The 61269-nt window shown below is 40.3% G+C and overlaps 4 protein-coding genes across 7 annotated transcripts in view; 3 read left to right on the forward strand and 1 right to left on the reverse strand.

Annotated features, from left to right (window-relative positions):
• Positions 1-2934, forward strand: part of sall2.L (spalt-like transcription factor 2 L homeolog) — a gene marked incomplete at its 3' end in the record, with an annotated part of 25130 nt that extends 22196 nt beyond the window's left edge. The window contains 2 exon segments of the mRNA NM_001136174.1: positions 99-121; positions 2902-2934.
• A 2209-nt stretch (positions 2935-5143) lies between these two features.
• Positions 5144-26991, forward strand: mettl3.L (methyltransferase like 3 L homeolog). The gene is made up of 11 exons (NM_001091232.1): positions 5144-5413; positions 7423-7631; positions 8433-8819; positions 8944-9119; positions 12079-12295; positions 14811-14998; positions 16119-16157; positions 16238-16346; positions 26184-26249; positions 26411-26523; positions 26782-26991. The coding sequence occupies exons 1-11, from the start codon at positions 5308-5310 to the stop codon at positions 26891-26893; spliced, it is 1722 nt and encodes a 573-aa protein (NP_001084701.1). The 5' UTR covers positions 5144-5307; the 3' UTR covers positions 26894-26991.
• A 47-nt stretch (positions 26992-27038) lies between these two features.
• On the reverse strand, positions 27039-41875 carry tox4.L (TOX high mobility group box family member 4 L homeolog). 4 transcript variants are annotated; one of them, XM_018244487.2, is made up of 10 exons: positions 41743-41875; positions 36374-36554; positions 35576-35644; positions 33962-34204; positions 32580-32840; positions 32271-32498; positions 31149-31229; positions 30154-30828; positions 29469-29629; positions 27039-29334 (listed from the first exon to the last, which is right to left on the reverse strand). In XM_018244487.2, exons 2-10 carry the CDS (start codon positions 36533-36535, stop codon positions 29274-29276), a joined length of 1941 nt encoding a protein of 646 aa, XP_018099976.1. In that variant the 5' UTR covers positions 36536-36554; positions 41743-41875; the 3' UTR covers positions 27039-29273.
• Positions 41876-41926: 51 nt separating this feature from the next.
• rab2b.L (rab2b, member RAS oncogene family L homeolog) lies at positions 41927-57089 on the forward strand. The gene is made up of 8 exons (XM_018259794.2): positions 41927-42194; positions 49466-49537; positions 49693-49760; positions 52737-52819; positions 53542-53634; positions 53726-53837; positions 56064-56132; positions 56249-57089. The coding sequence occupies exons 1-8, from the start codon at positions 42149-42151 to the stop codon at positions 56351-56353; spliced, it is 648 nt and encodes a 215-aa protein (XP_018115283.1). The 5' UTR covers positions 41927-42148; the 3' UTR covers positions 56354-57089.
• Positions 57090-61269: the final 4180 nt, after the last annotated feature.

Raw genomic sequence — 61269 nt, forward strand, 5'->3', positions numbered from 1 at the left:
AGAGGCGGGCGCGCACACCCTATGGATCCAACATGGCGGCTGAAGAGGAGCGGCGTGGCAAGCGTCCCCGCCGCACCACTGGACCTCCAGGGTGAGTGTTTTTTATTACAAAACTTCAGGGAAAGTAGACGTTCCTTTAGTACAATTAATAAACATCAGTAATAAATAAGATGGGTATTTTAATCATTAGTGCTGCATAAACATTTAACATTTTTTTTTTTTAATGTTTTATTTCACATTATACTAAACAAAAATGTTTCTGAGCCATTTTGTTTTACAAAAAACTGACAAGAATTTTTCTTGTGTTGCCCTCTTTTTCCAACACCAATCACAAGGGGGTAAATTCATCAAAGAGTGAAGTTCCGCCACTAGAGTGAAATTCCGCAGCTCTCAATTCATTTCTATGGGATTTTGAAAGGCGTATATATCAATGGGTGAAAGTGAAAGTTCACCCTTTGATAAATACGCCTATAAAAATCCCATAGAAATGAATGGAGAGTGGCGGAATTTCACTCTAGTGGCGGAACTTCACTATTAACTTCACTCTTTGATAAATATACCCCTTGGGGTGGTTCACATTCACGTTAATTTTTAGTATGTTATAGATTGGGCAATTCTAAGCAACTTTTCATTTGGTCTCCATTATTTTTATTTTTTTATAGTTTTTAATTATTTGCTTTCTTTCCAGCTTTCATATGGGAGTCCTAACATATTTTTTTAGTTTTTAATTATTTGCTTTCTTTCCAGCTTTCATATGGGAGTCTAAAAAACAAATGTTCTATAAGGCTACAAATGTATTGTTATTGCTAGTTTTTATTACTCCTCTTTCTATACAATTCTTCGTCTATTCATATTCCAGTTTCTTATTCAAATCAGCACCTGGTTGCTAGGGCAATTTGGACCCTAAAAACCTGATTGCTGGAATTTCAAATGGGAGAGCTGCTGATAGTGGCGTAACTAGATATTACTGGGCCCCACAGCAAATTATTTTTCAGGCCCCCAAAATGTTTAGAGGTTGACTTGTTTCTCCAATATTTATTGAAATTGTATATGAATTAGGGCCTCATGGGGCCCCTATACCTCCTGGGCCCCCCTGCAGTCGCAGGGTCTGCTTCCTCTATAGTTACGCCCCTGGCTGCTGAATAAAAAGCTAAATAACTCAAAAAACACAAATATTAAAAATGAAAACAAAATGCAAATTGTCTCAAATATATAACTTTACATAATACTAAAAGTTAACTGAAACAATTCCTTTAAGTTTGTATATGTACGAGGGGCACCTATACTTTGGTAGTGATTTTCTGAGCTCAAATCTTTCGGCAACAGCTTGCAGGCACACTGACACCACATGGCACAAACTATAAACTGAAAGCCCTGGCTGTGCTGGGTCCCCCTGCAGGCCTTGTTGAGTTAACACGTTCCTAGAAGATTAAGATGCTGTATGGATGGATCAAACTAAATGTGTTTTGAGGATTTGCTCTTTGCCTCCATGAATCTAAAAGCATTCTACTTGGGAGTCTCTGAATTACAGAAAAATTAAATACGATAATAACAATAAAAGAAAGTACTAAAAGTATTGTTTCTAAAAGTAACTTTGCATGTTTCATGTAGTCACTGTGTATTGTATCATCACTTCTATATTTCCTAACAGACATACAACTTTCTTCAGCATTAGAATTTAATGTACGTTTATTAAGTTGGGTTTGAGAAGCCACTAAGATATTTAACTGGCCTAGCTGGTAAATAACCAGCTAGAGCTGGCACTGGTATTAAAAACTCACTGGCAATGTACATGCCAGTAAATTAGAAATGCCCTATAAATCCCTCAGTTTTCTTTACCCTCTCCACTGCTAAAGTCCCCTTCTAACCACAGACCCATCAATTTCCCTGCCTAGTCTGTCCATTTAGAAAATGAAGTTGACGAGCACTCCGTGTCCACTCGTTAGTTAAAAGTAATGAACTTGATTTCAGCTTGTTAAAAACATCACATATCCTGATGCGTTTCGTATCAACGATACGTAGTCAGGATATGTGATGTTTTTAACAAGCTGAAAAAAAGGTCATTACTTTTAACTAACGAGTGGACATGGAGTGCTCGTCAGCTTCATTTTCCAATTGTGATTCACCTTAGCTACGGGTTCGGGGCGATGCACCCGAGCCAATCGTCTTATCTGGTGAGTGCCTTCTGTTATAGGCTGTTTGAAGCACCCGTGAACCGAAGAGCAGGACCCGGGGTTTGTACACTCAGGTCATCGTAAAATATGGGTGAGCGTTTGATGCTATTTGATTTAGAATTAACCACTTGTTTGTAATTAGTACTAAGTAGCAAGGTTCTATTCAAATAGAAAGTGCTTTTTCGGCGGTTCTTTACATATATAGAGAAAGGAACTAAATTGAGCATTTTTCACATGTTTTGCTGGTCTGCCCATTTACTCTCACACTTTCCTGTCCCATTCCCCTATCTTCTGCCTAACCCACCTGGTTTCTTGCCCCAACATGGCATAACCCCACCCCCAAGTGACATCATTGCCTGCCCCGGTTCCAAAGGCCAGTATTAGATAGGAAGAAATGGTGGCAACACTACACTTAGGGCATCTTTTTCCTGGCCTAGCATATATTATCTGAACGCCTCCCTGACAGATTTGTGATATTTTTGCAGTTACTGAAGCCAATGGGATTCATGGGGATTACATACATCCCAATAAATTAAAAGTGTATGTAAATCTGTATGTTCAATGTATGCACGTATGTATTGTGCAGCACTTTGGAATATGCTGGTGCTTTATAAAAATGTTAATGTTAAATGTTAAGTTTGAAGAACTGAATGGACATGATTAATCACCGTTATGTATTTGGTCACAGCCACTATGATAACTTTTGAAAAATAGTCCCAAAGCGTGCTTATAGATAAAAAATATATATGTTTATTCCATATTATAAAAATTCAAACATTCCCACCAATGGCGCCTAATGCGTTTCATGCTTATCTAGCACTTAGTCATAGTCAAAGTAGATTGCCTATGACTAAGTGCTAGGTAAACATAAAACGCGTTAGGCGCCATAGGGGGAATGTTTGACTTTTTATAATATGGAATAAACGTATATTTTTTATCTATAAGCACACTTTGGGACTATTTTTCAAAAGTTATGGTTGTACCTTTGCTTGGCCACTAGAGGTTCCCAGCGTGCTACAACAATCTTCACTATGCCTTTGATCCAAGGTAAATATATGTTTTGAACAGCCACTATGATGCCGTCCCCCCTCCCCAAAACACCACACCCATTTAACAAAAACGCAGATTCTTTTACATGGCTGTAACAACAGAAACACTATTGTCCCTATATTTAGCATTTCATGACAGATTAATTGGTGGCTCCTAAGCACTTTATGGCAGACACAGCATGACCCCCCAAGAATTTCATGACAAACCTGGCGGCAGCTGTGCTTTATACATACCTCCCAACATTTAGGAAGCAGAAAGAGGGCCAAAAAGATTTGGTGCGCTACGCGCTGGGAATTTCTTGGCCATGCCCATTTTTGTGGTCACACCCCCTAATTACCATGTTCATTTTACATAATTTGGCAGGTTATGAAAGTTTGAACACATTTCTGTGTTTTTTTTTATATGTTATTACAGTTTTGCAAATGAAGGTGAATTGCCCTTTAAGCTGTGAGTCTAAGTTCTTATCTTATCAAACTGTCACAAAAGTATGTCAAGTATCTATTCTGGGCTGTCTGCTAAGACGCAATTAAGTAAAAAACTTTGTATCTGTTTCTGGCTGTTCTGTGCAGCAGATCAAAGAGAAACCCGGGACTTATCAGTACAAATCCGACCGTGGCAGCGGACCCGGACAGCCCGGTATTTTGAGGGGCTGCCCGGGTCTATACTTCCTGCCCGGTTTTCCAATTGCTGGCCAATCGCTGATCGCCGCGTCATAGCCCCGCCCACTGATGTCACTGGTCCGCCCACTGATGTCACAGACACACCCACTGACGTCACGGACCCTCCCCCCCCCCCGCCTTCAGCCAGACATAAAGGTGGCAACCCTAGGTTGAGCTGTCAAAAGCGGGACTGTCCTGCTCAAAACGGGACAGTTGGTAGGTATGTTTTATATAATATAGGGAGTGATGGAAAACCTCCCAACTGTCACACTTTTTGCAAGACAGTTCTGCCCCCTGACAGGATTGACGCTTGGAAATCCCATTTCTCTCCTGAGATGAGATTGTGCTATTACTGACACTTAGGGTTGCCACCTGGGCGGTAAAAATGTTGCTTCATGCTGTTATTTATAGGGAATAACCATAAAAATATATGAAGGACGCAGTATTTTTTTTCCAGACAAGGTGGCAACCCTTCTTCTACTAAATAAGTGCAGTCACTTGGAGACAAGAGGACTGCAGTGCTGTTGGGGTTTGGGCTGCCCCCGTACTTGTCATTAAATGACTAGGGGCCCTCACAGTGTCTGTCGTGAAAGGCTTAGGGGCCACAGTCTGTGATGAAAACCTGGGGGCATAGCGTGTTTATTGTTCCAACCATACCAAAGGGACATGGCTTTTGTTAACTGAGCAGGCATTTGCGGTGTGTGATAGGGTAAAATAAATGCGTGAATCCACTTATGATCAAAAAAGTGTGTGTTTATTTGGAGTAGTTTTACAAGACACCAAAAAACACCTCATTTTTCTTTTTATTTGTGGCCAAAAATATTCCCCAAGGGATCAGCAAAAATGAAAGTAGTTTAAAGTAATTCAAATATAATAAACTTTTGCTCTGCACTGGTAAAAGTTGTGTGTTTGCTTCAGAAACTCTACTATAGTTTACAAAAATAAGCTGCTGTGAAACCACCAGGGCAGCCATTTAATCTTTAAAAAAAAAGGATACACGTTACTAGAATATAAACGATGTAGAATAAATTCCTGTGTCAGAACTAAGCCCTTTGTATTCTACAGACTTTATACGCATTTAACCTGAGCCCTAATTTAATTAAAATGGCTGCCCCCGTTGCTACACAGCAGCGCTTTCTTCTGAAGTAAATACAACTGATACGCAGCAAGACGTCGGTAGCTGACTGCGTTCTGTGTCACTGCGTAAATGCGCTGTAGTAGTGACGTTGCAGCCCCATCTCGCGAGACTTTGACGAAATTGTGGGAGAACGGGCCGGAGAAGCAAAGGAACTTTATTTGTACATGGAGATGCGGGACTTTTAAACGGTGCTGCCGGCCTGTGGGCTGTGTTATGAAAATTTATAATCTAAATAGGCTAACTGCAACTAGAATACTGCCAGGGTAATTGCACAGAAGCAGCAGATATGTCCGACACCTGGAGCTCCATCCAAGCGCACAAGAAGCAGCTGGATAACCTGCGTGAAAGACTTCAACGGAGGCGAAAAGATGCAACCTCTCAGCTGGCTCTGGGTAATGTTCCTGTAAAGCTTATTCAGGCACATTGACTATACTTGCACCTGTGGGCTGCTTCCTACCTACTTGGGCAGCAAAAATAACCTCTCATTTGACCAATGAATCTCCAGATATGAATTTATGTTGTATTTACTACAGTGCAAGTTCCTCGTGGAGATCTGGCATTTACTCAGGACTCCCTTAACCACCCAACAAGGTTATATAGTGAATAAAGTACCCCCTGTTGTAAATTATAAGGATATTATAAGTTAACGAGGAGTAACTAATAATATCCTCATATTTTGCAACTGTGGGTACTTTATTTTTTATAATAAAAGTTTCAGTGAGTCATGTGACAGAAATGACATCAGAACTCACCGTTTATAACTAATGACATCAGACCTCACTGTTTATAAGGATATCAATTACAAGATATTCATGGTTTTTGTGTATTATAAGGATATTATAAGTTACAGAGGAGTTTCATGGCCTTCGCCTCGTGTTTTTATACAGGTCATGGAACTCCGAGGTAAGTTATAATATCCTCATATTTTGCAGCTGGGTGTACTTTATTATAATAATACACAAATTTCAGTGAGTCATGTGACAGAAATGACATCAGAACTCACCGTTTATAAGGATATAATTTACAAGATATTCATGGCTTTTTTGTATTACCGTATATACTCGTGTATAAGCCGACCCGAGTATAAGCCGAGGTACCTAATTTTACCTACAAAAACTGGGAAAACTTATTGACTCGCGTATAAGCCTAGGGTGAGAAATGCAGCAGCTACTGGTAAGTTTCCCAAAATTTCTCTAAATAACAGATAGCTAGAATCTCAGCTGCCATAAAGCAGGACAGGACTGCTGCTTACAATGGGGATCAGATAGGACCTGTGCAGCCACTGGGACAGAATGCTCTCTTATACAAATAGCTAGAATCTCAGCTGTACCCCACTCGAGTTTACATACCTTCCAATAGCAGACACCTGTTGCTTGTTGACAATGCACTTTCCCAGAAGCATGGATCACCATGCGGCTTCCATTGCCACCTCCTACAGACACCCTACTCTCTGCTAGCAGCCCTATACATAGAGCTCACAGGCGGTCTATCCAAAGCACAATGCGTCATGTACAGTTGCAAGTGATGCACCACTTCGGTATATTAATCACCACAAACCTGCATTCACATCACCCCTGCAACAGCTGATTTTCCAAGAGAGCCGTGGGCATCACTATCTCATCAGCCGGAAATAGCAGTGGAAGAAATGCGCAACATTGAAATACCGGTAGTCGCAATGACTCACTTCACAAACTACGGTACCGTATTTCCTGAACGCGTGACTCATTTTCGCTAGCGCTTCCGTCTTCACTGCCTGTTCGGCCGGGACACAGGCACTACTGGTAGCTCAAATTGGATGCCCTGGAAACGGAGAGCAGGCTCAGAGATACAGGAGGCGGCGCTGAACTGATTCCCGCTCCCGGCAACTTTATATATATACCACTGTAGTTTCAGCCCTGAACAAGGACCCCCAATAGCAGCCCATTAATGTGCCTGTCTGTCAGGATGAATAGGTTTCGGTGTCTGACCCGCGTATAAGCCGAGGTAGAGTTTTTCAGCACATTTTGGGTGCTGAAAAACTCGGCTTATACGCGAGTATATACGGTATAGGGGAATATCAGTTATTCAGACATATAGAATGTTCCAGTGAACAACAAAAGCAGCCACAGTTGTAAAATATCTATGGCAGCAAATTTGTCTTGTCCTAATTGACTAAGATGCACTTTTTAGGTGAATCCATGAAAACTAAGTCTTTCTACCCAATTCTTAACCCCAAGCGATACTCTGCCTGAGCCACATACTCTCAAGGAGTTCTAGCCTGACAGATTGGAGAAACTGACATAAGATGTTAAGTAAGGCAGACAGGGAATACTGGGTATATATCTCCTCCCTAAAAGACATTTTTATTTGTTTACTCACTATGTTTTTGCACTTATTTCCTTTTGTACTTTATCTTTGACAGATCTTCAGAGCTCAGAGGGTGGCATAGCCCCAACCTTTCGCAGTGATAGCCCTGTTCCATCTGCTTCCTCCCAGCCCCTCAAAGGACCCAGTGGGTCTGCAGAAGTTACGCCAGATCCAGAGCTAGAGAAGAAACTCCTGCATCACCTTTCAGACCTATCACTTGTGCTGCCAGCAGATTCTGTATCCATTCAACTGGCAATTACTACGGTGAGGCAATTTGACAAAAGCTTCATTATATTTATCTAATATTTTTAAGCTCATGAATGATGAGCATAAACTCATATTCCTGCAATTTTAGTAGCACTCCTAATGTTTATTCTAGGAGAAATGATTGGTGAAAAATGTTGAATCATAATTGTAATTGTAATATCTTAATTCAAAGTATGACATTAAAGGAAAAATGACGCGTTCCATGAATATTTATAGGAATCTGTCAGTATGACTAGGCAGGAACAAACATAATTCTGCCCATCTACCCAAAAGCCCTCCATCCCAGCAATAGTAAACTCAGATAAAACTCCAATTTAAAGATTTAAAGGTCCGGTTTGATTATGTCAGTCTTGCTGGGCTGGAGGCAGGATAGCCCTTTAATAGGCTATAGTAGTGTTTTTGCTTCTAATCAGTCTATGGAAGGATCACAATGCCCGCATCATGGTCATCATAAATCGTGGCCTCTACAGCTGTAAACAACTGATACCGCTTGGTTGAAGGCAACGTGGTGGCATTTTTGTGTGAAAAATGCTGATACCTAAACTCCAGTAATTCTGACACTTCCCTATGGATTTTTATAGGAATGTTTCAGTATTGCTTTAAGTATCACAGAGAAATATTTTAAAAAGGAAGTGCCAAATAACACTATGCAAAGTTACTATCCAACTTGAATAGGCTAGTGTATTTACTGTTGCGTGTCTGGACATGTCTCCTTATCTCACATAAATTAGCAGTCCTTAAATGGTTTTTATGATGGAAATTTTTATCTAAATTAACTATTTTTTTCTCACAATGCAGCCTGATTTTCCTGTCACACGCCAAGGAGTAGAGAGCCTTTTACAGAAATTTGCTGCTCAGGAGCTTATTGAGGTTAAAGGTTGGGGGCAGGAGGATGATGACCGTCCTACAGTTGTTACATTCGCAGATTATTCTAAACTTTCTGCTATGATGGGGGCTGTTGCTGAAAGGAAGGGAACCACAATACCAACTGGAGCTAAAAAAAGAAGGCTACAGGAGGCAGATCCTTCAGCTTCATCATTATCTTCATCCTTGTCTGCTAGTGCCTCAAGGGAGAAGAAGACATCGGAGCCACAGAAAAAGGCAAGAAAACATGCTTCCCATCTTGATTTAGAAATTGAGAGTCTCCTAAGCCAGCAATCTACCAAGGAGCAGCAAAGTAAGAAGGTAAGGCAAACCACATTCTGAATTCAATCCCTGTGTATCAGACTGTATACACATAATGTACAGTGTATATTGCCCTTTTTTTAACAGTGTTTTTGTCAAACCCTAATTTTGTTTGGTTTGCCAGGTTAGCCAGGAAATCCTAGAACTACTCAGCACCAGCACTGCCAAAGAGCAGTCCATTGTGGAAAAGTTTCGCTCACGTGGCAGGGCCCAAGTACAAGAGTTCTGTGATTTTGGGACCAAGGAGGAGTGCATGAAAGCTGCAGGAGCTGACACACCCTGTAGAAAGTTGCACTTTAGGTAGGCTTTAGGCTAATCAAGACATTTAGTGAAGCATGTATAGCCAGGTAAAACTTCTTGTTCATTTATAAAAGTGACTCGTGCATATGAAGTTACCATATTAATTTTTAGTAAAACCGTATTGCAAAAAAAAAAGTCAATAAAAAAAAATGATGCAAATTGTCACATTTATAAATTAACAAGGGTTTTTTTCCTTAAGCTAATATGTTGCACTAATAACTTTGATGCATACACTTTAATGTGATGTCATTCCTTAATTGTTGGTGTTTTATTGGCTATATATATCCCAATGTGGGTAGGGTGTGGTTGACTTGAGAAAGGTTCCAATTTGGACTGAAACGTCACGTGGGCTATACATGATATACTAAATATATTTTTGGTTTATCTAAATATCCCATTGTTGCTGGTTCTTCTTGGAGATGTATGCGTGTAATTTTCTTTTTCATTCATTGAAAGTAAATCACATTTTTCTGCTCTACTTTTTATCATGGTATATTTTCCCTTTAAGATAATTACATTCTTATGCAGTGAATAAAGTTAAAGGGGTTTAACTTTTAGTAAGTATGAGGTAGAGATTGATAGTCTGAGACAATTTGCAATTTGTTTTCATTTATAATTGAATGTTTCTGAGTTATTTAGATGTTCAATTTTCATCTTAACCAATCTGGTAACTAGGGTCCAAATTACCCTAGCATCTATGTATTGATTTGAATAAGAGACTGAAATATAAATAGGAGAGGGCCTGAAAGGATCGGTAATAAAAAGTAACTACATTTGTAGCTTTACAGAGCATTCGTTTTTTGTTTTTTTTTAGAAGAGTCAGTGATGCCCATTTGAAAGCTGCAAAGAGTCAGAAGAAAAAGGCAAATAACTGTAAAACTATAAAAAAAAATAAATAATGAAAACCAATTGAAAAGTTGTATAACATAATAAAAGTTACCTTAAAGGTGAACCACCCTTTTCAAAGGGACAATTAATCTACAATAAACTGAATGGTGCCAGATTGCCGAAATTAGAAACCTACTGCAGAGCTAGTAAACTACCAAATTAAATTGAAAGTACCTTGCTTGTACATATGCTTGTGCATTTTCATGCATTTTATGTCTGGGAAGGCTCCCTCTACACTGAGCACCAGGTGCCAAAATGGTCTATTTTTGCATATCAGGAAAAATGGTGCCTGAGTGCCCAAATAATACTGCAGCGCTAGGAAACTTTGAGTGAGAGTAAGTAAGCGTGAAGCAGTTGAAAAATGAATGGAGGAGTATGATGTAGTTATTTCTACATCCGCTTGATCAGGTACTAAAAGGTTTTGCTCTTACTGTTACTTTTGGAAAATCTCGTTCTAAGGCTAAGGGCACACTCGCATTCAGTGCACTTCTCTTTCCCTGCGTTTTGCAGGTGGAGAGAAGCAGAACCGCTTCTGTGACAGGCACAGTGTAGGCCTGAATGCAGCTACTGGAAGCGGATATTGACCCAAAAATGCATGTTTACAATTTTTTTGTGTGTAGCTGCACTCAGGCCAACACTTTGCCTGTCAGTAGAGCTACATACAGGAGCGGATTTTACAAAATGCAGGCAAAGAGAAGCAGACTGTGTACCCTCAGCCTAAAGAAAACAGAATTATTTCAAGCTATTTGCCATTTCTCCCTCTATTCAATAACATGTTTGCTAGTGCTATCTGTGTTTATTGTGTTTATAACTAATGGTAATGTTGTGTTAGCTGATTTGTTAATTGCTTGATGGTTAGAGATTCTACATGTGCAAAACAATCCAATAGCAATTCAATGTGGTACTCTATCTGGAAACTGCTGCACCAAGAAGTTTCAACAATCCTTATAATGTAGAAAAAGTGAGATGGCACACACTCTTGCAATTGTGCTAAATCATTATCGTGATTTATTGAGATCTCCACACATTCCGATAACATCCCTTGATTTTGTCTTTTATTCTCTCTCGTGTTAGTGTCCCAGTACAATTACTTGTAGCTATGTTTGTAAATGCAAACACATACTACTTTCATTTTTGTTCCATCACAGACAAAATGCAGTTTAGAAAAAAAAAAATCGGCACATTTCAAGGAAAATATCTGTTGTTTTAAAGGGTGTTTCTTTTTCATGTATTTTTCTTTTATATAGACTATAATATACTAAGAAATAGCTAGTTGTGCCCTGCCCATTTATTCTCTGCATATTTTGTATATCTCTTGAAAAAAAGATATTCAAGTTACTATCATTCTGACCATAAAAAGTGCACCACTTGGTGGAGACGTTTACTATGGCAGCTTACATTCTTGTGTTAACTACAAACTGTGCAGAGGGAATATTCTGTATATAAAGTCTATGCCAGGGTGCTTTATTAGTTTTATGGTGGAAAAAACTAGAAAAGTATATTATACCTTAAAGTGGACCCGTCACCTACACATAAAAAGCTGCATAATGAAAGTCCTTTGCAAATTAAATATGAAACCCCAAAAAATGTTTTCATTAAAACATCCATACCTGTTATAAAGGTGTTTAAATATCTACACTGTCAATCAAATATTACCTGCCCCGCCTCTATGCCCGTGGCATAGAGGAGGGGCAGTCAATTACTTACACTTTCCATTCTGCACTTCCTAGATGTCACAGCTCTCCTCACATTCCCCCTTCCCTCCTCAGGCTCTATAATTGTGTAGGGCACTGCACATGGACATTAGGTCCCCCATTCTGGTGCATACACAAGATTTTGGGGTGATATGCAATTTCCCTTAATAACCGTGTTCCAAGACAGAAGGAAACAAAATTTAAATAATAAATACAGTGTAAATAAAGTTTACTTTGCTCAACTAACATGATAGAAAAGAATTTGAAATTATTTCTTAGGGTGACAGGTCCCCTTTAAACAGATTTTATTTTCTACTTATTTCCTTTTAAGTGTTTGCTTAATTAAGGCCTTGACTAACTTGCTATTTCCCACACAGGCGCATCATTAACATGCACACTGATGAGTCTCTGGGTGACTGTTCTTTCTTAAACACCTGTTTCCACATGGACACATGTAAATATGTTCATTATGAGATTGATGCTTGGGTGGAACCTGGAGGAACAGCAATGGGGACAGAGGCAATAGCAAGTCTAGATACCCCATTAGCAAAGGCAGTAGGAGACTCCAGCGTGGGACGCCTCTTTCCGGCACAGGTGAGGAATGTCATGACAATATATGTCCTTTAGAGCCCATATAGCTTGGATTTACTTTGGGCCAACTTGCAGCAACAACGGGTTGGCTTAATAAATGTATCAAAGTTCTTGTCTGAAAGTTCACTATTCTTGTATTAGATTGGAATTTCACAATCCACATTTCAGAGCACATTACTAAGTGAGACTGCAAAGCTTGAAAACAGGACAGTTCTCGGTCCCAAATGACTTGGTACCTATTAAATACACTTGATAATAGGGAATGCGTATACACTCTGCAATCTGTGATTAGAGACATTAATATCAATGCAGGGATTTTCAATCTGTAGGTTAAGATGCCAAAATGGGTCCATAACCTGGGTAAAGGGATACTGTCATCGGAAAACCTGTTTTGTTTTTTTTTTGTTTTTTTTTTTCAAAACACATTAGTTAATAGTGCTGCTCTGCACTGAAATCTGTTTTTCAAAAGTCCAAACTGATTTAATTTTGAAATCTGACCTGGGGCTGCGACTCTTTTTGAAAGCGCTGGCTCTTTCTGAAAGCACATGACAAGGCAAAATGACCTGAGATGGCTGCCTACACACCCATATTACAACTAATATAACATATAAAAATATATAATTGTTGGCATTCTTGATTGATCCACAGCTCATGTTTACTCTCTGCCATTCTGATTTTTTTTTTTTGGTGTTCTGTCTGAATGAACACAACAATACAAAATTGCGCATACACACCGTCATGGGCTGAGTACCACACGGGTCAGCCTCTGCAAGGCCACCTTTAACCAATTCCTGGGTCTCAGAGCTCCAGTCCTCCAGTAATATGTAAAGTGATTATGTCATGATCTTTAGGGCTCTTACACACGGCCGTTCCGACCTGCGCTCCCCTGCGTTCCGTTTGTTGGCGTTCAGCCGCAGGGGAGCGCAGGAATAGACGCAAGTAATGATTTGAAATGGGGCTGTACTCACTCAGGCGCGTGTAGGCGCCGAACGCAGGAAAAATGCAGCATGTTGCGTCTGAACCTGCGTTCGGCGCCTACACGCGCCTGAGTGAGTACAGCCCCATTTCAAATCATTACTTGCGTCTATTCCTGCGCTCCCCTGCGGCTGAACGCCAACAAACGGAACGCAGGGGAGCGCAGGTCGGAACGGCCGTGTGTAAGAGCCCTTATGGTGTAGTTTTTATTTTTAAACACTGTTTACACTGCAAATAATTCACTCTACAATAAAAAAATGAATTCCTGAACCAGCAAGTGTATTTTTTTTAGTTGTAATATTGGTGTGTAGGCAACCATCTCAGGTCATTTTTGTGCCTGGTCATGTTATTTTAGAAAGAGGCAGCACTTTAGGATGGAACTGCTTTCTGGCAGGATGTCCTCAATGTAAATGAATGTGTCGCAGACCTGGATTTTACTATTGAGTGCTATTCTTATATCTACCAGGCAGCTGTTGTCTTGTGTTAGGGAGCTTTTCTATGGTTACCTTCCCATTGTTCTGGGGGGGGGGGGGGTTGGGTGATATCACTCCAACTTGCAGTGCAGCACTAAAGATTGACTGAAGTTTATCAGAGCACAAGTCACATGACTGGGGGCAGCTGGGAAACTGACAATATGTCTAGCCCCATGTCAGATTTCAAAATTAAATATAAAATAATCTGTTTGCTCTTTTGAGAAACTGATTTCAGTGCAGAAGTCTCCTGGAGCAGTACTAGTATCTGATGCATTTTGAAAAAAACATTTTTTCCCATGACCGTTTCCCCTTAAAGGAGAAGTAAAGGTTAAAACTAAGTAAGACTTATCAGAAAGGTCCATCTAAATATACCAGTAAACCCTCAAAGTAGTGCTGCTCGGAGTCCTCTGTCAAAAGAAACACTGCATTTCTTTCCTTTTATTGTGTACACATGGGCTTCTGTATCAGACTTCCTGCCTTCAGCCTAAACCTCCTTGCCCCGGACATGAGCATGCTTAGTTTCCCCCCCCCCTCTTTGCTGTAATCTGAGCCCAGAGCTATAAGTGAGCAGGGAGAGACTCAGGCAGGAAGTGATGTCACACCAAGCGAATACTGCAGCTGCTATCATAAACAAACAGAGAGCTGCTAGCGCTTTTTACTCCGGTATGGTAAACATTCTACAGAATAAGGCCCGGATTTGTGGAACGGTCACCTAGGCCCGGGCAGCAGGATTTTAGGGGGGGCGGCATGCTGCCCAACCACACCCACATTGGTTTAAAAACACTGGGGATGTGCTTAAGATACAATCATTTTTTAAATTTCCCATGCGCCAATCCCCATTGATCCATTCCAGATGATGAAAATTTGCAAGAATAAAGGGGAAGGGACAGGGACGACGAACGGCAGTGGACCTAGGGGCATTAAAATGTCTCCTTAGCTTTCTTTCTCCTTTAAGAAACACTGTTTCATAGTTTAAAATACACTAGGAAGAATGTGCTTGATGAGTGAATGAATGAAATTTGAATTTTTTTATTTTTATTCATATGGCTTTCTGACATCTGGCATACCAGTGGATACGCTGTGACATCCGTTACCTGGACGTGAGCATCTTAGGAAAGTTCTCGGTAGTGATGGCTGATCCGCCATGGGACATTCACATGGAGCTGCCATATGGGACACTAACTGATGACGAGATGAGAAAACTGCAAATTCCAGTGCTACAGGATGACGGTTTCCTTTTCCTTTGGGTCACTGGAAGGTAATGAAACTGCCATGTTTAAATGTGATTCTTTTAAAAAAAACATTACATATAGTTTGTAGCACAACAAAACTGAAGAACCCTGTTTCATAGGATGAAATGTTGTGCCTCAAAAAAGAATTTGTCGCCCATAGACTTTAATGCATTTCTGCAAATTTTAGCCAGCAGCAAATTTTTGGCAAAGCAAAATGGGCTAAATTCCCCCATCCCTATTTGGGACTTCTCCCATTGACCTCATACAACTTCGGCAGGTCTGAGATGCTGAATTTTCGGATTCTGACTTGTTCCATCCTCGGGGTATAATAAATCCCAGAAAATTTAAGTTCCACTAAAAATAGTGAGAGGGATACTGTCATGGAAAAGCATTTTTTTTTTTTTGCCAAAATGCGCCAGTTAATAGTGCTGCTCCAGCAGACTTCTGCACTGAAATCCATTTTTCAAAAGAGCAAACAGATTTTTTTTTTTTTTGTTATATATTTCATTTTGAAATCTGACATAGGGCTAGACATTGTCAGTTTCCCAGCTGCCCCCAGCCATGTGACTTGTGCTCTGATAAACTTAAGTCACTCTTTACTGCTCTACTGCAAGTTGGAGTGATATCGTACCCCCCCCCCCCAACAGCCTAACAGAACAATGGGAAGGTAACCAGATAGCAGCTCCTTAACACAAGATAACAGCTGCCTGGTAGATCTAAGAATAGGACTCTATAGTAAAATCCAGGTCCCACTGAGAAGCATTCAGTTTCATTGAGTAGGAAAAACAACAGCCTATCAGAAAGCAGTTCATTAGTGCAACACTGGCTCTTTCTGAAAGCACGTGACCAGGCAAAATGACCTGAGATGGCTGCCTACACACCAATATTACAAATAATAAAAAAAAAAAATACACTTGCTGGTTCAAGAATTAAATTTTATATTGTAATTTAGAAATAAAAACTGCACCATAAAAATCACGAGTCCCTTAAAAAGAAAAAAATTTCTCGAGTTTTTGGCATTCAGACTTTAATAAACAACCCCCATAATATAACTTGAAGACCAACCAGGGAGTGAGAATGTGTATAACATTAGTCTGATAACTGTAGCTTCAATCCGCTGAAGTTTGACATCATTCTATATTTTAGGGCCATGGAGCTGGGCAGAGAGTGTTTGAAGCTCTGGGGGTAAGTACATACCTCTTTCTACTTAACTTGCTTCAGATCTCCGCAAAATGTCTTTAATGCTTGTGTTTTCATCTACACAGTTATGAACGGGTAGACGAGATCATATGGGTGAAAACCAACCAGCTGCAAAGAATTATAAGAACTGGACGGACAGGCCACTGGCTGAACCACGGCAAAGAACATTGTTTGGTAATTACAATCCTCATATGTAAAGCCTTGTATGTACATGCTGCTGAATCTTCAAAGTGTTTAACTCACGAACGCTTTAGCTCTTATGGTATCTAGGAATTGTTTCAATTGAATTTGTTTTATTTAATGTGCATTGCTGTAACATACTCTACATTTGGCTGCATTACAATGGGGGGTCATTTATCAACATTGGGCAAAATAGCACCTCGGCAGTAACCCGTATCAACCAGTCACATTTTTTTTTTTTATTATTGTTTAACGTGCAGTTGGCTGAATAAATCTAATCAATGGTTGGCAAATTTGCTTAATGTTGATAGAGGAGGCCTTTAAGTAGGTTAATGGGGCCTGTAAATGTCTGTGAATTGCAGTTACTCTGGGTGAATTATAACTAGAGCAAGACAGGCTTGTAACAAAAAATAAATTTAAGAGATTCTGTCATGATTTTTATGGTTTACTTTTTATTTCTAAATTACATTGCTTACATTGCAAATAATTCACTCTACTATTTAAAAATGTATTCTTGAACATCAAATGTATTTTTTATAGCTGTAATATTGGTGTGGAGGCAGCCATTTCAGTGGCTTATTCGGAAATTTGAGAAGGAGCCAGCACTTCAGGGTGGAACTTCTTTAAGACAGCTATTGTTTCTCCCCTTCCCATTGTATAATACAATGGGATTTTATTATTTTAGCTGTAATATTGGTATTTGTTAGTTTGCTTTGGTGCTGTTCTCATGTCTGCCCTAAAGCTGGCCATAGACGCAACGACCGTGTGCGGAGAGTCCCGACATTTTTCGTCCGGCGGAGATCGGTTGTTTGGTCGATAGGACAGGTTAGAAAATTTCTGTCGGCTGCCGATAATATCTCTGCATGTATTGCCGATCGTACGACTTCAGAGGGAGACTGTCACTAACTTTGTCAGACATAACTTTGGTATGATTGCTGTCAGGGGCAGAACATTGACTGATCTGTTCTTTTACTACTTTATTTGATCGGAATGGAAAGACTTTGATCTGAATGGTTAGTGGCAGGTCGGGAGATGGGAAAGTCCGATCGTACATTGATTTGTACGATCGGATCTTTGTGTCTATGGCCAACTTTAGGTGGGTCTTTAAGCAATGCAAAGAAATCCTTCAGCAGAGGTGTTGGGTAGTTGCTATGTGTTTAGCTGGCCATTGTTCTGTTGTTAGGCTGCTGATGGAGGGAAAGGAGGGGGGTGAAATCATTCCAACTTGCAGTGTAGCAGTAAACAGTAATGGAATTTTAGCACAAGTCACATGGCTTAAGGGCACCTGGGAAACTGACAATATGTCTAGCCCCATGGCAAATTTCAAAATTAAATATATAAAAATGTATTTGCTCTGTTAAAAAACTGATTCCAGTGCAGAATTCTACTGGAGCAGCAGTGTCAACTGATGTGTTCTGAAAAAAAAAACATTTCCAGCAATAGTATCCCTTTAAAAAGCTCCATGTGTCTAAGAAGTGTACTTTATTGCCTTGTGAGTCATACCACACTGCTGTGTATGCAGAAACATAAGCTTTACTGTATAAGCCAGACAAAAGTCATTGATCATTCTATTTATCCTCTATCGGTTTATGCAGAAGAGAACTAGTGCTGATATTTGAATTGCCCAATGGCTGTAGTATGTTGTCCCCATTCCTGGTCAAGGATTTATCTTTCTACAGATGTCCCAGTCTGTGTGATCATATAGTCTCAGGGGCAGATTTATCAAAATGTGAGACATTACAGCTCACCGCAAGAACTCTTTTCTAAAATTGTTCTATTCATTCCTTTGGGATTTTAAGAAGTGTATTATCAAATAATGTATTACCCATTGATAAATACGCTTTCAAAAATCCCATAGGCGTGAATGAGGTGGGCGAGTTTTTCTGTGGAGAGCTCTAATCTCATACTTTGATAAATCTGCCCCTAAGTGATTGCTTTGAGTGTGATGGTGTATCACTTGCTCCCTCAAACAAATAGCTTTCGTTGCACAAATGCTGGCTCTGGAGTTTTTGTTTTTTTATAAAGGGGTGGTTTACCTTTAAGTTAACTTTTAGTACATAGTTACTGTACATAGTTAAATTGGGTTGAAAAAAGACAAAGTCCATCAAGTTCAACCCCTCCAAATGAAAACCCAGCATCCACACACACCCCTCCCTACTTTTAATTAAATTCTATATACCCATACCTATACTAACTATAGAGTTTAGTATCACAATAGCCTTTGATATTATGTCTGTACAAAAAAATCATCCAAGCCATTCTTAAAGGCATTAACTGAATCAGCCATCACAACATCACCCGGCAGTGCCTTCCACAACCTCACTGTCCTGACTGTGAAGAACCCCCTACGTTGCTTCAAATGAAAACAGGATTTTTTGATACTTACCGTTAAATCTGTTTCTCTGTAGTCATAAGGGGGACACAGGGAACCATGGGGTTAAGCTCCATCCTCCAGGAGGCAGGACACTTGAATATTAATTAATTCAGGGGCGTGCCCTTCAGGCTTTACCCCCTACACTGTACCTTCCTATTCAGTTTGTCCCAAAGCTGCGAACGTAATCACTGAATAAATCACAGGCAGAAAGTAAACAGTGAAACTGAACAAAACTAGACCAAAGGTCAATAGCTCGACAAGGGCGGGAAGCCCTGTGTCCCCCTTATGACTACAGAGAAACAGATTTAACGGTAAGTATCAAAAAATCCTGTTTTCTCTGTCGTCTTAGGGGGACACAGGGAACCATGGGGACTTAACAAAGCAGTCCCAAAACAGCAGGGTGGGAACGAGCTATAATTATATACAATGAGTACTGCAGAATTATTTAAGTACTGAATGCAACACCTTACGCCCGAGAGAAGCCTCGGCTGAGGAAAAGGTGTCAACTTTGTAAAATTTGGAGAAAGTATGAACAGAAGACCAGGTAGCCGCCTTACAGATCTGCTCCAAGGAAGCAGAGTTTCGCCACGCCCAGGAGGCTCCCACCGCTCTGGTAGAGTGAGCCCTAAGTCCTTCAGGTGCTGATCTTCCCTTCGCAGAGTATGCTTGTTTGATTGATTCTCTGATCCATCTTGATATTGTCACTTTTGAGGCTGCCTGGCCCCGACGAGGGCCCGATGGTATAACAAACAGGGCCTGCGATTTTCGGAAAGATTTAGATCTGTCCACATACCATCGTAAGGCTCTGACCACATCCAGATTATGAAGTCTGCGTTCCTTATCATTCTTGGGTTCTGGACATAGAGAAGGAACAACAATTTCTTGGTTCACATGAAAGTCGGAAACTACCTTGGGTAGAAAGGTTGGAACCGTACGAAGAACGGCTTTATCCTTATGGAATATGAGGTAAGGAGGAGCACACGATAAGGCACTAAGTTCAGATACCCGTCTGGTCGATGATATTGCCACAAGGAACACTACCTTATAGGTGATCCATGTATCTGAAACAGAAGATAGTGGTTCGAATGGTGGATCCAGCAGGGCTTCCAACACTAAATTGAGATCCCAGCCAGCCACCGGTGTACGGAATGGTGGCACGATATGGGCCACTCCTTGCAGAAACGTGCGTATCAAGTCTTCATTCGCAAGGCGAGATTGAAACAGAATTGACAAGGCTGACACCTGGACCTTGAGCGAGCTGAGCTTAAGGCCTAATTGTAATCCTCTTTGTAGAAATGAAAGAATCCGTGGTAATTGCAATTCAAGGAAGGGAAAATGAGACTCCTTGCACCAATTGAAGTAAGACTGCCAAACTCTGTGGTATGATTTAGAAGATGAGGCCTTTCGAGCTCTTAACATAGTGAGTATGACTTCTTCATCTAGCCCTTGGCTTCGCCAGACAGACCTTTCAATAGCCATCCTGTCAAAGCGAAGAGTCCTGGGTTGTGGTGCAATATGGGTCCCTGCTGGAGGAGATCTGGTCTGCCGTCTAGCCGTATCGGCTGCTCTATTGACATCTCCTGCAGGTCGGTGAACCAGGTTCTCCGAGGCCAATACGGTGCCACTACAATTACTATCGACTGAGATTGCTTTATCTTTTGAGAACCCTTGGCAGCATTGGAAGCGGTGGGAAGACGTATGCTAGATCGAATTGCCAGCGCTGAGTCATGGCATCCACCCCCACTGCTAACGGATCTCTGTGGCGGGCAAAGAATCTTGTTACTTTTCGATTGTTTCTGGATGCCATTAAGTCTATGCTGGGAGTTCCCCACTGGTCCGTCAGCTGATTGAATGCCACTGGATGCAGTTCCCATTCTCCTGGATCCAGCTGATTCCGACTGAGAAAGTCCGCCTTTGTGTTGGACACTCCCGGAATGTGTATTGCAGATAATTTTACTGAGTTGTTTTCTGCCCAGAGAAGAATCTGTCTTGCTTCTGCCAGGGCCGCTCGACTTCGCGTCCCTCCTTGACGATTTATGTACGCTACTGTCGTAGCATTGTCGCTTTGGACGCGTATCGGCTTTGCTCGAAGTCGATCTGTCCACTGGACTAGAGCCAACTTTACCGCTCTCAGCTCCAGAATATTTATTGGTAGTTTGGCTTCCTCTGGAGACCATAGCCCTTGAGCAGACTGCTTGTCCCATGTTGCCCCCCAGCCCTGGAGGCTGGCGTCTGTTGATATCACAACCCAGTCCGGTGTTGCCCACGATTGACCTCCGGCTAGATTCTCCGATCTCATCCACCACTGTAGATCCGCCCTTGTCTGTTGAGACAATGACATGGAGCGGGATAGAGGTCCCCCTTTCCACGTCGCTAGAATGCTGGCTTGGAGAGGTCGAAGATGTATTTGCGCAAATGGAACTGCCTCGATGGCCGAAACCATTGTTCCCAGTACTTGCATCGCCTTGTGTACTGTTGTGCTTTGACTGGATAGAAGATATCGAACTTGATCTCTGATCCTGGACTGTTTGTCCCTGGGTAAGCTTACAGTTTGTGTGATCGTATCGAATTCCAGGCCTAGGAATATCATTTTGTGACTGGGATCTGGGCTGGACTTCGACCAGTTGATGGTCCATCCGAAGCTCTGGAGTAGCCGAACTGCTCGGCTGAGGTCCTCCTTGGCCCTTGTTTCTGAACTGGCCTTTAGCAGGAGGTCGTCCAGGTAGGGGGTCACAGATATCCCCTGCAGTCTCAACGTTGCAGCTGTTACCGCCATCAACTTGGTGAAAACCCTGGGAGCGGACGACAGTCCGAACGGGAGTGCAACGAATTGATAGTGTTTGTTCTTGAAAGCAAAGCGTAGGTAGCGGTGATGGGGGGGCCAAATTGGCACATGTAGGTATGCGTCCCTTATATCCAGGGACATCATAAGTTGCCCCTGTTCCATTCCTCGAATGACTGATCTCAACGTCTCCATCTTGAACCGCACTGACCGAATGAATTTGTTGAGACCCTTGAGGTCGAGCACTGGTCTGAGAGACCCATCCCTCTTTGGTACTGTAAATAGGTTCGAGTAAAAACCGGAGAATCTCTCTGTGGTTGGTACTGGACTGATTACCCCGGATCGCTCCAACTTGTCTATACAATCTAGAAAGGCTTGGGCCTTCTGAGAACAGTGAGGAACTCTGGACATGAGAAATCTTCCGGGTGGTATGCTTGTGAAATCTAAATGATATCCTTCTGTCACTATTTCTTTGACCCATGCATCCGTAGAATGCTTTATCCATTCCTCCCGGAATCGAAGTAGTTTGCCCCCTATCCATTCCAACGATTCCGGAGGTGGTGCCCCGTCAGGCTGAGGCGGGCTTCTCCCCTGAGGGTTTATTGTGAGGCCTGTTGGTTTTCCAGGAGGGCCGGCTTTTCTCACCGACTTTAGCCCGAAAGTGGGACCGTTGTGGAGAACTGTTTCGCCTTGAAAATCTGCCACTTTGGCCACGAAAAATTTCCCCCTCCTATTTGAGGTGGGTGCTCTGCCTCTGGTCTGTGGGAGAAAAGTACTCTTCCCCCCCGTCGCCTGGGAGATGATTTTCTCTAGCTCTTCTCCAAACAGACGATGTCCCTTGAAAGGTAGAGAAGTGAGCGACTTTTGGAACTAAGGTCCGCAGACCAATTTTTTAGCCATAACGTTCTGCGTGCTGCTACGGACAAGGCTGAAGTACGGGCAGTAATTTGTGAAGTATCAAGTGTGGTGTCACAAAGATAACTAGATGCCTCAGCAATAGTCTGTGCCGATGATAACAACTCCTGTCGAGGAACCCCGTCTAGAATGTCCTTGACAAGCGATTCAGACCATGCCTGTATGGCTCTGGACACCCACGCTGAAGCCAGGCAAGGGCGTAGCGCCGACCCTGCAGACGTGTAAATTGCACGTAGAAACCCTTCTAGTCTTCTGTCTGAGGGGTCCTTGAATGCTGCTGCGTCGGTAACTGGTAATGTGGTGGACTTTGACAGTCTAGACACTGGTGCATCAACTGATGGTGGGTTAGACCAAGTATCAACTAGTTCTTTCGGAAAAGGATATGATTTAGAGAATTTTTTAGTTGCCTGAAACTTGTGTTCAGGTGAATTCCACTCATTCTGAACCAAACCTTGAAGTTGTTCATGTTCTGGGAAACAGACTGACGACTTATGTTGTCTCTTGAATAGACTAGATGCATCTCCTGTATGTTTGGGCTTCTGAGATATATTAAGAACCTCAAGGACCCCCTTAATAATCCCGTCTACATCATGAAAACTGTCACGATCCTTTCCTTCATCCTGATGTTCTTCCTCATCTGCAGATGAATAGTCAGAAGATCCAACCTCACCTTCAGAGTGAGAAGAGTGTAGCTCAGGAGAAGATTCGTCAGACACAGCAGGGTTGACAGTGTCCCCTCTTGCGTCGTCCACACGTCTACGCTTGCCACCAGTCCTATGGCTAAGCTTAACCAGAGCCTTTCCTAGGTTATCTGCGATGGCAGGCAACCCTTGTAATGATGCCAGAGATTGAGACAATTGTACAGCCCATAGAGGGGGAGGTGGCTCTGCTGCAGCTCCAGAGTCTAAATCCTGAGGTACAATTTGTGGAGTAGTCACAGCTGAAGCAGCTGAGAGACCCCCAGGAGCAGTAGTTTCCCCCTGCCCCAAGGAGCAGGACCCACACAGCGGCTCACCCTGGCCCCCTGGAAACTTTTTCTGGCATTTTGAACAAGCAAGGTATCTCACCTGTGCTGTTGAGGGCCCCTTCCCCCCTGCCCTTGTGAACAGTCCCACTGACCTACCTTCTGCCATAGTATAGTAAGGTAGAGAGAAAGGGGTACTGCCTGAAGTAACCGCTAGTCTTTTAGCCAGTTCTGATAGCTGCCTGCTGCTCTCCCTTCGGATCTCCGTTCCAAAATGGCCGCTGGAACGCAAGTTGCGTTCCAAACCGTGCGCGCATGCGCACAAACGCTCGCTTCGCGCCAAAAGAAAATGGCGGCCGGCAGCAGAGAAAGTGGAACGCATTGCGTTCCACTTCATTGCGCTGAGAGACGGAACCCTCAGCCGCAAAGGAGCCTCCCTCCATCCACCTCCCTCCAGAGTCACCACCAGAATGCGCAATGGAAGCGCAAACACCGGCCAGACCCTGAAGGCAGGAAAGGTAGGGACAGGAGACACCAGAAGGAGCCGATAGAAGGTAGAGCTGGCGCTGGAGAGGGAGAGAGCAGGGAGGGGGGGGGGGTGGGGGTTAGCCCCCAGGAGAGGGGGGGTAGCCCCCAGGAGGGGGGGTAGCCCCAAAATCATTAGGCAACGTTACTGCATAACACAGACAATGTGCCACTTACCCCCACACCGGCCAAACCTTCTGCCCTGAATCAGTCAGCGCAGGCAACGTCTGGGTGGTCGATATAGCAACAGCTAGAGAGTGACCCCGGTGCGTTTCACCTCGTAGGGGGCTTCCTATGTAAAGACAGGTAACCCTGCTTTCAGGCCTCACCCCGGGTATCAGCCATGGGCTGAACGTGGAATCACTCGTCGGTCCAACCTCCCGGGAGCAGGACACTTAAAAAACTGAATAGGAAGGTACAGTGTAGGGGGTAAAGCCTGAAGGGCACGCCCCTGAATTAATTAATATTCAAGTGTCCTGCCTCCTGGAGGATGGAGCTTAACCCCATGGTTCCCTGTGTCCCCCTAAGACGACAGAGAAAGTTCTTTTCTTCTAGTCTGAAGAGGTGGCCTCTGGTACGGTGATCCACTTTATGGGTAAAAAGGTCCTTTGCTATTTGTCTATAATGTCCTCTAATGTACTTGTAAAGTGTAATCATGTCCTTCCAGAGAAAACAACCCCAACCTTGACAGTCTACCCTCATAATTTAAGTCTTCCGTCCCTCTAACCAGCTTAGTTGCACGTCTCTGCACTCTGTCCAGCTCATTTATATCCCTCTTAAAGGGGAAGGAAACCTAGTCGGCGCAAACCCCCCACCCCCCCTCCCCTCCCGTTTGTTGCCCACCCTCCCTCCTCCCCCCTGGCCTACCCGTCCTGCTGGGCAAATGCCCCTAACTTGTTACTTACCCTTCTGCGCAGGTCCAGTCCAGGGAGTTCTCAGTGGGACATGGGTCGTTCACAGACGACATCTTCTTCCACGCAATCTTCCTGCTTTGAACGGCGCATGCGCAGTAGGATCATTTCGCCGGTACGATCTACTGCGCATGCGCGTGACTTTTGGCGCATGCGCAGTAGATCCGTACCGGCGAAATTATCCTACTGCGCATGCGCCAAAACGCCGTTCACAGCAGGAAGAAGATCGCGTGGAAGAAGATGTCGTCTGTGAACTCCCTGGACTGGACCTGCGCAGAAGGGTAAGTAACAAGTTAGGGGCAGTTGCCCAGCGGGACGGGTAGGCCAGGGGGGAGGAGGGAGGGTGGGCAACAAACGGGAGGGGGGTGGGGGGTTTGCGCCGACTAGGTTTCCTTCCCCTTTAAGGACTGGAGTCCAAAACTGCACTGCATACTCCAGATGAGGCCTCACCAGGGACCTATAAAGAGGCATAATTATGTTTTCATCCCTTGAGTCAATGCCGTTTTTTATGCAAGACAGAACTTTATTTGCTTTAGTAGCCACAGAATGACACTGCCCAGAATTAGACAACGTGTTATCTACAAAGACCCCTAGATCCTTTTCATTTAAGGAAACTCCCAACACACTGCCATTTAGTGTATAACATGCATTTATATTATTTTTGCCAAAGTGTATAACCTTGCATTTATCAACATTGAACCTCATTTTCCAGTTTCCCAACCTGCTGACACAAACTCATAGTATTATGTTTTGCCATGAAGTCCAGTATCTTATCCTTTATTAACCCTTCAAAAAGCTTTCCTACCACTGTCAGACTAATTCAATTGGTCTTCATTAATTCTTTTTTAAATTATTTTCTTCTTTCAACTCTTTCCAGCTTTCAAATGGGGTCACTGACCCCATCTAAAAACAAATGCTCTTTTCCTTTTAGTTGCTACCTATGGCCATCCCTTTATTATACAGCTGATGGGCACAACAGTCGTGCAGTGTCATTGCAGCACTGGGGTTGATTGCAGCCACCTCACTATGGAATTTGTATGTTCTCCCTGTTTTTGTCTTCCTTTGCATACAACACAGGCAGATTCATTGTGCCTGCTCTGGGGCTTTTTCTTACTTCTGTGAAATCCTACATGCACATATATTGCCATTATTTACATTTTATTTCCTGTCTACCTTGAAGTATTTGTGTAATTCTCAAAATGTCATGTCAGATTTATTGCCCACTATTTAAGTTGCTCCAGTTCATATGGATTTCTTTTAAATAATTAAGTTTTTAATAGTAGGATAGAAGGGCTTATTCTATATGGTGGGACCATCAATACAGGCAGTGATCTTTAAACATTACTGTTGTCTTTTGCAGGTTGGTGTTAAAGGGAGCCCACAAGGATTCAATAGGGGTCTAGACTGTGATGTCATAGTTGCAGAGGTAAGGGCACAACATATAAGTAAAATGTTAGCAAATGCTTACCTTTGATAATAGATACATGCCATATACACCATGAGTTACATTTGCAGTAGTTACAAGCTGCAGTTTTATATTCTGCGTGTCTGTCTGTGCTGCACTTTAGCTTGTGTTTCATCTTTCAGGTTCGATCTACAAGTCACAAACCTGATGAGATTTATGGCATGATTGAGCGTCTTTCCCCTGGGACTCGCAAGATTGAGCTTTTTGGACGTCCTCATAACATACAGCCAAACTGGTAAGTGGTCTTTATAGTTGAGAGGGGTGCACCAAATCCTTTTCTACATTCAGCCGAATACTCGATTTATGAACTTTTTTAGAGAAGCCCAACTAAATGTGCACATTTGGAATGCAAAAAAAAAATGGAATGCATATTGCAGAGCATCTAAATACACTTGTTGACAAATATAATATTGTAGAGGCACATGCAGTTTTAATACTTAATCTATTCTTGTCAATGTTAATACAAAATTTTGGGGGGGGGGCTTTTTTGTAGGATCACGCTTGGAAACCAGTTGGACGGAATTCACTTGTTGGATCCAGATGTTGTTGCTCAATTTAAGCAAAAATATCCAGATGGAGTCATTGGAATGCCAAAAAACATGTGACCAGAGTTGAACTGCTGCATGTTTTCTATGTACATTTCATTTTTTATTTTATAATTTAAATTCTGGACAAATTCACATATTAAAGATAGATTTTCTTATCTCCCTGTGCTTTTTTTTTCTCCCCCCACCACAAACAGACTGTACATTTTTCAAACATAATTTATTCTGCCAACATACCGTAAGAACAATTCACATTAGTGATGTCATACATTTAACAAGAATTCGTTTTCAACATGGTTTAAAAAAAAATTCATGATGTTGCCTCCCAACAGCTACAGCTTGCAATAATGGGGGATAGTCTTTTGCTTTTTTGGGGGACCCTTAATCACACATATACTGCTGGAACAGTGTCAGCCAGCGAGAGTGGATACATTCAGCTGCAAAAATCTCAGCACTTTCATTAAACCAAATCGAAATCACTAAAATTTCTCTCTAACTTAAACACCATTGCTGTATTAAGACAACAAGAAAAATCCTCAAGATGGTATTTTCTTGCTAAATCAGCTTCCAACTAATGCTGAAATAGAAGTAAAGAAAATCAATCCTATGTTAGGTCAATGAGAGCTTATAGGTGAAAGGCATGTTACTGCATGAAGAAATTCAATGAGGTTGGATTACTGATTACACTAAGGGCTCTTACAGATGAATGTTTTACCTACACTGAACGCATGAAACCGGAAAACGCAGGTAAAAACACTCGTCTGTACTCACACAAACGCATGTAAGCGCCAAACGCAGGAAAAATGCTGCATCCCAACCTGCGTTTGGTGTTTACATACGTCTGTGTGAGTAAAGCCCCATTGAAAAGAATTCAGTGCGTCTACTCCTGTGTTCCCCTGCGGCTGAATGCATGAAACCCAGAGCGCAGGTTAAAACGCTAGTCTAAGAGCCCTAAAGCATTCACTTCAGAATAATTTCAAACCCAGGTGATACATTTTAGCAATGCTTTGTTTGCCTTCATTTTCTAGTGCGAAAATAAATGAAATACACTGGTGCAATTTAGCACCAATATCCCTAAATCTGCTGCTTTGTTTATATGCTTAAAACAGCAGGTCAAGGAAGACTGGTTCTGATGAAAGTTAACCTTGATAGTGACGCAACGCTGGCCTTGGTTTTCTGGCTCATCACCAACCATATAGTTTTCCCTGAGCTTTTCAAAAGCACCAATAAACATGCCGCCTTTCATTGTTACAAACAACAGTCTCTCAAATGTTTCGAATAAGAATTGCTTGGTGGACCTCGAGTAAGGGCAAGCACCTGCACACTTTATTTATACATCTGTGAACAAACACTACTTAACTAGTTTGTGTTCCTCTAGAAACTGCTGCATTTAACGGCAATTAATCTGATTGCAGATATTAATTATCAGTGCCCCAGAGAACAAAGTGTAATGCAGTTTATGGTTTCAAACAAACTTAGTTTATTTAAAACCCCCGCCCCTTTGACCAGTTGCTTGGCACAAAGCTAACCAGATTTGCCAGAATATACTTAAATTTTTAAAGCAGCCTTGATAAAACACTTTTCTGTATGGCAAGGCTTGAAAACTTTTAGATTTGTCAGTAATGGATAGGAAGGCACCAAATCCAGGATTCGGTTCGGGATTCAGCCTTTTGTAGCAGGATTCTGAATCACCCGAATCCTTCTGCCCGGATGAACAGAATCCTAATTTGCATATGCAAATTAGGGGCAGAGAGCGAAATCACGCGACTGTCACAAAAAGTAAATGTTTTCCCCTTCCCACCCATAATTTGCATATGCAAATTAGGATTTGGTCCGTTATTTGCCCGAATCTTTCGCAAATGATACGAGGGTTCGGCCAAATCCAAAATAGTGGATTTGGTGCAACCATAGTTATGGAACTGCATCCTTCAGAATGACATTGGTGGGAGAGATTTCTTGAACTGATTCTAATGGGGTATTATTTTGAACAAGAAATGCTTCAGATGGATATATACATGACTTCCTGTAGAATGGTCCTTGCACTTCTCTCAGTGAGGTCAAGCAAAACTGAATAACAGCTCAGACTACTTGAAAAGAGTGAGATTTTCTCCTAATCTTGATCATCCCAAAGAAAGCCGTTGCACGCTTAATGGTAAGCGGGGGGAAAAAGAAATAAAAATGGCAGTTCGTTTCGAGTGCAAAATGGAAATCTTGCACACCAAATGGAATCAATTGATAGCATTTCCTTGCCAAGGGCTTATAGAATCCATATGCTCTCCAAACTAACGGTCCTTTAGCCTTGTCTTTTTGGAGACATATAATTGTATGTACAAAGCTTTCTGTAAAAAACATGTCTCTTGGATATTTGTAGCATCCACAGGAGTTCTAGGGCTTGCTCCACAGGTTTCCATAACATGTCCCCCACACATGGGAATGAGTGTTATTTCACAGGTGCAAGTGTGCCCTGACTGCGTGTAGCAATCCACGACATAAAAGTGTCCCTAAAAAAAAATATAAAATTACAAAATATTTTAATTTAGAAGAAAAAGACACCATTAGCAATATTGATGACAGCAATAATGCTGCAGTCATGTTTTACAACAAGGAACAATTGATTATCAGTTGTAAAGCTTACCTGCAGTGTTTTACTACACACTCGTTACTGCAATACTCGTTGTCCCAATCTTTGCATTCTACTGGCGGGTTCTCACATCCGGAACGGACACATTGAGGAGAAAGGCTGGGAGGGGGAGAGCTGCTCACAAGCTCCACATCCATCTGAGGTGGCGGAGACTCCTGGAAAGAACATATAAAACTATTAACCGTCCACAGCTCAATTGTATACATTGGTCCCATACCAGATGAAAGTCTGAAATTTTGGCCTCGCTAAAACTGAACTGAGCTCTTAATATATAGTACTGTATATATGGAGTAAAATAAATGATGTTATTAGAGTGCCACATAGTACAGTCTAGGTCAATTTATATGAAGTCCATTGTCAATAATGACTAGGGATGCACCGAATCCAGGATTTGGTTTGGGATCCGGCCTTTTTCAGGAGGATTCGGCAGAATCCTTCTGCCCGGTTGAACCAAATCGGGATCCTAATTTGCATATGCAAATTAGGGGCGGGAGTGAAATCACATGACTTTTTCACAAAACAGGGAAGTCATTTTTTCCCCCTTCCCACCCTTAGGATTTGGTTCGGTATTTGGCCAAATCCAAATTGGGGATTTTGGTGCATCCTTAATAATGACAATATTTAGATTACATCTTCACAAAATGTAACTGTAAAACTGAAAGTAAACATGGACATTTACCTCTTGGACCACTTCAGGTAACACCTCCAGCTGCTCAGGGGGTGAGGCAGGGGCCTCAGGAGAGGCGGGAACATTAATGACTGACAGACTTTGATTTTGCACTTGAACAACTTGGGGCTGGGGTTGCAGTGGAGGAGGGATAATTTTAATCTGCAGGGGAGGAGGCTGCAGACTTAGGCGCACTTTCTGCATTGGTTGTAGGGGAGGTGGTGCCTGCAGGATTGTGATTGAAGGCTGCTGAGCAGGGGCCATCTGCAGAAGTCTTGGGGGTTGCTGCATTTGCTGCAAAGGTGGTGGCTGTAGGCGTGGCGGCATCTGCATGGCTGCCTGTAACACTGAACGGGTTATCCTTTGAGCCTGAGGACTAGGTTGAAGTTGAGCTAAAGGAAGTCCACGAGAGGTCACCACAGTGGCAGGAATAACAGTGACCATACCCTGAGACATGGCTATAGCGGTAGAGCCCTGTCCAGCTGGCAGGATCTGTTTTGAAATGATTATTTTAGCAATGCTTTGTTGAGGTGCAGCCACTGTCTGAGATGGGGAACTGGATACAGAGGGAGAAGACACACATTCAGGAATGCTGGTGGCTGTTACTACAGTAGGGGATGGAACGGGAGATTCTGACAGTAGAGCAGGGACAGCTGGAGGGTCCAGATCTACTGTGTCAACAGCAACCTGCAGGGAAAGAATATATTGTCATCATAACACAAAATAGAGGGAAACATACAGAACATTTATTTTTCTATGATACGTGAAGGCCATGCAGCTCCCTAATTGAAAGACTCCAGTGCACTGGCTAACATATAAAACACAAGTAACTAATCACCATGTAACCCCCCCCCCCATAAATATTTAGGGATTATCTATAATACATGTAAAGATACCTTGCCTTGTGCCTTCATATGGGAAGAGAAAGTATGATCAACATTTCACCAGAAAAAAAAATAGCAATGCCTCGACGCTTAACAGCCCAATTTCAAACCCATTTCATATACCTGAGATAGCTGATTGGCTTTATACAGCGCCAGCGCCTTTAGATATTCCTTTTTAGCCGCCTCTGTTTTCCTCTTGTAAACCTGTAAGCAGTTACAAATATACAGTTCATGGATTATCAGGAATATTCGGTATGACATGGACAGCACAAAATCAGCATGTTTCTCTTTCACAGTTTTAGCTGAATTTATATGATCATGCCAAGTACACCAAGGGTTCTAGTCTAAGAAGTCTAGTCCAGAAGGCAATCACAAACTTAGTGGTTGTGGCAGATTTGAGCAACAGCATTTATCACCATGCATGTCCCGAGTACACTAGGGGGGAGTATTTATTAACATTGGAGACAAACATCGCTGCTAATGTTGCCCATAGCAATCAGATGTTTGCTTTTTAACTTGTAGGTGGCTGTTCAAATCTAATTGCTGGTTGGTTGCTATGGGCAATATCACTGGTGATGTTTGTCTCCAATATTATTAAAGGGTCACTCCACAAAAACATAAAGCTCTTTGAAAAGTAAACATAATTTCAAGCAACTTTGCAATATACATCAATTAAAAAATATGCAGACTTTTCATGATTTTTAATGGTGTCTGACAGTTCCCTAAGCCTAGCCCCCTGCTGATCTGTTTGACTACTCTGCTGAGCTGGCTGACTACTGTTACTTTGTATCAACAGCCAACTGTCCTCATCCTGCGTCCTCCAAACCCCACAATTCCCTGCATGCCATCAGTGTTTAGTTCCTCCTTCCCTGCCAGGATTTCAAATGATGCAGAAAGAGAAGAACTGTTAAACAGCTGGATTTCAGCATAGAAATGGCATTTATTCATACTTTTTGTATGAATAAGTAACTGTGATAGGTATATTAGGGGTTTCTGTGTTATGTGGGCCTCTTTATCACATTTTGGCTTGGAAGCGGGAGTTCCCTTTTAAAGATACCCCTAGGTCTGTCTGTATTTTAAACAGACAAGCAATGTTAGCATTAGCCATCTGCATGATGATATGTACATTATAAAGCATTCTAAGCACAGCTTGAAAGTTAGTTTTGAACCAAGAGATTGGTTATGTGTATGAAAGGACAAAGACACAGCAATGTACTGTAAAAATCATTCAAGCGCCCAAGTTACCTGTTTCTGCTCTTCCCCAAGACTGTCCCACATTGATGCCACAATTTTTGACACCTCCCCAAAGGTAGCATTGGGGTTCTGTCCCTTGATGGCAGCTTGTGTGTCACGGAAAAAGAGAGCATATGCAGACAGGGGTTTCTGTGGCTCATTTGGGTCTTTCTTCTTTTTCTTTTTGGGAGTTTTTGGCTTCTTGGTTTGCTCCACAATGATGCTCTTAGGAGCAGTTATCTGTGGAACAAAAGTTCATTAAAACCGCTCATGCTAAACCAGGAATATAACAGTAAACATGATTTGTGTATTTTGGCTAACCCTTCTAAAGTCTTCCATGTCTTCATCATGCAGAGAGCTGGTTGGTGATGGGGTGGGAGAAAGATGGTCATCAGGAGACTGGACAGGATGCAGGATAGTCCCTCCACCAAGGCTCAAACCAAGTTGGGAGCTCAGCTCCGACTGATCAATAGTGGTTAGCTGGCCGTGTCCCAGAATCCCAGATGACATGTCTGTCATTGAAACATCTATGGTGACAGGTGGATTTGCACTGTATGGAGTGACTATGGGATGATCCAAGTCCTGTATGGCAAAACAGAATAACAAGTAATTAGTCATAATTTTAGTTTTAAAAACGTAGGATTCCTTGAAGGGACTGAACAAGTGAGTACACCTGGTTTATATCTGACATTAGCCCATATACACTAATTAGTAACAAATGGATTTGTTTATAAATCTATTTAGCTTCTGATACTAAATAAAAACAACTTGATTTTGCTGGAATAACATGATAGCATATGATTTTTCTTAGGGTGGCAAGTCCCATTTAAGAAATAAAAACATCAAGAGAACAACTATCCCAAAACTGCCCTCTCCAGTAAGATGTGTAGCATGCATAAGCTTATAAACGGTAACACCAAAAAATTAACTTGTTTTAAAGTAATGGAAATATCATGTAGTGTTGCCCTGCACTGGTAAAATTGATCTGTTTGTTTAAGAAACACTACTATAGTTTATATAATCAAGCTGCTGTGTAGCAATGGCAGAAATTGATAAAGGCTATATAGTGGCTAACAGATAACACCATTGTGTTCAACAGAGCTTATCTACGATCTGCCGTGTCACTTCAGCCTTTTCTCGTTTGAATGGCTGACCCCATTGCTGGACAGCAGCTTATTTATATAAACACAATTAGTGTTTCTGAAGCAAACACAGCAATTTTACCATATTTTTATTACTTTAAAGGGATACTGTCAAGGGAAAACATGTTTTTGTTTTTTTCAAAACACATCAGTTAATAGTGCTGCTCCAGCACTGAAATCCATTTTTCAAAAAAGCAAACAGATTTTTGCATATTCAATTTTGAAATCTTACATGGGGCTGGACATATTGTCTGTTTCCCAGCTGCCCCCAGTCATGTGGAGCAGCACTATTAACTAATGTGTTTTTGGGAGAAAAAAAACATGTTTTCCCATGACATTATCCCTTTAAATCACTTTCATTTTTTGATGTTACTGTTCCTTTAAGACAGGGCACCACCATATGTCCAAGTATGTATGTACTGTTTTGGGAAAGATATGGAACAATGTGGTCAAACCTTTAGGCTGTGAAGATGTCATTTTGTCAAACAGGTGCAAAACTTCACTTAGAAGATGAGCCCCTCTATAGTTACATTATACAATACAGTGATAGAAAATCCTTACCATAGCCAATCCAGCTCCAAGGAGCCCTCCAGTCTGATCCATCACTTCATGGGCCATCTCAACTGGCATGTCCAAAGTCTGTACACCATACTGTGCAGCAAAACCCTCATCTTGTACTCCAGAAGAGTCTGCAAGGTCATCAAAGTGACCAACTACATCAGATACAGCCAACGAGGGATCGGAATCAAGGGAGATGGGTGGAATCTCAAACTCCTCATCACCAAGGCTGGGTGTGTGAAAAGTCTGTAAAGATTGTTGAATCCTAATTAGCTTGAGGTCTCGGAGGCCTATATAACCTCTGGTTCATTTCTATGCCATTTTCTATTTCGAAAGCATATATTATGTGCTTATATATGCAGAAAGAAAATGATTGCACAGGCACACGACGAGTCTCAAGGCTAGCTGTTAGATAAGGTGGAAGATGGTTCTATAAACAATATGTTATGTTATGGTACAGCTTGGGCTTCAAGGTTACCTAGAATAAGAACTAAAATTATTTTGAAAAAAGGTAATCACGCCTTTATGCTGAATGTAACCAATCGTGTATGGCTAATATTTTCTATGATTATGTGATATTATAAATGTGTAAGTCAGTTTGAGTAGAGAATTCTCCCGAGCTACTGAATGCTTTTGTGCTCTGTGCTTGAATAAACTTACTCCTCTGATTGAAACTTTGAAAGGACATTGGGCTGACAAAAAGGTGCATATTCCCTGTGTGGGGGATTGAGAATGGGAGAGTAGAATGTAATATTTTACCATCAAAAGGATAACGTTCAATCTTGCTCTGACTAGCTTGTTGGATCCACGCACATTCTTATATGCTCAAGTAAGGAATTACATAACAGAACATTTCTTATCTACTTAAAGGAAAACTATACCCCCCAAGCAATGTAGGTCTCTATAAAAAGATATTGCATGAAAACAGCTCATATGTAAAATCCTGCTTCATGTAAATAAACCATTTTCATAATAATACACTTTTCTAGTAGTTTATGCCATTGGGTAATCATAAATAGAATATTGCCATTTTAAAAAATAAGGGCCGCCCCCTGGGATCGTAGGATTCACTGTACTCGCAAACATACCAACAAACCATACATGTTAGGTCACATGAGCCAATTAACAGACTGAGTTGTGTCTTTTGCTTCCACACTTCTTCCTGTTACAGTTAGAGATGTAGTATTTCTGGTCAGGTGATCTCTGAGGCAGCACACAGACCATCACGAAATGGTGGCTCAAGGCAAGAGATGTAAAAGGGCAATATTTACTTAAATATATATATACCAGTTTGGTGAGATTCTTTAATATGCCACTTAATATGATATGAACTGTTGCTTAAGTGTTCATTTTGGGGGTATAGTTTTCCTTTAAAACGTGTTTGAAGCATGTTGCATAAATGGCTATTTTTCTTGCTGTATTAACCAGGGCACTGGGATGATATTGGAAATCAATGTTTTGGAATTATTTTGGAAACACTTACACCTACCCTTCATAATGTATCCATGTAACACACTCTGAACAGACACATCATGAAGCTTAGAACATTCTCCCTGTTACAGTTTTCGACAAAATCACTGCCGTACAATAGAATTCCGCGTGCGTAATTTCACATACCTCTGTCCCTGTAAGGAAAGGATGCCCTGGTCCTGTGATCGTAAGGTAATTGTCGCTGCTCCCCGGAAACTGCAAGTGAAAAAGTGAAAATTTAAAATGGCAAAATAAAGCAAGTGCCTCCTGTTCAATGTAACCTTTTTTAGTAGTTCTATGAAAACAAAAGCTGTAAAATACAACGTGCAATTGTTAACAGCAGGCCATGTCCTAATTATTTTGGTACCTGAAATAAGATTACAGTTTCCACTATAAAAGAATACAAGGTATTACAATAAAGCATACACAAAGTGATCAACAGCGTTGCCGGAGCATTCTCTCTTCTGCTCAGTTCATGATCAAGATGTGGCTTTGTATATGCTTTCTTATCTTTTCTGGATGGATACCAGCTAAATTGTTACATTCCATGGCACATCCTCCACATTCCTACAGGAGTGAACTGGGTTCCATATTTTGCCAGGTTTGCATCCAGTTTCTCTGGCTTTTGTGAAGATAAATATATAACTTAGATTCAATATGTAACCAAAGCGGTTATTAGTAGCATAAAAGACTAAAGTCCGGTATATCCCGAATTGGTTAAAATTATTTATGCAGGGGAGGGCATGATTACAATTCATTATTATTAGTAGTATTATTATTATTAACATGTATTTTTAGAGTGCAGAAGAGGTAACAAAGAGGTTACACTTGAAGTTTGAACTCATAAATATGCATATGAAAATACCTTTACATACAAAGTAAAAATCTATTTGAAAACATTGTTATCAATGCTGCAGCACCTGCATTTTTGTCAGTGACTCTCACCTTGCTGTACCCATACACTCCATAAAGAGGTTGGGAGTGGAGCAAACCTGGCATATCAATAGAGCAGGGAGCCCCCTCATCTCCTGTAAATAGCATGTGGTGGCCTGGGAGACCCCCATCACTGACATCTGTGTCCAAACCAGAAAATAGATGCAGGTCCATGAGGTGAAGAACTAGCCCCCTACAGAGCACACAACACTTTAATTATACATGCAATAACGACCTCTGGCATAGGGTGAACTATAACATCCGTTATCCTCCTAAAGCTAATGGCTGAAGAAAGGCTGGGAGTTGCAGAGCAAGAGATCTGCCTGAGGGCTACAGGTTAGACTAGATGTCTATGGGAAACAAAAGCTTTACTTACTAACACAAACCAGAAACACATACATGGTATTCTGCAAACCACATGAACCCTACATTATTGTTGACTCTGGGGTAAATAGCCTATGCTTTGAGTAGCACACCTATAATGCAAGCTGGGTAGTGCAACAACCTGGTAAATAAACCTGTGATAAAGTACTTTGACAGGGGCTGCCGATCTATCTGAGGTGCCAAACACACAATGTATGGTTCCACTTTCCTCATCATGACTTACAAAGACAGCATGTGGCACATTCCAATACAAAGAAAGGCACTCGTGCAAAACACAACAAGGTTTGTGCCTCCAAGGGAAACAGCCATCACCTATACAAAGCCTAATGATCCTCATGAAAATTCTCTGAAACTTTAGTTTTTAGTATGTGGACCAGGCCCCCTTCAGCTCATAACAAGATGACAGATATATGTGGAAACAGTTCCATGAATATCCAGAACAGCCAATCAGTGCTCATCAAGTCATACTCTAATTTACCACATACGGGTTTTCAAAAAATATTTAGGAGGGCAAATATGCATTCCCCCCAATATGTATCTAAAAGGGGACTTGTCGTCCAGACATTAAAAGCTGTATAATAAAAGTCCTTTTCAAATTAAGCAACAATTTCATTCAATTTAATGGAATTGTAGCGCTACTAGCGCAGCATTCATTCCTTTTATTCTCTTTTATCTCTAAGGGTAAGGCCACACAGGGCATTTTGGGGAGATTTGGTCGCCTGGCGACTAATCGCCTCGTCTTCTGAGCGACAATCTTGCCAAACTGCCTCAGCGTGTTTTCCCATAGGCTATAATGAAGTTGCCTGCGCTAAACCACACGCGGCGATGTGTTTTCTATAGTCACGGAGGAAACTTCGGGCGACTTCGGAAAACGCATCGCCGTGTGTGCTTAGCGCAGGCGACATTTCATTATAGCCTATGGGAAAACACGCTGAGGCAGTTAGGGGAGATTTTTTGCTCAGAAGACGAGGCGATTAGTCGCCAGGCGACCAAATCTCCCCGAATCTCCTTGTGTGAACTAACCATAAGGCACTGTGGATTTGTTGGTTTTATAGCAAAGTTAGCTCTCCTTACAAGACAGTAGTACAAGTAACAAGACCACATTCCTTGGTGTTCTGCCATTCTCCCACATGTGGTGTCCCAGGGCTTAGAACAACGCAGCCAGTTTCTTCTGGATAACTCCACCTCTATACTATTTTCTAATTTCTAACTTTTATTCATGCATTGCTGATGCTTTATTTTTAATTGTTTGATACCAGGAACTCACTTTAAAATTATAACTACAGCACTAGCACCTTATTTAATTCATATAAGAACCATGAACTTTTAGACTTGATGTCACTGCTCTCATTACATTCCCTCTCACTCCTCACCATAATTATGGAGCCAATGTGTGGGTAGGAGCATCAGGTCCCCCATTCTTGTGCATTTTGGTATGATGCCAAATCTGAAGATACTTTTAAAATGAGCAAATAAATCAGACAGGATGCTTATCCAATCCTCAGTGCCTTGTTCTACAAGTGTAACATACTCAAAATACCTCCCAACTGTCCCATTTTGAGCAGGACAGTCCCGCTTTTGACAGCTCAACCCACAGTCCATGATTTGTACTGACATTTCCCCAGTATCTCTCCCAGTGCTTTACTAGTAAATACACACAACCCAATGTGGCTTAAAGGAATTGTTCAGTATAAAAATAAAAACTAGGTAAATAGATAGGCTGTGCAAAATAAGAAATGTTTCTTATATAGTTAGTTAGCCAAAATGTAATGTATAAAGGCTGGAGTGACTGGATGTCTAACATAATAGCCAGAACACTACTTCCTGCTTTGCAGCTCTCTTAGTTTCCACTGATTGGTTACCCTGCAGTGACTTGAAGGGGGGCACATGGGTCATAACGGTTTGCTTTTGAATCTGAGCTGAATGAGAAGGATCAATTGCCAACTCACTGAACATTTATGTCCCATGTGCTCCATCAAGTCGCTGACTAACTCAGAGTTACAGAGCTGAAAAGCAGGAAGTTGTGTTCTGTTCTATTATATAAGACACCCAGTCACTCCAGCCTGTATAGATTACATTTTGGCTAAACTATATTAGAAACATTTTTTATTTTGCACAGCCTATTTACCCAGTTTTTATTTTGACACTGAACTGTTCCTTTAACAGAAAATGCCGTGGTCTGAATAAATTAGAGGCATAATCAAAAATGTAAAAGTTTTCCAGCAGGGAACTACTGAGAATTCACTGGTTTGGAACATTGGCCTGGAAAAAATATAGAAGATAATCATAATTCTCTATATATTTATATACTCTTTTAATAAAAGAAAACTATGTGGTGGTATGTGCTTATTACACTTTGTGCATGATAATATATAGGCAATTCCACGAACATAGGAATGGCAATAGTAACATTACATCTAACTTTTCTTCAAAACAAATGGAGATCACTAAAGTCATTGGAGCTCATTTATCAACACTGGGCAAAGTTGCCCATGGGCACCTATAGCAACCAATCAGTGACTAGCTTTTTTCAGCCATATGCAGGTAAAGCAATGAATGCAACAATTTTATTGGTTGCCATGGTTTACTGCCCATGGGCAAATTTACCGGTGTTGATAAATGACCCCAAGTGTGTACATTTGCATTGTATCAACCCATCTTTCCTGACATGTTACAGAAAAAAATTCAATAAAATTTTTTTAAAAAAAAAACACATCAAAATGTTATAGATTGCAGCAGTGCAGTTAACTACAGAAAATAATGACATCTTGGTTTTCTATCTTGTAACAGACTGATAACATATGACTGATGGGTTGCTATGGGTAACTGCAGCTGTACATGCTTTCTCTGGCTATTTGCATTTTTACACTAATGAGAGCTGCCATGTTACTTATTGTGCCAGAGCTTCAGTTAATAGTGATGGCAGTATGTGCAGATATAATAAACATTCTTCAGCAAAGAGCATGTAACACACATTTTAGGACTAAAATAATTTCTTAATTTCTTCTTTTCCCACGACTTAAAATAAATGTTTTGGGACTTTCAGTCCCTGGCTCCAATTGGCTTTTAAATGAGGTTTCACTTTTGAAAAGTGCTAGACTAACCATTTCCTACTCATTTAAATGAATAGTTCGTATTTGCTAGAATCCCTCTTACAAAAAACAACCAAACAGCAAATGACATGGCAGATTGGAATAAAACAAAGATAGAGTCTGAACAGAGAGCGTTTACACCTGGGGCACCATACTTATAGTGAAGTTAAAGGGTAAGTCAACCCCTAAAATATTTTTTGCCTAATAAAAGAAAACACAATTCTAAGCAACTTTCAATACAATGTTGCAATGGTCAGAGTCCCCCAAAGACAGGTCTGTTATTCAGCTGCCTTGTCTTTATTGTATCAACAGGCTGAGCCATCAGGGCAGATGATAGAAAAGGACAGATATAAAAACACTGATTTCAACAGCAATACATATACAAATAACATAGAAAACTTGTAATGAATGTATATGGGATAGTTGCTTAGAATTTGTTTAATTTTATTAGGCAAAAAATATTTTTGGGGTTGACTTATTCTTTAAAAGTATCAGATCATATGCCATGGAATATATAATTTCACTACATTACACAGAGAAAAAACGTATAATATTTTAAGGAAAGTCACCATTTTTTTTGCACAATGAAAGCAACTTTCTAATAGACATGATTAAAAATCTCAGTTATAGAGTTATTAGTAAAGTAACAACTATTGAAATGAGAATCTGCCTGTTTTCTATTTTCTGCACTGCTAGTTTTAACACATGAAGCACTACTGGCTGTAGGAAAGCAGGGTTCTGCTTCATTGTCAGAATCAGCAGTGCAGTCAGGATAAAAAAACAAAACACTGCTTTCAATTGTAATTACATTTAGAAATAGCTTTGAATGAAATGAAAATGAGCAGTTCATGTACATAGAAATGTTTAACATGACACGGTCTTTCAATATGGAAAACAAATTGGGAGAAATTTCCCTTTAAAGCGATCACACCCATTGTTTTACTTTACTACCAACAAGTAAAAGCATCCGACATAGGTTGATCCTACGAACAAAGATCAAGGGTTTTTTTTCTGTGCAATAAAGTTTTGCACTGCTTCCTATAAAAACTCAATCAGCTTAGAACAATTTACAAGTTACAATTAGATACATGTTACAGCATTCATTGATGTGATATACGCAACATTGCATTAATCGACACAAATGAATCCCCTGATCATTATGAATATGCTTTATCTGCTTTCAGATATCTGTAACCTTGTTATTAAGTTTTGCTAGGCCAAGTGTTGGATCTAAAAGGGGTGCATGAACTGAAAAACTCAACAACAACGAAAAACACGGTCCTGTGAGCGGAGTAAGAATATTTAACCTGATCTCAATGTAATACCTTGTTATAGTAAAGTGGATGAACCTTGTCTGACTTCTGGCTAACAACATCCATTACTATAACATATTAGTGTCCCCACAGACCTGTGACAGATAATAACCCCTAGAAGCTTCCATTCTAATGCTGGGAGAAATCAAGCTGTTAGTTACACCACAAATTATAATGGCAATTTCAGTTCACAGTACGAGAAATGCAAGTCCTCAATTAACAACTCTGTTTTCCATAAGCAAGACAACCATTCAAGCCAATATAAATATTCCATTGACAACAGGGACCTGTTAACACTGAAACTAAACCCCCAACACAAAACGTCCTGAAGAAGTTCTAAGTATTGGGCAACAGAGGATCAGAGATACGCTGTACGTCTATATTGTACAAAATATTGTTTAATGCTTTGCGTTTTCTGCGTTTGACCTGCAAGAACTACCGTTCCCTTTTCGCCACTTCATAAAGCAACTCTAATAGCCCACATGATCTGTGTTTTGAAAGCCACCAGCAATACGCGTACGGAATCAAATCAGCTGAATGTCGCGTTAAAATCGAAACTAACACAATAAAACACGTAATTTACCCAACTCACCTCCATTTTCACGGCCTGAGACTCCCCTTCTTTTCAATCACACTTCCCCGCCTCTACAAAGATGGCGAGACATCCGCTTCCGGCAAAAGAGGCGAAGCCATATTGGTAGAGGAGAGCCACTATTCATTCCGCCTATAGTTTAACAATAGGATGTGAGGCAGCCGTAGAGACTATTCATTAGAATGGAACACGTATCTAATACAACAGAGTTAACATCCGGCTTAATCAAGAGCGTCGCTACCAGCACTAAAGCTGATCCCTAGCCGATAGAGAGTCTTTTCCGGAAACAATAGAGATGACAAGTCCTGGCAAGAACGCCTCTCTGGGAGCTCTAGTTAGAATAGGCAGTTGCAAGAAAGCCACCTCCCCGTAATCACCTGCCTTGGTGGCTGTGACGATTGCCATCATGTCGTATGCCTACCTCTTCAAGTATATTATTATTGGTGACACAGGTGCGTGCTTATTTAAAATGATTCTGTCTATTCGCTTAGGAGTATGTATGTATAAAGCTTTGTTTGTGCAAACATAAAATCAGAATATTCTGTGTTTATGTACAATTATATACATTTTTTTAAATGTCAGCATCTGATGTGTTTTGCAGATGTTTACAAAATAAATACAATTCAATTACAAATGGTATGTATGTGCATGTGTGTATATATATATATATATATATATATATATATATATATATATATATATATACAGACATGCATATACATACAATATGTAATTGCATTTATGTCTGTATATAAATATATATATATATAATGTGTGTGTGTATATATATATATATACATACATATATACATACACATGCACATACACACCATTTGTAATTGTATTTATTTTGTATACATACCCCATCAAAAACTGCCATTTACTGCACATGAAAAGCTGCTATACAGTGAATGTTAGGGGTCACATCCTGAAAATGTGATAGTTGGTGCATTACTTATAACAGTGATGGTTCGTTCCCAAGCTGAGATGCCCCACATTTATCCTCTGAATAATCAAAAGAAGCACACGTTTTATTTTACAATGCATTTTATTTTATTAAGAGCCATATTTTCTACAGTTCAACTTTTTAGAAACTGTATAAAACATAATAGCTTGGCTGATTAACACTCCTGGAGAACTCCCCTCTGCTGCATGGTTTCAAGAATCCAAAATGGAGAACAGAAAAGGATAAACATATGTTGATTTCATTAACAATTACATCTACAAATGACGTTGGAGTTCCCCCTTTTTTTCACCTTGTTTTGAGTTTTTAGCAAATGTGGCTGTGACCTTTCGGAGTATTCCCTAAGCCAGGGATCCCCAACTTTATGAACCTGTGAGCAACATTCAGAAGTAAAAGGAGTTGGGGAGCAACACATGCATGAAAAATGTTTATAGGCTGCCAAATAAGTGCTGTGATTGGCTATTTGGTAGCCCTATGTGGATTGTCAACCTATATTGAGGCTCTGTTTGGCAGTGCACCTGGTTTTTATGCAACTAAAACTTGCCTCCAAGCCTGAAATTCAAAAATAAACACCTGCTTTGAGGACACTGAGAGCAACATCCAAGGGGGTGAAGAGCAACATGTTGCTCACTAGCTACTGGTTGGGGATCACTGCCCTAAGCTGTTCGTGTAGCAGACTTTCTCACTGTCTTTTAACCTAGTGCAAAGTACTGCAAAAACAAGTATAGGTTCTGCTTTTAGTACACAGCATATGAGATTTTTATTTCTCTTTACTGTCCCCCGAAATCCACCCTCATATTTCCATACAGCCAAGTAAATACATAAATGGAAGAGATACCTGCATTGACCTTCATAGGCATCATGGGTTTAAGTTTCCACCACTCAAGAAAATAAAACTGAAATATACCAAGGCCAAGGCAAATCTCAAACAAAGGGAGTGGTGTTGCCTTTAAATACCTGAATTGTGTGAACCATGGTTCTGAGTGGCAAGGAGAGTACTCAATCCCAGATTTTGTACCAGTGACTACAATCCTCCATTATGGTACTGTTTTTCAAAGTATAAAGTTGTAATTATAGGCTGTGAACAAGATGAATGTAAGAAGAAATACAATATTTTAGTGTTACTAAGGTGAACCTTATAAAGCAAGATAATTATTTGTGGTTGGTGGGATAATGAATGTGGTTGTTGGAATTACTTTCCTAGGAGGCATGTGAAATTGAAAAATATTGTTACTGGGATGAACGTTAGAAGAAAAACAGGTATGGGATCTCTTATGTGGAAACCTGCTATCCAGAAAGTTCCCGAATTAAGGGAAGGCCATAGGCTCCATTAAGATTAAATAATTCAAATTTTTAAGAACTTTTTTCATTTTTCATTTTCTCTGTAATAATAAGAGAGCACCTTGTATTTGAATCCAGCTAAGCTATAATTAGTCCACATTGGAGACAAAACAATCCTACTGGGTTTATTTAATGTTTAAATTATTATTTTTTTTAGTACACTTAAAGGACCAGTAACATCAATTTAAAAAAAACTACCAAGACAAATTTAACTTAAAAATCGCAACGTCTTTATTAAGAAATAACTTAAAAGGCGACAGGGCGTCGATCCATCGTGCGGCACTTAATTTCTCCTCCCTGGCTATCTCCTATAAGGAAGGCAGGGAGGAGAAATCGAGCGCCACACGATGGATCGTAGCCTTTTCTGAAGAGGAGTATCGGTAAGTTATTTCTTAATAAAGACTTTTCGATTTTAAAGTTAAATATGTGTTTGTTTTTTGTTATATGCAAACTAATTTTTTTCTTAAATTGATGTTACTGGTCCTTAAAAGGTCATCCAAATTACAGAAAGAATTATCTGGAAAACCCAAGGACCCAAGCGTTCTGAAAAATAGGTCCCATACCTAAACTGGAAAGCTTGATTTGTTGTGCTTATTTACCAGCCGGACTGCATTGGCATGTTGGACCAGAAGGGCAAACATGAAATCAATATTTGTGAGCTGCCTTCTCAGCTGGAGTAGAATGGGAGGACTTTATTAACGTAGCCATATGAGAAGTATCTGAAAAAGCAGCATCATGCAGCTATCAGTTGTGAAAACAGTCACAACTTCATGCCAATCAGTTGATACACTGTAGTTGAAGACTAAGGAGTTTAGTGTAATAGCAGGTGCAGTATTTCCTCCAGGTGTAGATGTTTGCTTTACAACAGCAGATGAGTGAATGCTACTCACTTGCCGGTTGCTTTATGTAATAGAAGTGGAGAAAACATTGGTTCTTATTCCATTACCACCCAATGCTTTTTTTTAAAATAAAGTACAATAAGTTTACAGGTGCTTAATTTGTATTTGGTTTTGAAGCAAGTACCTCAAGTGTTAAAGCCAACCAGGAAATAGCTTAAGGTTATTATACGGGCAATCCAGTGGAACAGTTGTACTTTATTAAAGGGATTCTGTTACAGGAAACATATGTATGTTCTGCACTTGCAACAGTTACACCAAACAAATGATTTAAAGTATTTTAAAGTAATGAAAATATAATGTACTTGTGTGTACCGTTGAAAAACTGACATGTTTGCTTCAAAAACTCTACTATAGTTTATATAAACAAGCTACTGTGGAGCCATGGGGGCAGCCATTCGAAGCTGAAAAAGGAGAAGGCACAGGAAACACAGCAGTTAATAACCAGTGTAGTATACAATGAGATTCTTCAGAGGTTATTTGTTATCTTTTGTGTACCCTATGTTTGAATGGCTGCCCCCCATATGTACACAGCAGCTTGTTTATATAAATTACAGTAGAGTTTCTGAAGCAAACACACCAGCTTTACCAGTGCAGGACAACAGTACATTATATTGCCATTGAAAACACTTTCTTTTTTTGCTGTTACTGTTCCTTTAATTTTAAAATTTGACATGGGGCTAGACATTTTCTTAGTTTCCTAGGCACACTCTGCTATGTTACTCATGCTCTTAAAAACATCTGTCATTTTTACTGCTGCACTGCAAGTTAAATTGAGGTCAAGTCAATGACACCTCTGTTGAAGGATTTAGCTGCTTGAACTGCTAGAAGCTCCATTGGCTAATAGCACTGCTGGTACTGTCGTGAAAGTTAGCAGATGTTCTTTGTGCAAATTGCGCTGAATTGTAGAACAATGTACAAATACACCATCTGCAGCAAGATGTTCTTGCAGGTCTTTGGAGGTGATCTTTGGGTTGTCTGTAACCATTCTCACAACCCTCCGCATATGCCACTACTGTATTTTTCTTGGCCTGCCAGACCAGGGTTTTACAGCAACTGTGCCTGTGGCCTTCCATTTCCTGATTACATTCCTTACAGTGGAAACTGACAGTTAAACCTCTGAGATAGCTTTTTGTAGCCTTCCCCTAAACCATGATACTGAACAATCTTTGTTTTCAGATCTTTTGAGAGTTGCTTTTAAGGATCCCATACTGCCACTCTTCAGAGGAGAGTCAAACAGAAGCACAACTTGCAATTAGCCACCTGAAATACCTTGTCTCATGATTGGACACACCTGCCTATGAAGTTCAAGGCTTAACAAGCGAATCCAACCAATTACGTGCTGCCAGTAATCAGTACTGAGCAGTTACATGGATTCAAATTAGCAAAATTACAAGGGTACCCACATTTTTGCACAGCTAGTTTTTCACATTTGATTTACTTTCTTACTGGATACTGCTTCACTTATTCTTTGTTCAGGAAAACACCCCAGTACTCAGATGTTCCAGAGAAATGAAAAACATACCACTTCTTTTTTGTTGAAAGTGGAGTAAATTATTATGTAAGCTGAGAGGGGTTCCCAAATTTTTTCATATTGTATGTTTCCTTAATGCTGGAGAAGATTTTAGCATTGTAGAGAGCAGCTGACATACCCCCACCTAGTGGTAAACATAGGACTAGTACCCAAGCCAGAGAAACCCTGCTTTGCCATTATATGCCTTGGCTTGCATTGAGTAGGAGGAGAAACAATAGTTGCCTGACAGTAGCTTTATTGTTTAGTACCCACTCTTTCTGAAAGCTCGGAAGCAAGCACAATGTACTGGTATTACAGCTAAAAAAATACATTTGTTGGTTCAAGAATACAATTTTAAATGGTAGCGTGAATTATTTGCAATGTGAACAATTTAGAAATACAAAGTACGCAATAACAATATATAACAATTTTCTGCAGATTGGTCAGTGGCTTCTGCAATATTAATGGATTGCCTTGCAAGTAAGGGTTTGCCTCAAAAACCTTAGCTCCAGTCTGTGTAATGCCAGGATATTAAGATTTTTTTCAAGCTTTTTGTCTCTAGTACACACAACCAGTATCAACATCAACAATTTTCAAGTTAATAATGGAGATGCAAAACAGTTTGTATTTATTGTAAAGATCATTATTTTTAAAGGAATAGTTCACCTTGAAATTAAATTTTAACATAAGATATACAGCAGTATTATAATACAGTCTGAAGTAGGACTTCAATTCTTGTTTTTCTTTTCTTTAATATTTACATTTTTTATTATATAACTTCAGGGTCAGAGTATCAACTGCTATGTGGTTGACTTAGTCAGTACAGAACATAGAAAGTAATCAACTGATACTAAGGTTAGCAGAAAATGTAAATCTTGGTAGTTGATCTGTTTTTGGTTGAAGGTAGCATTTTCAGTTCAAAGCTGGAAATATGCAGAATAGGAAGACTAAGCATTCAAAGACCATAAAAAATAACTAATAAAGGCCAATTTTAAAAGGTTCTTATTAAAGTTTATATAAAGGTTAATTTCTTTTTTTAAATTGACCTCCTGCCTTTATAGGATAGTTGTTGTCATCTTCAGGGCAGGTTGGCACTGGCTCTTGAATAACAGAGAGTCAGCTGCCATTTTAGGCAGAAGACCTAATGCCACCTCTGATATTTACCTTGAGTGGTTGAGCCAGGGCACCAGGTGATGCAAACACTAGTATAGATAGTTCAGGTTGGTAGATTTGTGTTTATCTCAGGCTAAAGCTGACCATACATGTGCTGATAAAAGCTGCTGACTTGGTCTCTCCAGACAAAACAAAATCAGCAGATAATTGCCCTGTACTGCTCCTTCCAACAGTATGCCTAACAGATATCTATTGGGTAGGTTTGAAAATTCCTGTTGGGCAAGGACCATATATGTAGGTGCATTGAATTTCTCCCAACAGGTCTGCATAGACCTACCTGAGGATATGATTGTTGGCCATTGTGCCAAATAAGGCTTGTTTGCTGGACTCGCGGAAAAAGCAGATCTATTTGTGTATGGTCAGCTTTAATTTCCTATCTGATGTAAATAGCTCCCGTGACAATAGCTCAAGTGCTGCTTTCACAGAAAACAAAGAGATTCAGAATGGTATCTAACAATACAAGGCCCACTCTGGACATGAGGACATGCCTCCCAACTGTTCATTTTTTCACGGGACAGTCCCGGTTTTTGACAGTTCTCGCAGTCCCGTCTTATTACTGAAATGTCCGGACTTTCTCTTTGATCTCCTGCACTGAACAGACAGAAAAAGATACAAAGTTTCTAAAACATAATTGGCTTTTGGCAGAGAGCCCAGAATAAGTGGCAGGAGCACATCAATACTTTTGTAACAATTCTAGATAAGCAAAGAAGCGACTGTATTTAAGATGAGCAGTAGTGATGTGCGGGTTGGGATTTCCCCGACCCTAACCCGCCCTCCCTTAGCCCCCGCCCGCAGCCGAACTTCTGTGTAGCTTTTACAGACCCGCGCCGGCCCACCCATGACATCACAAAAGGGGTGGGGCGAGCAGGCTCAGCGCCTATAAAAGATGAACCCGGAAGCCGGCATTTGACAGTGGCGGGCGGGGAGAGCAGGAGAAGAGCTCAACCTGCCCGCGAGCTCAACCTGCAAGGTCGGCCCGAACCCGCCCGAAACCCATGGGTATCGGGCTGGCCCACACATCACTAATAAGCAGGTCTCTTGGGGAAACTGAGACTTGCAGCTTAAAGGGGTTGTTCACCTTCCAACACTTTTTTTCAGTACAGTTAAGGTGGCCATAGACGTAACAATTACGATCTTTCTTGGAAAAGATCTTTCCAAGAAAGATCGTTCGTTTCAATACACACGTGTAGAGCTGAATCATCAGATATACAGGTAGATATACGGGAAGAAACAATAGAACTCTACCTGTATCTGACGATTCAGCACTTAACAATGGGCGATGTTTGGGTCAATTCAAAGGCACCCGATCAAAATTTTCCATCCAGCCCGATCGACGAGCCGACCGATATCCAAGTCTTCTGCCGATATCGGTCGGCTCTTTTTCCACCATACACGCAAAGAATATCGGACGAAAATTTGTTTCGTACGATATTATCTGTGCGTCTATGGCCACCTTTAGTTCACCAGAAATTAAGACTTTTTCCAATGACTCCATATTTTCTATGTGTGCCCGTTTTTCTAATATTGAAGTGTAAAGTGTAATTTTTCCACCTTCTAAAGCAGCTCTGAGAGTGGGGTCACCAACCTTGTAAAATATTCTAAATTGATACATTTAGTTGATACATTTCTTATCTTTGAGCAGAATCTCTGGGTTTCATTACAGGCAGCTGTTAGAATTGATACAAATGTTGCTAATACTCCAGAGATGCTGCTGAGAAATGTATCAACTAAATGTTGCAAAATTGTAAAAGGTGGTTATTGTGTGTATGAAATATATACACGTATATATCGTGTGTGTGTATACGCTTACATTGCTGCATTTATTTTGTTTCATAGGTGTGGGAAAGTCATGTCTGCTTCTTCAGTTTACTGATAAGAGGTTCCAGCCAGTTCATGACTTAACAATTGGTAAGCCACATTCTAAACAGGAAGCTTTGTGACACCTTGCGAAATACCCTGAGAAGTGTCCTTAAAGGTTTATTTGACAGAAAAACACTTAAATATATGCATTTAACCAATGACAATTTGTAACTGTTTCTCTTTCTTGCTTTCTTTCCCCACAGGAGTTGAGTTTGGTGCACGCATGATAAACATTGATGGGAAACCTATCAAACTACAGATATGGGACACGGTAAGAAGGCATAATAACCATCAGTTACATGATGACCTATGTAACTGTGACGTGCTTATTTAACTGGCCCTGCTGATTCAGCTTTACAAAATGTGATTAGTGCAGTTTCAAGATCCCATCCATGCATATTAGAAGTCCGATAGGGATGTCTAGCACATACTGTTAATTTCACTGTCGGTTCCAAGAGTATCTTTCCAGAATTCATGATTATTTGCCCTGTGTGGGTGCTTTAGTAACTGAGGGAATTTGACATTGTTTTACATATTGAGCTTAAAATTAGATGGCTAGTTTTACTTTTAGATGTTGCTGATCTATTGTATATAATGTAATATGCAAATACAGAAGCCTGTAATGCCACCACAATTCTGAATCTAAACCTGTCAAAACTGTTGCCTTGGGCTGTATGACACTTGAGTTTTCCAGATTTCAGTACTAAGAGGCGGATTTATTAAGGTTTGAGTTGTGTTTTCCACGAAAAATTTGAGTTTGAGGTTATTATAAAAAAAAACTAGAATTTTTTCAAGATTTTTTTATACCCTGACCCTGGAAATAGCTTGTATGCGAAAATACACCATCTAAAACCTGTTGAGGTCATGTAGGAGTCAATGGCATAGGTCCCTTGTAACCATTTGAGGATGTTAAAGGGATACTGTCATGGGAAAACAAAAGAGCAAACTTTTTTAGATTTAATTTTGAAATCTGACATAATGCTAGACATATCGTCCATTTCATGTGTCATGTGACTTGTGGTCTGATAGACTTCAGTCACTGCTGCACTGCAAATTTGAGTGATATCACCTGCGATACCTTCAGTTTCATTGAGTAGGAGAAACAATGGACTGTCAGAAAGCAGTTCCATAGTGCAGCCCTGGCTCTTTCTCAAAGCACATGACCAGGCAAAATGACCTGATAAGGCTGCCTACACACCAATATTACAATACACTTTTTGGTTGGTTTCACAGCAAGTTGGAGTGAAATCATCCCACTCCCTTACCCTCCCCCCCAGCAGCCCATCAGCAGAACAATGGGAAGGTAACCAGATAACAGCTCCATGTTAGATATAAGAACAGCACTCAGTAGTAAAAATCCATGTCCCACTGCGAACTCCATCAGTTACGATAGGAGAAACAGCAGCCTGTCAGAAAGCAGTTCCATAGAGCAGCACTGTTAGAGTGAAATATATGGTAGAGTGAATTATTTGCAGTGTAAACAGTGTAATTTAAAAATCAAATAAAAGCCCCCCCCCCCCTAAAAGTCATGACAGAATACCTTTAATAGCCTTCATGATGTTCAAGTTTTTTTCGTTGGGTTTTGGGTGAAAACTAGATCAGTTTAAGCTTTTGGCTTTTGCAAACTCAAACTCGCTGATTCAAGTTTTTCCATTCGAGATTTTTCTCGAATGTCTAGCATAACTATTCGAGTAGTGAGTTCATTCAAGGTTTATAAAAGCTTACAAAGCTCTGAAATTAGACCTTTGATAAGTAACTCCCTTAAAGGGGAAGGAAACCTAGTTGGCGCAAAAACCCTCCCCCCTGGCCTACCCGTCCCGCTGGGCAAATGCCCCTAACTTGTTACTTACCCTTCTGCGCAGGTCCAGTCCAGGGAGTTCACAGACGACATCTTCTTCCACGCGATCTTCTTCCTGCTTTGACATGCGCATTCGGAGTAGTTCGCCGGTACGATCTACTGCGCATGCGCCAAAAGTACATTGTGACTTTTGGCGCCCGACCGTAGATCCCGACCGGCGAACTGCTCCGAATGCGCATGCGCCAAAATGCTGTTCAAAGCAGGAAGAAGATCGCGTGGAAGAAGATGTCGTCTGTGAACTCCCTGGACTGGACCTGCGCAGAAGGGTAAGTAACAAGTTAGGGGCATTTGCCCAGCGGGACGGGTAGGCCAGGGGGGAGGAGGGAGGGTGGGCAACACACGGGAGGGGGGTGGGTTTTTGCGCCAACTAGGTTTCCTTCCCCTTTAAAGGAGAACTAAACCCCCTGCTATTAAAAATCACTGCCCCCAGTGAGTTCCGCTGCACTGACTCTGCAAGGAGAGTTAAGTAAAGAATAGGGGGCAATTACAGGAGTTCACACCTAGGCTGGGGGGGGGCTATGTAGGGTAGGGGGTAGCAATTTTTATTAGAAGGGGGGTTTGTTTCCCCTTTAATGATCACATGCTACAATGAAGCCAAAAAATAGTTGTGCCATTTAAGCCTGAAGGAATAATACAACAAACATGTTATTTCCTGTTGTTGACATGTGCATTACCATGTGAATATTGATTGGATGGCTGGGCTATGGACTTTGGAGAATATTTAATTATTTTTCGTAGTTTGGATTGATGGGAGGTAAGAAGAAAGCAGCACTGGGGTGGGTTTGGTAGAGGCAGAATAAGACTTTATAAGCGAAGAACAGTGTGGCAAGTGTCTAGCAATGCTGTCTTTCTAGCACAAGGTTTTGTGGTTCAGTTCTGACCACTGCACAATTAGATTTATGTAAATAAGGAATAATATGCTTTCCTTCACCACAGGGGGGGTGCATTACAAGCTTTTGATGATTTATGAAGTGGTTGTTTTAATTTTGTTCTCCATATGTATTAATTTATAGCATGATAGCTCACATTCCAAATATTTTTTTTTTACTTCCATAGTTTTCTAATAAGTTCACTGTGATTAACACTTTTAGTTGCTTTTTACTTTACTTTAGGTAGGCGGGGGTCACAGGTCTTCTAAAACACAATAATTTGCACTTTTTGTATAAATCCAGTGCTGCCAGTATGTACAGGGCTGCCTTGCACCCACCAGCGCTACACTCTGTGCTTCTCACAAGAATGCCCCAGATGTAGGTGCTGGGTAAATTAGTGCTAAGTGTCACCCCTTTGTGCTGTAGAAAGTACATTTTGGGCATTAATAATTAATCCCTAAAATATCAGCATTGCTGTTTTAATTTAAATTCTCTTCAACTTCTGTTTTCTACTACACAGGCTGGACAAGAGTCATTTCGTTCAATTACAAGATCTTATTACCGAGGTGCTGCTGGGGCCCTGCTAGTGTATGATATAACAAGGTAAGAGCAGGTTTCAGGGTGGGCAAATCCTTTGGTGATTTCTAAATCATCTATCACTAGCTCATGTACACATTTCAGAAAAAGAGCTGTAATGCCCAAATCTCTTGTCTGGGTACCTTTCTCAATATATGTGAATAATTTAATTTAAATAGACTTGATCCACAGAGTGCTCGTGACATAACAAATGTTGAAAACCCTTGTGGGGTTTAATGCAGTGTCTTATTTCACTTAAAATACTTATACTTATATGGCACTAACGTGATGAGCAGTGGAAATACAAATTGTTAACAGCATTCAGTATTTATGATTTATATAAATGAGACATGTTTTGCGAACCAGTCAGTTTTTAATAACTGTGCACATTGTGCAGGAGGAAGTTCAGATTAAAATAACTTGTTTGTATGTTACAGATGGACCTCATCTAAGCAGCTTTCAAACTGGTCGCCATTATTTTATTTTGTACAGATTTTGGATTATTAGTATTTCTATCCTGCCTAGTTCTAGCCTGCAAATGAGGGTTCATTATTATAATAAATTTTATTGGTTATCTTATTGTTGCCTTGTGTGGCCACTATAATAATAGTTTCCATAATCGCTGGTAGTGTTCAGTGCCAGCCCAGTATTGCATAATGCAACAGCTATGGTGATAAAGGCTACCTGTCCCTTCAAATGTATTATTTATGGTAAAAACACTGTACATTTATTGTGTGCTCCTCTTTTAGACGGGAAACCTTTAGCCACCTCACATCCTGGCTAGAAGATGCTCGGCAACATTCCAGTTCAAATATGGTCATAATACTGATTGGAAATAAAAGGTCAGAAGGACTTTATATTTTATGTCACTAAAGTTTTTATGTATATAATCTGCCTTTTAATGTGGTCATTGTTTGCCTTTTTCTGTTTCAGTGATCTTGAGTCTCGTAGAGATGTTTCTAGGGAGGAGGGGGAAGCTTTTGCTCGGGAACATGGTCTCATTTTTATGGAGACCTCTGCCAAAACTGCAGCTAATGTGGAAGAGGTGAGAACAATCTTTTCTGGCCTATTTGCTCTGCTTTACTCTTCTCTGAAATTGGCCAACTATCTTTAAAACTACATTTAATTTTAGCTACTGTCTAGCCAAAGATGTTGACTGGTGATTCAACAGATGCAGTTGGGGGGCCTACACTTATAGGGGTTGTTCACCTTCCAACACTTTTTTCGGTTTTTCAGTTGGTTTCAGTTAGTTCACCAGAAATAAAGACTTTTTCCAATGACTTTAAATTTTCTGTGTGACCGTTTTTCTAATCGTGAAATGTTTCACCTTCTAAAGCAGCTCTAGGAGGGGGGGGGGGTCGCCAACCCTGTAAACTGTTCTAAATGAATACATTTAGTTGATACATTTCTTATCTTTGTTTTGAATTTGCTGTATCTTGATTACTAAACCCAGATAATAAATATTGTCACGATTTATATCGCATGAATACCTGCATAATGCTGGGGTAAAAATCGTAGGGTACAAAATTCCTATGTGCTTTTCCAAACACACCCATAGGACTTACTAAAAATCTTTTTACTCAGGTCGATTCAGTAATTATATCCTTCATATGGGCCAATAAAATCCCAAGGATAAGCATTAATATAGTACAATTCTCAATACAGGCTGGAGGTCTTGCATTGCCTAACATTTATTACTATTATTTGGTGGCTTTATTAGTAAGGGACTTATATCCAGAAGGCCAACTCTTAACGTTTGAACAAATACAAGCAACCCATCAAACAAAGCACATCATACACTTCCAATACCTACAGCTCAGGCATGCTGTACAGACTTTTGAACCCACAGACTTCAATTCAGGCCACTGTACTGGAAACCAGCCTACATATGCAGGAGGTTCCAAAGCCCCTCTACACTATTTATCAGACTTTGCAAGCTCAGGAGGACAAGCAATTGCTCAGTTGTTATAACAAATGTGCTCAGGACATTGGGGATCTGGATCTTGAAAAATGGACAGAAGTTTTGAGACATCTGTCACACTCTACAATAGCAACCAGAGATAAATTGATCCAGGTGAAATTTTTACACGGCTCCTATTTGACCCCGGAAACCCCTACATAAAATGACTCCCATTAGAGACATAAACTAAACGTGAGGCTGTGGACACCCGGGATCCTGGATGCATATGGTATGGACTTGTCCTAAGCTTGTGACATACTGGATACAAATTTTTGTATTTATATCTAAAGTGATGTTTCTCACATACACCTGGACCCAGCAGCGGCACTACTGGGCTTTACTAGAGGTCTTGTAGTGGAAAGTAGAACTCTACTCCAACTCCTAGGGGCAGATGTATGAAGGGTCGAATATCGAGGGTTAATTAACCCTCGATATTCGACTAGGAACTAAAATCCTTCGACTTCGAATATCGAAGTCGAAGGATTTAGCGCAAATCCTACGATCGAACGATCGAAGGATTATTCCTTCGATCGAACGATTAAATCCTTCGAATCGAACGATTCGAAGGATTTTAATCCAACGATCGAAGGAATATCCTTCGATCAAAAAAACTTAGGCAAGCCTATGGGGACCTTCCCCATAGGCTAACATTGAGTTCGGTAGCTTTTAGCTGCCGAACTAGGGGGTCGAAGTTTTTTTTAAAGAGGCAGTACTTCGACTATCGAATGGTCGAATAGTCGAACAATTTTTACTTCGAATCCTTCGATTCTTAGTCGTAGTCGAAGGTCGAAGTAGCCCATTCGATGGTCGAAGTAGCCCAAAAAACACTTCGAAATTCGAAGTTTTTTTAATTCGAATCCTTCACTCGAGCTTCATGAATCGGCCCCCTAATGTACTATGCTAAAAAATAAATCATTCCAAAATGGAACATGCCATATATACCAACACTCGAGGCCTGGAAGGAACTAGTAAAAAAAGGCCCTGTCATGCTATAAGGCTGCTTATTTATCCAGAGGGTGTACAGATAAATTCATAAACATATGGATCTTGTGGGTGCTCAACACTGATACCAATAGCACTCATGTATTTTAAAAACTGGTGTGTGTAATAATATGGTAAATAACAGCCCTTTAATTTTGGTCTGCTCCCTCCCCCTCCTATTTCTATCTTTATTTTATTTTCCTTCTTTATTATTTAAATTGTAGGTTAATAAATTATATTATCAACAAGAAATGATTGAATAGAACGCCTTTGTTGAAGTCTTAGCACAATACATTTTCTTATGGTATGGTTTTACTCTTTCTTTCCGAGGCCTTCATTGACACTGCCAAAGAAATTTACAAAAAGATCCAGCAGGGACTGTTTGATGTGAATAATGAGGTAAGGTGTCTTTGATTTACATTATGAGATAAACAGTGTACCTCAAACTTCTGCAATTGTCTACATAGAAACTCAAGTCACCCCTTTCTGGCTTTTTTCTTTCTTTCTTTGGAAAGGCTAATGGGATCAAAGTTGGACCCCAGCAATCAATAAATGAGCCCCTTGGAAGTGGATTAAGACAAAGCCAAAATGAAGGTGGAGGAACTTCTGGATGTTGCTGAAGCAAACAATATTATCACACTAGAGGAATTCCTAAACCCAGCTTCATGCACGCTACATCTTTTTATCACACCTCTTTCTGCCTGTTACATATCAGACTTTCCTTCATTCCTATCTCCCCATCACCTAATTATAAGGGAATCTGTATATAATGTTCATGGCCTTTCTTTGTTTGTTTGTTTGTCTGTCTTTTAAGTTTTACATAGTTCTTTTGCCTTTCTTTTTTATTCCAATCTTCAAATGTAATGCATAAGAAATTACACAAATGGAATATCCTTGTGCAATGATAAGAAGTACATTAATATGGACACTACATTTCAAACGAGTTTGAAACCCAAATAAAAATGCGGGTGACTCTATATCATGTGTTACAGTTAGGTGTTGAGTAGAGATTGTTGGTTTATTTTATTTTTTTAAGGAGCAGTAAACTGTTTATTTTTTTGTTACTGGACTTAATGGGCATAATGTTGTCCTTTTAATGAAAATTGTTACATTTTCTCTTATTTTATTTGTCATAAACTCTGTATGTAGTAACATTCCCTTTTCCTAATGCGGGTACAAATCGTTTGTATGCTTTGAGTGCCAGGAGAAATCAGCAATGCCTGGAAATGTAGTGCATTGCCAAATCATTTCCAATTCAGCTGTATAAGTAATCTTATCCTTTTGCCTATATAGATTTAAATGAAGGATCTCCCAGCAAGCATTGCATCTCACCAATAAATACTGATCACCTTCCAAGCTACCTTGTATTATTTATTGATTTGTTGTATTTAGCAACAAAAACATGTGGATTTTCTTCAGAGTAGGTAAACATTTGGTATTTAGCACCTATTTAATACCTCTCTGCTTGAGAAAATCATTTTAGGTCAAGTTTTTTTAAGTTAAAGAGAAAACACCAGAAAATAATCTTTTTTATATCCATCATAACATTATCATTGTATACTATTTATTACCATAAAAGTATTTGCCTGATGCTTTTACAATACCTTTCTTACCCCCATGTTGCTCTATGAGGAGGCTGCCATATTTGTGCAGCAGTAGTCAGTTAATAAAGGATTATGAAGTACAGTATATTGGAAGCTATGCCACCTGCCATGTTAATAAAGTTTTCCTGTATTATAATGAGTGCATTTACTTAAAATATGTAAACCACATACATACAGTAAAGATTAGAAGCAGAGGGTGGAAAAGATGTTTATATTGATTATGCAACCATGTATATGCGGACTTCCTTGTCAAGGCCCTTGGTCCAGTCTTAAACTAAAAGAAATAAGTGTATCCTCGTTTTGAAATGAAAGGTCATACCTGCTTCTCTCTTTGTATTATGATCTTTTTCAAGGAAACTGTTCTATAACACGATCTGCTTTCTACCTTGTATTTTCCTATATATAATGAGATACCGAGAAATCCTTTAAAGGGGAACTATCGTGAAAATGAAAACTTATTATAAGCTTCAGCATACTGAAATAAGAAGATTTATAAATATAATCAATTACAATTTCTGTAACATTTCTGAAATAATCAAGTTTAGGTTCACTATCCCTCTCTCAGCATCTGTTTCTCTTCATTCTCTCTTCATTGCCTAGATTCTATATCAGAGCTCACTATTGAAATCACTAGACATCATGTCTCTCTACATGCAGGATTTTTGCAAAATGCAGTAATTTTGTTACGGTAGATTGTGTTTGTGCTGGAATCAGTTATTTAAATGAGTTCTTATACATTTGCTAGGAAAGGAAGACCCCCTATAAGATATATTGGATCTAACTTTCAAGGACTATCTGACACCCAACTGCTGAGTGAAGAGAAAAAGATGCTGAGAGAGAGGGATAGTGAACATAAACTCGATTATTTCAGAAACAATGCAGAATTTTTAATATATTGATTGTATTTAGAACAATAATTTAGTATGATGAAGCTTATATTAAATTTAAATTGTTATATTTCCACTTTCAAATATCTTTAAGTATGATATCGATATGATACAATTTGCAATTGTTTTTGTTATTTGTGGTTTTTGACTTATTTAAGTTCTTATTCATTAGCTATCCAGTTTGCAGTTTCAGCAATCAGGTTGCTAGGATCCAAATTACCCTAGCAACCATGCATTGATTTGAATAGGAGCGTCTGAATAGAAAGATGTTATATAAAAAGTAGCGATAACAATAAATGTGTAGCCTCACAGAGCATTTGTTTTATATGGGGTCAGTGACCCCTTTTGAAAACTGGAAAGAGCCAGAAGAATAAGGCAAATAATTCAAAAACTATATAAAAAAGAAAAAAGTAAGGCCAATTGAAAAGTTACTTAGAATTAACCATTCTATAACATACTGAAACTTAACTTAAAGGTGAACCACACCTTTAAAATGGCATCATATTTTCAGTCTAGAGGTGCATTAAGAGGAAGTGGCTTAATAACACAGTTGCACCCAACATATTTTTTTTTTTTAAGGCCACACAAGACGAGATGTTTTTTAATTTTGTGATCAAACACTGGGAATTTGATTCTACCTTATAAGAATATCCGTACAAAATTCCCTACATTTGTCTGCACATAAGGACTCACGATTGCTAACTTATGGGTAAATTTACTTACCTCCGAAAATCCGCCTGGACAACGCTAATTCACGAAGATCCGAAGTTGCGCACAGGATACCGAACGCTTGCAAAGTTGCGCTAGCGATAATATGATCAGCAGTTCGAAGTTACGCTAGCGTTCGCTAATTTGCATACGGCGTGCAGTTAACCCCAGCATTTTTTGGGACTTAGAAAATTTTCCAACAAAATTTCAAGTAAGTCCTATCTACTCCATTGCACTTCGTCTGGTCTGATGTGGGGAAGGCAAGTCTGGCGATAGAGGTAACGGTCAGTAAAATAAAAAACTTAGTGAATTTGCGTAGTAACGCTCTTTCGCCAGAGCGAAAATTCGTCTGGAGTGCGAAGTTGCGCCAGAGTCTATTTCCTTCGATAGCGAAATTACGCCAGCGACCGTTAGTAAATCGGCGAAGTGCCGAAATGACGTTATCCACTTCGCCCTTTAGTAAATTTGCCCCAAAGTGTGCAAAGTGCAAAATTTGGATACAATAATTCAAGCATAATTGCTGACGTGAAGGCGATACACCTGACGTACTTGGCTTCGTTCTGTCACTTTTTACAGCAGTGCTTGCAAGTATGTAAGTAGTTGTACTGAAAATATTCAATGTTTACATTAAATCACTTATGGTGCTCCACGTCAAAGTGAGTGATGCCTGTGACCAAATCTGCATCAATAGGCGCACTGCACACATTTCACAGGAGGCTTGATGGATAGAACAGTGCTGAGTGTAACAATGCGGAAGTCAAAGAAGGAAAGTCATCCTGCACTTGGGGGTGCCATGTTCGGCACCCCCAAGTGATTGTATTTACTTACCTGAAACCCCGGGTCAGTGCTCCTATCAGCAGAAAACTTCCCCCGGCCCAGGGTTATACCAGTGAGCACCACGGAGCGATCCTCTTCTGGCTTCTTCTTGCTTCAAATTTCCCCGGGGAAATGCAGCTGTGCGAAGAAAGCGGAAGACTGAAGAGAAGCGATCCGTGGTGCTCATTGGTATAACCCTGGGCCAGTGCAGTTTCAGGTAAGTCAGTTAAGTCAATACAATTACTTGGGGGTGCCTAACATTTGGCACCCACAAGTGTAGGATGACTTTCCTTCTCCTTTAAAGCAAGTACCTTTAATGAATGGGATTTTTCAGTACAAACTTGTGCAACCGAAGTAGCGCATTCCAGTAGTAAACAACCCCTATAATGTTCATTTATGTATTTACAAAATATCATGTCATCTTTAGAAAAACATTTTTTTTTTTTTAGAAACGCCTTTCATTTCTTTTATTTTTGGGGGTCAGATCATGAATATGCATAAAATAAGACTTCCCTGACCTTGTGAGGATTTGTTGTTAGATAAGGGAACGTTGTGTCATACTTACCTTCATTTTCTTTCTTGGTGAATTCCATGTCAGAAGTTATCCCTGGTTATGAAGCTTCCTCTTTTAACATTTTCAAAAGGCCAAGCATCCAAACACACACTTCTTTATAACAAGCAAATTTTGTCTTATATGAAGTTCACCAGGAAAGAATGATTCAGCTGAGACTTTTGGAGACGCGAAAGGAACACACAAGGCTCTGAGAGATGCTAAATAATGTAGGCAAAACACTAGACAAGTTGGCCTTTAAAGTGTCATGTCTGAAGATGCTAATGCAAAAAATGATTGAAAAATGTGTGTTGTTTATTCCATAAGGTAGTGTGACAGAAAGCCTCAGGGACTTCATGGACCTGCTATATAATGTTTGAATGCACCCTATATTAACTAGGAAAGCTTCTTCCTGGTAGATCATAAGATTTATTGATGGGTACTCTGATAACAGCCAGAAGTTGTCAACATGGAAGCCAGATTTATCAAAGATGAAGTTCCGCCACTAGAGTGAAATTCCGCAGCTCTCAATTCATTTCTATGGGATTTTGAAAGGTGTATTTATCAATGGGCGAATGTGAAAGTTTACCCTTTGATAAATACGCATTTAAAAATTCCATAGAAATGAATGGAGAGTGGCGGAATTTCACTCTAGTGGCAGAACTTCACTTTTAACTTCACTCTTTGATAAATATACCCCATAGAGCAAACCACATCTAGAGAAACCATTGCTTTAAGTCCATCCTGATGTACTGAAGAGTCTCCATTTTAAAATGACTGACCTGCAAAAACTTAAAAGCTTTCTTCTAACACTTCCTGACATTTCAAAGACCCCTTTACCTCTGTTCTTGGAGCACTAAAAAGGCAGGGGCCTATTTTTTTTTTTTTTTAATTAGTCAAATATGCCTCCTCTGCATCTACTGGATGTGAGGTTATGGGTACAATCTAGAGTTATCACTTTTCTGTAAAAT

The sequence above is a fragment of the Xenopus laevis genome, chromosome 1L, assembly GCF_017654675.1.
Source record: "Xenopus laevis strain J_2021 chromosome 1L, Xenopus_laevis_v10.1, whole genome shotgun sequence".
NCBI classification, from domain to species: domain Eukaryota; kingdom Metazoa; phylum Chordata; class Amphibia; order Anura; family Pipidae; genus Xenopus; species Xenopus laevis.

What these genes read in the sequence shown, in the direction of transcription:
- rab2b.L (XM_018259794.2), top strand. Translation starts at nt 42,149, where the DNA reads ATGTCGTATGCCTACCTCTTCAAGTATATTATTATTGGTGACACAG. An exon ending in CTGCAGCTAATGTGGAAGAG is followed by an intron (nt 53,838 to 56,063) that starts GTGAGAACAATC and finishes TTTCTTTCCGAG; the next exon opens with GCCTTCATTGACACTGCCAA. An exon ending in TGTTTGATGTGAATAATGAG is followed by an intron (nt 56,133 to 56,248) that starts GTAAGGTGTCTT and finishes TTCTTTGGAAAG; the next exon opens with GCTAATGGGATCAAAGTTGG.
- mettl3.L (NM_001091232.1), top strand. Translation starts at nt 5,308, where the DNA reads ATGTCCGACACCTGGAGCTCCATCCAAGCGCACAAGAAGCAGCTGGAT. An exon ending in TTCAACTGGCAATTACTACG is followed by an intron (nt 7,632 to 8,432) that starts GTGAGGCAATTT and finishes CTCACAATGCAG; the next exon opens with CCTGATTTTCCTGTCACACG. An exon ending in GACGCCTCTTTCCGGCACAG is followed by an intron (nt 12,296 to 14,810) that starts GTGAGGAATGTC and finishes CTGGCATACCAG; the next exon opens with TGGATACGCTGTGACATCCG.
- tox4.L (XM_018244472.2), bottom strand. Translation starts at nt 41,611, where the DNA reads ATGAAGTGGCGAAAAGGGAACGGTAGTTCTTGCAG. An exon ending in TTGGAGCTGGATTGGCTATG is followed by an intron (nt 32,841 to 33,961) that starts GTAAGGATTTTC and finishes TTTGCCATACAG; the next exon opens with GACTTGGATCATCCCATAGT. An exon ending in AAGCCAATCAGCTATCTCAG is followed by an intron (nt 30,829 to 31,148) that starts GTATATGAAATG and finishes CTTTCCCTGCAG; the next exon opens with GTTGCTGTTGACACAGTAGA.